General features: G+C 46.2%; 1 long non-coding RNA gene across 1 annotated transcript; it reads left to right on the top strand.

Annotated features, from left to right (window-relative positions):
- The first annotated feature begins 41,559 nt into the window (after positions 1-41,559).
- Positions 41,560-43,813, top strand: LOC139020448 (uncharacterized). Its single transcript, XR_011473315.1, has 3 exons — positions 41,560-41,689; positions 42,475-42,592; positions 43,772-43,813. It is a non-coding gene; the product is annotated as an uncharacterized lncRNA (long non-coding RNA).
- Positions 43,814-72,089: the final 28,276 nt, after the last annotated feature.

Genomic DNA, 72,089 nt, shown 5'->3' with positions numbered 1-72,089 from the left:
AAATATGAACTTGAGAAAGATTGAGTTTTTATGACAAGGACAAAAATTTAACCTAGTAATTTTCTTTCTTTCTTTCTTTCACATGATTAAATTAAATAATTAAAATATCCTTTCTCTCCAAAGCAATCTATGGTTCTAAGGAAATTGAAGCAACTAGTGAGGCTTTCTGCCACAACATCAGAAGGACTGACTCGTGGAAAGAGGTCAGGATTTGGTGTCCAGAACAACCCAGTTTAAAAATCCTGTGTCTGTCATTTAATCATTTGTGTGATCTTGGGTAAGTCTCTGAGCCTCAGATTTTCTTCTACAAAATGGGGATAATGGTGCTTTTTTGAAAGAATTTTGAGGAAAGTGGAATTACTATTAATGGCTTTGAGCTATTCCTCTGTGCCAAGCACTAGGCCATGAGCTTGCACGAATAAATGAATTTTATCCTCCCAATAACTCATTGACCTAACTATGTCAGAGTCCCATTCTACAGATAAGGAAATGGGGACTCAGAGGTGAGGTACCTGATCACCCAATGTCACTGAACCAATAAGGATCAGAGGTGAGACCTGAACCCATGTTCTCTGACTCCACAGCCCATACAAACCCATAGGACAGGGGTGGGGAACGTCCAGTCCACGGGCCGCATGAGGCCCAAGAATCATTTGGTCTGGCCCTGCCAAGGCATTAGGGCTGAGTTCATTAAATGTTTGACCAAATATAGCAGGCTCATTTTTACATTGATAATTCTGTAGGGCCCGTGAATGATGTTATAAATATCCAAACGGCCCTTGGCAGAAAAAGGGGTCCCTACCCCTGCCATAGGAGGTGCCTAGGAAGGTGGCAGCACATACAAGAGGTACAGCATAAACGACCGCCTGTATTGGGTTTCATTTCACTTCGCTTGTGTAGCACCTCAAAGGCCACCTGGTTCTGAGATCACTATTGAAAAGAAGTCAAGAAAATAGTACCGAGAAATATCTGAAGACAAAACCCGAAGTCTCTTCAGTATGTAGATGAGGAACTAATACTAATACACTGGCCTGGGCCTAGGGGTGCCATTCTGAGCGGTTTGAGAAAAAGAAATAAGGGCTCCGGAGTGAATTTCTGTTCCATAAAATGAATCACAGAAATCCTACATGGAGCACCTGCTGTGAACCTTCCCAGGAGAGCTAAGTGATCATATCACTCTGCCTTGAGCAGAAGTTACATAACCCGTCAGCGAGATACTGGTTATCTCATGCTAGTTGCAAGGTCAGGTTGGCAGCTATATGTAAATATCTTGATTAAAACAAACGGACCAGTACACAATAAATACCTTTTAAAAAACTTGCATCCTCTTTCTTATGTGGAGCTCATGGGGGAAAGCTAGTGACAGGGTCCCTCCTTGACGAGAGAGTTGGGAGCCACTCAGCTGAGACTTGCAGCCCGTTCGGAGTTGTTCCGTGAGCAGAGGCTGTCCAGGATTGGCAAGGAGGTTCAGAGAATGCTGGAGGAACCATGGGCCTCTGATGCCTGTAAAACATCAGCTCGCTGGAAGGAACTAGAAGACACCTGCTCCCCTGCATCATGTTAAAGCAGCAGATGGAGCTGAGAGAGTGGACAGGGCTTGTCCAGGATCGCCAGGGAAATCGCCACATGTCTGGGGCTCCCGAGTCATTGCTCTTTCCTCAGTGGTTTTCAGATGTTTGGGTGAGTGGTACGGAAAGGTTTTCTGAGCTCTTTGGACATGAGGCCCTTGTGATTCAATGACTTGGGAGGCTGGCCAGAGAAGGGGACTTAATGTATAACATAAAGAATAGTAAACATATCATAAATGTACAGCTCAATCCATTTTCATGAACCTTACAACCAGCTCTCAGTTCGTGAAACAGGGCATCCCTAGCAACATAGAACCTCTCTGACTCGCGCTGCCTTGCAGTAACTACCACTCCCCTAAGGGGTAACTCCTTCCCTGAATTCTAACACCCTAGATTGATTTTGCCTGTTCTTGAACTTCTTATCAATGGAATCTTATGGGAGCTACTCTTTCATGCCTGGTTTCTTTCACTCAATATTATATTTGTGATATTCTTTCATACTTTTTTACGTATTTGTAGATAATACATTCTCATTGCTGTGCGGCGTTCTACCCTGTGGCCACATCATAATTCACTGACCCATTCTCTGTTGGTGCACCTTTGGTTACTATGCATAATGCTGTGTGGGCATTTGTTGTTGTGAGCATTTTAAGGGGCGTCTTTTGGTGACTGCATGTTCACCTTTCCGTTGGTCCATACAGAAGTGGAATTGCTTGGAGAAGATGGGGATGAGATAATTTCCCCAAAAGGGTGGTGGGTAGGGCTCTTCCCGAGAGGAAGGGTCTATGCATGTAGTTCAAAAGAACAAGAGAGGTTTGTGAACTTGAGTGACCCAGGGGTTGAGCACATGGTGTCCATGAAGCTGAGCGATGGGGTGCTCCCTTTCCTAGAACATTCTGCCTCTCCCTCTGGCTCACTCCTGGTTCTACAATCATTTGTGTTCAACTTTGAGCTCAGAGTTTCCTGGGAGGCTTCCCAACTGCCTGCCTGGGTGGTTGTCTCCTCTGAGGTCTGATTGCCTGCCGGGATTCTCACTGACACAGCACCGCCCCCACTGCACCAGCATTGTCTGTGGACCTTGCCTTTCTCCTCACTGACCTGTGAGTACCTCGAAGGACAGAGCAGGGTTGGCTCAGGGTCTTCTGTTGGCACCTGAGGTGCACTCTGCCCTCTCTCTGCCCAGGAGGCTGACCTCTCTGGACTGCATCAGGAGGCCTCCTTGCCCTTTGCTTCTGGCTCTGGCCACTGAGGGAGTCCCCTCAGAAAACTGGAGTAGAGAGGATAGTGAGAGCAGGGGACCTTTCCCCTCCCTCTTGCTCTGCAGGTGGCTGCATTCCCAGCAGAAGATCATAACTTCTCTCCATAACCCTCTCCCCTCAGGCCTCCAGGTAGCAGTAGTCCAGAAGTTCCTATGCTTGTGGTCTCCTCCTATTCAACGAATCCTGCTTGAATTGTCCTGAGTTTGTGTGTGCCACCTGCTGGGATCCTGACTGACACATGCATTTTATTCATCTTCATACCCACCTCACATACAGCCTGGCGCATAGTAGCAGTCAGTGAAGGTTTATTGACTAAGTAAATGGATAAAGAACTGGGGAGGGATGAAGACAGAGAGGCTGTCCAGAAGCCAATAGTGAAGGACCCTGAATGCCCTTCTAAACAGTTCAGACTTTAATCCTCAAGACCAGGTGTTGCAACCTCAAGTGTGTACAGGGGCCGGGGAGGGACAGGTGGGGGCTGTGGCAAACCCAGAAGCGAAAGCCATCATGACTCAGCATTGGCTCTCTAATACTGTGTAGGAATTTGGACCCAACATGACCAGAGCTTCTGAGTTTTCGAGAGACAAAAGAATACTGACTTCTGATGCATTTTTTTCTGTGGAATTTCTGATTTTCAGTGTGAAATGCCAAAGTTTCAACGTTGTCAACATTTCAAACTTTAAACACTTTGTGCCAACAAACAGAGCATGATGGGCAGTTGGGGAGCTCTCTGCAGCCGGTGGGGAGCCCTGGATGGTGTGAGGACAGAGCGAGGGGCTCAGGTACTGCACAGACTGTGGAGAAGATGCCCCTAATGAATGAGCCGCAGGGGCAGTGGGCCCTTCGCTCTCGGTCCTGAAGTGGTTCAAATGGGCTGAGAGGCTCTGATACTAGGGACATGGATCTTTCTCCATAATGGCTATTTTTTTTAAAATCAGTTTTTAGTTCTAAAAATAGTGTTTGGTGGATTTCTCTACTTTAGTCAGGTTCCCAGCCACTTTCTCTATTTCTGCTTCAAGCTGGGAGCTCTGAGTTCTTTTGGGTTTTATCAAATTATACGCTGTGCAAAGGCATCCATTTCACCAACAGATGGACTTAATGTGCATGAAAATACATGCCTTTTAAAGAAACTAAATTAGTAGTTTCACTTCTTTCCCCTTTTATTAAAGACAGAGTTCCAGGAGAGCTCTCTGCTATAAAGTCAGACTTTACAGACATCAGCAGAATGAGATTTATTTGGATGGAAATCGGACAGAACATCAGACAAGGGCTTCGCCACCCTGAACCTGCAGGTTTCCCGTGGAGATTCGGAGGGTGCTGCCCCCACAGGAGAGGGAGAAGCAAATGTGTGGAACCTTACAACTTCCAAGGCGGGGAAGGTCTCTTGAAAGAGCGAGTTGATGGCTTTCTCTGACCATGGGCAGGATGGCGGGAAGAGTGGGGAGCTGAGTGGAGCAGGGGCTACAGTTCACAGAGCACTGGCAGGGGAGTCAAGAGACCTAGATTCTAGTCCTCATTTTGCCACTAACCCTCCTGTTACTGAGACAAGTTCCTTCTCTCGGACTCTGGCTTCTCACTTAGGATGTTGAGGCAATAATTCGACCCTGTCTACCCCATGAGGTTATTCTTAGAAGCAAAGAAAAGGAAATATTGTGTTGGAAAGCACCTTCTTTTCGGTACTTTTTAATCTATGTATTTATTTGTTATGATTATACAAACAATACCACGAGTATATTCTATGTGTGAAATCTCCAACACATTGTCCGAACAAAAGCTCTGTTTTCCCTTTTGCATATGTATCCTTATTTATTTGTAATGATATTATATGTGCATAGACATATAGCATAGACATTATGGTGCCTTTTGGGGGTCTCATAAATAGAATTATGCTATAGATCAGAGGTCCTCAAACTTTTTAAACAGGGGGCCAGTTCACTGTCCCTCAGACATTCCACACATGCGCACTGCGGGCCCAGGATGAGTCAGCTGCTAAGCAGGACAGGCAGCAGTGGCAAAAACACCCGGCGGGCCGGATAAATGTTTTCGGCGGGCCGCATGTGGCCCGTGGGCCGTAGTTTGAGGACCCCTGCTATAGATACTCCATAGTTTTCTTGTTTGACTGACTAAAATATTCTGTGTCAGAATGTACAGATCGGCCACATTCTTTGGGAAGGTTTCATAGATGTCATGATTTGGATGCACAAGGTTCTTCCAACTGCCCCCTATTAAGGGGAAATACGGTGCTCCCAATGTTTCATTGCTCCCAGAAAATGCGGTGTACACCTCTTTGTGCCCATGTGAGAGTATTTCCCAGGGGTAGGTATCAGGAACCTAAATTGCTTGATCAAAGAGAAGGCACATTTCAAGTTTTTATAGATACTGCCAAACTGCCGTCGAAACCATCCACTGATGTGTGTTCCTGCAAGCAGTATTTAAGAGCATGCCTTTTTCCCTCCCGCACTCACACTAGATATTATTAGTCTTTAATTTTTGCCAATCTGATGAGTGAAAAATGAAATCTTGCTGTCATTTTAATTAGTACTTCCAGATAACTAGTAAGCTTGGGCAACTTTTCATATCTTTACTGTCCATTCTAAAGATGAGGCCCTTGCTATGTCAGAATAACTAGCTAAAAATAATTATAGTAGAAAGAATGGTGGTTGTGGGAGATAGGTTGGCCAGCTTCTGACTCTTACCTTACATGTTTGGTGACTTTGGCAAATCACCTCACTTTCCCAAGCTACTGTGTTCTTATTTATAAAATGGGAGACATAATTATCAACTGAATCTTTCTGTCCTCCCAAAATTTATATGCTGAGGCCCTGACCCTCAATGGGATGATATTTGGTGATGGGGCCTTCGGGAGGTTGTTAGGGTTAGATGAGGTCATGAGGGTGGGGCCCTTATAATGGGATAAGTGCCCTTATAAGAAGAGGCTCCAGAGAGCTTGCTCACTCTCTCTCTCTGCCATGTGAGGACACAGCAGGAAGCCAAGAAGAGAGCTCCCACCAGAAACTAAGGCCACAGGTGCCTTGATATTGGATTTCCCAGCTTCCAGAACTGTGAGAAATAATTTTCTGTTGTCTAAGCCATCTTGTCTATGGTATTTTGTATTGACAGCCCAAGCTTCCTTACTAAGCACATCAGTGAACAATCTCTTAGCATGACTCTCCACTTCATCCCCACTTCCCCTTGGCCTAGTTCAGGTCCATATTAGCCCCCTTTTGGGCTCTTGCTTCCCATATCACCTCCAGGCTTATTCTCCAAACACAGACTCACATGCCTCCATTGCAAATGTATTTCCTGGTGAACAGCGCAGATGGTGGAACTGCTCAGCTCAGGAACTCTGCAGGCCTACATGGTTCAGACATGGCTTTCCAATCTTTTCGGTTTTGGTCGTTTAAGCATCTTATGCATGAATCAGGCCATTCATTTGTTCTTCAAAGATTTGTTGATTACCCCCTACTGTGTGCCAGCATTGTGCTGGTCACTTAGACACAAAGTCAAACAAGACATTGTCCCTGTCCTGCGTGCTCACTGCTGTGTAGTCTCTTTTGCTCTTCCTGTACCATCGGCACAGTGTCCTGGAAGTCCCCTTCCAGAGGCAACACACATGTCCGACATCCCACCGGCTGGCCTGGCCATCTCTCCGGTCCAGATATTCTCCTAACGCTCTCCCTTCTCTCCTACTAGCTTGCTGACGTCCTCACTTGCCCTCCATCCTGTCAACCCCTCTGGGCTGGGGTTTGTCTCACTCAGCTCTGCCATCCCCACAGGGCCCAGCACTAGGCCTGTCAGATAGCAGGGGCTCCTACTGCCATGAAGGCTGATGTTTGGGTTGAACTGGTTGGATTTTTGCCTCTGAATTTAAATAAATGAGATCTTAGAGCAGTAGCTCTAAGCAGTCCCAAAATTGGGGCTGCATGGAGAATTGCCTCTACGCTCAGTGCCCTGGCAGTACCCTAGACAGATTGATTCAGAATCGTTTAAGGTGAGACCAGGCACCTCTGCTTTGTGAAGCTCCCCTGTTCCTTCTAATGTGCAGCCTTGCGTTAAAAAACAACTGCCTTAAAGGTTAGGTTTGTTCTTTTCCAGGCTATGGGTGATCAGCCTGAGGGGATTTTTTGCACACTCGCTATAATGTATATAAAATGACTTTGCTATAATTACGTCCTTGGAAGGGAAGCATAGTAATTTTTACAAAGAAAAACCAACTCATAAGACCCAGAGTGATTTTATTGCAGTCCAAAGTTCAAAAGTTGTATTTCAGAATAGGCTTGCACCTGAAGGAGAGCGCTATTTGGCAGAACGAGGCTATAAAAATGTACCAGCAGGCAAGTCAATAAAGAACCTGAGCATTCTGGAGCTCCTGGCAATCGAGACATATTAGCCCTGTTGCCTTTTACCAAATACTGGCCCCCCAGTCAACATTGTTTTTAATCTGTCACTATCTGGAGAAGTTGGCCTGGGCGCCTGTCACCGATTAGATTGTGCAAAAGCCATCGGCCAGCTGTTGAGACAGGCGGTAGCTAGAGAAGGGTGGGGAGGAGGAAGAAGGAAGAGCCCTTCTAGTAAAATCCTGCTCCGACTCCCTGGGAGGCACTGCACTCACAACTATTTGCTGAATTCTGCCAATAAAATCCTATGTGGAATCGCCAAAATAGCATTCCAAATATGTGTTGCATTCGAAATTTGTGACCTGTAGTGTAGACACAGCTATACGTTTCATTTTTAAAAAAATATATTTCTTTATTTGTTTCAGAGAGGAAGAGAGAAGGAGAGAGTGATAGAATCATCAATGATGAGAGAGAATTATTGATCTGCTGCCCTCTGCATGCCCCCTACTGGGGATTGAGCCTGCAACCCAGGAATTGAACCTGGGACCCTTCAGTCCGCAGGCTGATGCTTTATCCACTGAGCCAAGTCGGCTAGGGCTATACCTTTCATTCTTATCAGAATAGTATAAATGCTGCACAAAACGAACTCAACTGTTTTTAATTCACTTTTTTGATATGTGCACATTCTACCGACATTCTCCACCTTTGGCTGTCTGATGAGTAAGGATGGACTAGAAGGAGGCTGGACGAGTGGTTAAAGTGGTTAGCTAAAACAGATGGCAGGGCTGCTTGGTGGCTGGAGACATGTTCTGGCTGCAATAAAAAGCATGACCTCTTAGCGGGGTCAGCGCCCCACCCCCCAGCTTACTCCGTCACAGAAGTGATACACCGACCTTACACTGGGTTTGAGCCTCGTTAAACTCCTACACATTGTGTGTCCACTGGAATTTTGTGCCCATGAGGCATGGCCGATACTATATGTGAAGGGGTGTCAAGGAACGGCAGGCGCACTCATTGCCCATATCTCTTTGGCTCACCAGTCTGTTACCCTGTTCCATCAGACTTTACAAAACAAATGTTCAAAGACAAAATTATTCACAATTTCAAGACGGTGCCAAAAGAGCATTAAACCTAGTGTGGAGCCTTCTGAGCGTGGGACTTTTGAACTGAATGAAAGTCCTTCGACAAATGTGCTGGGAACTGTGTGACATCGTCTATATCTTCTGGTTCTAGTTCTAACTTTGAAGGTGCTGTCAACATAATCAATTTTCTTTAAGTAAAATGTGTTTTGGAAATATAATGACAAAGAAAGAAACATGTGAACAAGTACTTTCAATATAATTTAAAATAACGATAATGGTCATTATAAAGATATTAAATTAATAATGATTATAAGTACCATTTTTTGAGCATTGCTATGTGCTAAGTGTTCATATTTTCTTATTTAAGCCTCATTATTGTCCGATAAGATGGGCATTATGACTTGAATTTTACAGATGATGAAACTGCAGCCCGAAGAGGTGAAATGACTTGCCCAAGGGCATAAAGTCAGAACTAGAAGTCAAATCCAAGTTTGTTTAAATCTCAAGTCCTCTTTTTTCTGTTGGTCTACAGAGTCTATAGGGAACTAGTGGGTTTGCATTTGCAAACTGTCAGACCTAACTCAACCTGAGTGGTGCCTTAAAGCAGTAACTGTCAAACTCTTCACAGTGACAAACTGGTCTTAGATCATGACCAATGCACATACACATGCACACATGCCTATGTATGCTTGTGTGTGTCTGTCATAAAACAATGCTCACCTTCACTCTGATGGGGTTTTCCTTCTCTTTTGTCTCTCTTTTTTAATGCCTGTGGTGACCCTGTTGATTTGATTACAGTACTTGCTAGTGCAGCCGTGGGCAAACTACGGCCCGCGGGCCGGACCCGGCCTGTTTGAAATGAATAAAACTAAAAAAAAAAAAAAAAAAAAAAAAAAAAGACTGTACCCTTTTATGTAATGATGTTTACTTTGAATTTATATTAGTTCACACAAACACTCCATCCATGCTTTTGTTCCGGCCTTCCGGTCCAGTTTAAGAACCCATTGTGGCTCTCGAGTCAAAAAGTTTGCCCACCCCTGTGCTAGTGGGTCTGACCTATGGTTTGCAAACCCTATAAGGGATATTGAGACCAGGCTTCTCTTGTGAAGACCATGGCCAGCTGGGAAAGTAATAGGAGAAGGGTCTCCTTGGTAATCAGCAAGAAAAGGGGCTCACAATTCAGGCTACTGAACTGCTAGTCCAGATTTAAAGTGTTTTTTAAATTACCATTTATATTCAATATTATTTTGTATTAATTTCAGGTGTACAACATAGTGGTTAGACAATCATATACTTTACAATGTGTCCCCCTTATATTTCCAGTGCCCACCTGGCACCGTAGTTATTACAATATTATTGACTGTGTTCCCTATGCTGTACTTTACATCCCGTGACTATTTTGTAATGCCAACCCGTACATCTCAATGTCGTTAGGTTTTTCACCCAGCCCTGCAACGCCCCCCTTCCCCTCTGGCAACCACCAGTCTGTTCTCTGTATCTATGAGTCTGTTTCTATTTTGTTTGTTTTGTTATGTTGCTCTTTAGATTCCATATATAAATGAAATCATTGTAGATATTTTTCCCTCAATAGGATTACCGTTCTATGATGGCACTTCTGCTAACAGAAAGAGCAATCATTTTGTGGTCCGACAGCTCTAGATTCTCTTCGGAACCCCCTCTACCTCATCTAGCTGTGTGACTTGAGGTGTGACTTCATCTCTCTGAGTCTCCTTTCCCTTCTGGTAAAGGGGGGTAACAGTTCCCGCCTAGTAGGAGTGCTATGACGGATTGATATTAAGGCTCAGTGCAGGTGAGACACCAGGTAACTTCAGGAGACGTTAAGTGGGGGATGACGAAGGCTGAGCCATTGTGACGTGGGCATGAATGTAAACTCATGCATTCCCAGAATCCAGTGCAACCTAAACATCTTAGATGCAGAGATAACATTTGTCTATATTAGTGTGGGACAGTGAGGAAAATGTGGGCTTTGGAATGAAAAAGACATGGTTATGAATTCCAGCTCTAGAATCTTCTAATCTCAATGAGCTTCAGCTTCCTCATCTGAAAACTGGGAGATTAAAACCTCCTTCAAAGAGGTATCATAGGGATTCGCTGAAGTATTTTCCCTATATTTTCTTCTTCACTCCTAACTTGACTTAGATACTTTATGTATCTTCGGATTTTATTTTGCCTTTAATTATGAAGAATGTCAAACATGCACAAAAAGTGAAAACCATAGTAAAATGACTCCCCATGTACAAATTCCTAAATTCCCAGCCTTTAGTTCACTCCACAGCTCCATCCAGCAGCTTGAGTGCAACCTCAGGAAAGGCCTTGACCCTGTGGCATCCAGTGGGGCCATGTCCACATTCCTGATCCACAGAAACTGTGACATAATAAATGCTTATTGTCTAAAGTCGCCAAGTTTTGTTACTGATTCAGCAACAGAACACTGATATAAGAATAAAAAATGATATATATGAAAGCATTTAGCTCAGTGCTTATTTAATACACATAGTAAGTGCTCAATGAATATTAACTTGTTATCTGTGGTAGCAGCCACTTGAAGGGACGTCTTGGTACACTATGGATACGTGCTAAAGCAGGGAGCTCCTAAGTCTGGAGTCAGGGAGAAATTTAGAAATGAGTTTTGGGTTGTACACAATGGGTAGGAATATGAAGCAGAGGGGGACTGGGGTAAGCGTATGCTTTGTAGGAGATGCAGGAAAGGTGTGAGGGGTGAGAGTGCTGTGCGCTTGAGGGACAGTAGAGGTGCATTGTTGATGGTTTCAAGACTGCATGGCACGAGATGAAATTGAAGCCAGACCACAAAGGACCCTGATTCAGTTAAATATGCTTTATATTGGACCAACATTTTATTTTAGGATGCTCACTAGAATCACACACTCAGAGAAATAGGGAAGACTATGGACATTAGGTAATTCTTTGCCCACTTCCACTCTTTTTCAAAGAGTTCTCAAGGAAAGATTAATTTCGTATTCACTAAGGTATTTACCTAAGTCCATTGTCAAGTATATAACAATAAAATAGACAAGATAGGCAACCAAGCAGGTTTCGTTTGGCCTAAGTCATCTTGTATGAAAGTCCATACCACCCTCATTTGCTGGTGTTGCTCTTGTTATATGACAAAATCATGCTCCTCATGAACAGCTGGGAATAATATATTCCCTTTAATCTGACAGACACGCTGAATCACACATCCTTGATCAGTATTTCCCACTTTGCTTTAGCCTTTGGAAAATTCAGAACCTAATTCGTGTCCCAACTTCCTGCTTCACAGTGCTGGCAATCAGTCTTCCTCTGGCTTCACTCCATTTTTCTAACTATTTTGCTATTCCCATGTTTTCTTTGACCATTTTCATTGTATTATATTGCAGATTTTTAAAAATCCACTTCATTATTTTTGAGAGGCGGTGAAGGGGGGTAAACATGAATGTATATAAGGGATCATATTAATTTGTGGAGGTAAAAATGAGGAAAATGAAGAATGATTCTTTACCTCCCGCAATAATTCAATGGAAATTTGAATACTTTCTTAGAAACACAAAATGAGAAACGTTGGGAGATGATGGTAAGCTACTTTTATGACAGGCACATTTGGGTCCTTTTGAAAATACGGGTGTCCAACATTGAATTGGTTTTATAAGCATGACGTTTAAGAGCAAGGTGGATTCTGGAGAGGTAGACGTGGAAGTTGTGGAAGTCAAGAGAGGTGGCCTACCTTTAAATGAAAGCAAAAGGAAAAGATATACAGCCCTTTAATGATATAGGAATTATTCCATGACTGATGGCAGACCCACAGTGTATGTACATTATCCATTCACCCTGAAGCTTCTGAGTGAATTATGTAACACTATTTTAACTCATAACATTAAATCATGTGAATGAAAATAAAATGTCAATTTATACTCACACTAGAAATGCTTTCCATGATACATAGTTAAAAAAATTAAATCTGTTGGGGTGACATTGACTAACAGGATCATTTGGTTTCCAGTGTACAAGTCTATGATACATGATCTGTATATTGCTTTGTGTGTCCACCACCCAAAGTCAAATCATCTTCCATCACCAAATATTTGTCCCCCCTTTACCTTCCCATCCTCCTTACCACCTTCCCTCTGGTAACCATCATACTGTTGTCTCTGTCTAGGAATTTCAGTATCCCACATACTATATGAGTGAAATCATATTGCTCTTAGCTTTTTCTGCCTGACTTGTTTTGCTTAGCACAATATTCTCAAGGTCCATCCATGTTGTCACAAATGGCAGTATTTCATCTTTTGGCTGAGTAGTGTTCCATGGTATATATGTACCACATCTTCTTTAGGTACATTCTTTTTAAGGATTTATTTTCTTTTCCTACTGAGTGTCTAAATCCTTTATTTTCCTGTAGTTGAAAGTTAAAAGTACAATACATTTGGACAAGGGATGCTTGGCTATAAACGTTATATGCTCAGTGTTGATGGGGAAATTTTCATTGCTTCAGGGTTGATTTTTTTTTCCTGTGTCTTGCACATGCAAGATGAAACTAATTCACATTATGAAATTTTATGTTCTCTTTTTTTTATTTTAATGAAACGCTTTAAAACTTAAGATCAGAGCTGGCTCAACAGCATTTCCCAAGTAAAACACCAGCAAGCACAAACATTACAAAGGACCTGAGTTTTCTTATTAAGTGGTCTACACATTTGCATGAAAAAGGAATTTTAAAGTTTTCTACCCTCTCATTCTCCCCCTCCCCCAACTCAGTGCTGGTTAATTAGCCAATCATAAAGAAAAGATGAAAGTATGTGAACCTTAAATCCTTGTGTTCTGGAAAAAATAGAGTCACAGAATAATTAAAATAAATGTCAACTAATAAGAACCAGAAACAATGACCAATGGAAATAGTGAAAACAGTTGGATCCAGCAGGTCAAAACTTTACGGAAAATGAACACTGGATTGTTGCAGCTTGCTCCTGCGGCTGCTTATGGTCTTTGCACTGGTCGAAGATCACTGGTGGGAGCAACGGGGAGCTCTTTTCTTCAGAATACACTCCTGTTTAAATGTTCTTTCAACTTCATTAGCTGAAAGTCTTCTTTACTGTGTCTTTTCACTTGGCTTCCATCTCTCCCCTGATATACTGGAGTCCCCGCCTTTCTGCTGGATCCCACTATCTTGACACAGCCTGTCCCTTATTCAGCCAGGCACAGACACTCCACCACCCCCTACTTTGCAGAGCGGGTGGCTGAGGCACAGAGTTCTCACAGGACTCGGTTGACCTGGAGTGGGAATGAACCCATCCCTCTGACATGCCTGAGGCAGTGTTTATGGCTAGCAAAACCCATTTCCTCTTCTAAGGCATCAGGATAGGATATATTTTCCCAGCCTTCCTCGCAGTTAGTTTGAGCCTCGTGACTGAGTTCTTGCCAATGGAATGTGCACAGAAATGATGCCCACTGGTGCCTTTCAGGTGGTAATGTACACACCCATCACTTGCAGGTGGTAATGTACACACCCATCACTTGCAGGCTTGCATTCAGTAAGTCTGGGCGAGGGGGGGGGGGGGGGGGGAGGCATGATTCTTCATTTCAACCAGCTCTCTACTGTTGGTTTCATAGACACTTCAAATGTGAAGAATATCCATCGGTTCCAGCCCAGCCATAAAGTGTCCTATGCAGACTTCCTCAATCTCTCGACCATATCTGCACAGCTAGAAGCAAAGCACTCAGGATGCAGAGACACTTGAAGGATGGAAGGAAACTGGGTTCCTGCTTCATTGACGAGAGGAGCTCTGCTCTGGGGATCTGCCTAACCTATGAGGGTCTATGAGAAGAGGGAGAAGTAACCTTCCATTGTGTTAAGCCCCGAGTTTCAGGGTTTACTTATTACTGCAGCATGGCTGACTCTAATTCTCCCTCTTATCCATTGCCTTGTCTGACTCTGTTCTCGACTTATGATTTTAAATTAACTTAGCAAACTTATGAAACACCAACTTTGGGCCAGGCACTAATTCTAGGTGCTGGAGAATGCATAGATGAAGGAGGTGGAGTTCTTTTTCAGAGGATTTCGGAAGGGAGATAAGAAATGGGATCAAATAATGAATCCACAAATTTGCACTCTATCAGGGCCTAATAAATCCTGCTTCCTGAGCTCAGAAGAGGGAGATGGGAATCCCAGCTGTGGACATCAGGAAAGGTTTTCCAAATGTGGTCGTACTGACATTGGCCTTGAAAGATGGGTAAGGTTTGAATGTGTAACAGAATAGAGAATTGCATAGCAGGGGAATTAAAAGGAATAAATAGCAGAAGGCACACAGGGGTGTGTGAGCTTGTCATTGGGGCCAAGTGTAGGATGAAGGACTGGAGTAAAGAAATATATAATGGAAATGAAGGTCAGGGTTATATCAGGGAATACTTTGAATGGCAGTCAAAGGAGCTTGGATTTTATCCTAAGGATGGTGGGGGACTCTTGATGGGTGTTCTGGGTACAGGGAGGAAGGAAGTAGGAGCAGAAGGCACTGGAGCCCTCTTCCCCTAGTGCCCCCCCCCCCCCACCTCCAGGGGCTGATTGCAATGGTTCAGGTATGATTGCTGAAGCCTGAAGATGCTGAGCATTAAGATGAAAAAAAGACAGGGAAATCTCTTGAATACATTTTAAGAAAAATGGGGTAGCACCTTCTCCACCCTTGCCCCCTTTTTAGAAATGAGGGAGCTGTGACTCAGAAAGGTTCTATCTTGCTCAAAACATTAAGCCAGGGAGTCAGGCCTTGGAGCTCCAGTTTCTTACTTCAAGCCCAATATTCTTTCCCACTTGAGTATGTTATTGCCAGGGTCAGGTGAGCCTGCACTGAATCTCAGTACAGCATAACTCACACTTTACAACTTGGCCACCTTTGCGAATTTTAATTTAAATACTTTGAGTCACCTCAATGGGGAAATTTATTGGAACTCTATTTTCCTATGACCTGCCAATAGCAAGTTTAAGACTCACTTTAACAAACTACATTACACTCCAAAGGGACTTCAACCCAACTTGCTGCTACTTTCTGGGGTCTGTGCCAGACCTAGGGGAGAGGGTTTAGGAAGGGATTTCTACCCCTGTGAGGGTTCCCTTGGGCGAAGAGTCCTGTAAACCAGCACATGTGTTCAGATGGCGGATCATGCTCAGGGACAACTGTGGAAAGATGCTCTTTCTGATGGACCTTCAGGATCACACTGTCTCAAGGCAGCAAAAGGGAAGGCTTCTTACAAATTATAGACAATTTGTTTGCATCCTCTGCCTGCCGCTTCCTAGCCAGGATAGTATGAGGGTTCCAGGAGATTCCAGAGATGAAGTTCTGGGCACAGTGTAAGGTCCCATCCGAGTTCATGCTGCTAGCCCAGCCCTCGGGTGTACTAACAAGAATAATGTTAGTTGCTTTAACAAACAAATCTGAATGTTCCAGTGGCTTCAAAATAATAAAGCTTTACCTCTCACTCACCCACCTATCTATGTGGGTGTTCCTGGTCCCCAGGAAGCCTTCCCTGTGGTGAGTCAAAGACCCATAACTCCTACCTGTGGCTTCTTTCTCTCTAGGATAAAAAAAGAGAGGGTGGAGAAGGCATGCCTTGGCCAAGAGCGAGACACATCACTTCCGCTCATTGGTGAGAAGTGGTCACATGACCGCCACAGAAGCAAGGGTGATGGGAAATGGGAGCACTGACATGGCACCCCATGTGCCAGTGACGATTGGATGCTATGGAAGGGAGTGGAAACCTCTGCCGCACGTGGGGCAATACTGAGGCGGTATTGGGCTTGGGACCAGGAAGTTGGATTTCTAATGGTGAAAACAACACTTCAGATTCACATTTCTTTCCTCTCAGCTTTTTCTGGAGCTCTGGCAGGTCCTGCCCCATTTGGAACCTGGCTCTGAGCAAGAAAACATCTGTGGTTGGAAATCAGGGCTGGTGATTCAAGCCTGTGTGGGACTTGGAGAGGATGCCCTGAGCCCTTTGCTCAACAAACAGCTCTCTCCTGCAAGGAGGAGAGAGGCCATCTGTCTGTCTGCTTTGACACTTTTACCCAGTGACCTTCAGGGCTTCAGACACTTCCCGGTAAGTTGGAGTGAGCCGGGCACACACTGTCCTGGGTTTGACCATCACTGACTCACTAAAGGTCTGGGTGAGAGGAGAAGGCGAAAGCAGACAAACAGGCACTGAGGGCTTTGCCACCCCAGCCCTGTGCCATGTAACTAGACCTGTGTCTGCTTCAGAGCCAGCGGATGAGCCTGGACGCGGGTTGGAATCGGAGCCTTGACTGCTAATGCCAGAGCCTGTGACTGTGGAGTACTGTGTTCAAAGGGGGCATGTTGCCCACAGCCAGGGCACAGGGGTGAGGCAGGATGGTGGTCAGAGAAGAACACAGCTTTGGAATAACACACAACTGGCTTCTACCACTGACTTAGCTTTGCGACCTTGAATAAAAGTCACTTGTTCTTTCTAAGGCTCAGTTTCCCTCTCTGTAAAATTGGCATAATGCTATGCACCTCAGATGCTTTAGGACAGTGCCAGCACATGGATACACAAGTCGTGTTTTTCTCCCCTGCCCGCCACTTCCTAGCCATATGATGTGGGACAATTCCTTCCACATGAAGGAGAGGGATCTGTTATCACTTCAAGGTCATTAATATGGATATTAGTCAGGTGCCGCCATTTCTCGAGCTCTTCCATGTCAGTTAGTCCTCGCGGCAACTGTGAGATAGGTAGCGTTATTCCCGCTGCGTAGATTCGGACACAGGTCCCACCCTGGGGTCAGGAAGGGATGCTGGTAGATGTGGAGATTGGTAGCTCTGCTGGCATGACGCAGCCAAGAAAGGAGTTCCCCAAAGGCAGCGAGTATGCTGGGCCGATAAACACAAAGGCTGTCTACCCACCTTAAGCGCTCTAGGAAGGGGCGGACCGCTCCTGGTTCTTCCTTAGTCAGTGTTAGTCCTAAGACAGTTGTTTCCAAAGTCACTAAAGTGAACTCTGTTGGTTTAGAAATATGTACACACAGCTTCCAGGCAAAGGAGAATAACGTGCAGGAGAAGGGAAGAGCCGCTGCTGAGCTGGGTGCCTCGGAACTGTCACTGGCTGTGTCTGTCACGTTGCTTAGCACAGATGGGACTCAGATCAAAATCTCCCTCAAGCAGTGGGGCGGGGGGAGGGGTATATGGACGCCCTCGCTCTACTTGCACATCAGGATAGGCGTTATGTGGGATGTTTTCTCCATGTGTTTTGAATGCCCTGTTTAATTATTTTTTTGCCCAAACTTTGCAAAAACAACAACAATAGCCAAACTCCCGAAGCCAAGCCAATATCACATGAGTAGTTTTTCGGTTCTATGAGCTTTAAGCTTACAGGCTCTTTCTTGGAAAATACTTGTTGATTGTGTAGCCTGAAGTTGAGGAGGTCAGGACCACTTTTGCAAACTAAGGGAAAGCCTGCTTTGGTTCTCTTTCTGCCTTGTCCGTCCTTGGCGGCGGTGGGAACTAGGTCTTTGAGCTCTTCCCGGTAGTTGTTCCATTTGTTTCACAAATACTTGTTGAACACCTGTTCTGGGTAACAGGCTGTGTTCCGAGGCGGAGTCCACACATGTGAGCCAGATGTGAGCTGTCCTTCAATTCTCGCTCTGCCCCTTCACGTCCCCTCCCTGTTCCCCCCTGGTCAGTGCGGACAAGGCTCCCAGCACCTCTTCACTTAAGATTCCTAAGGGGAGATGGAGGAGGAGATTGCTTCGCACATCTTGGAGCAAACAATTTACAACATTCTCTTGAACTCTTTTCATTCCTCAGAGTTGGCTCTGGGACATGGCCATTGCCAGGGTCATGGTTTTCTGCTTTCCCTTTCCCCCCAGCCTTGCTGGTCCCAGTTTGCTCCATCCCAATCCCTCTCCCCCCCCACCCCCCAATGTTCAGCCCTTTCTCTTTTATAAAGTAGAACAACTCATCTCTGCCTCAACTTTGACCTCTAATCTTGTTTATGTCAACGGCATCATAAAGCTCAGAAGGACTCTCTTTATAAAGCAATAGTAATCTGCTAGCTCTCGGGCTCCATTTAGAACGGAATATGAACTGGGAGACCCTGCCCAGGATGCTGGTTAAGAATGGAAATGCCTGGACCTACCCCAGATGAACAGAGGCAGAATTTCTTTGGAGAAAAGCGGTGGATCTCAGCTCTAGCTGCCTATAAGCATCACGTGGAGAACATTCTTTTTAATGGCCCCCACCTGATTTAAATATGCAGCCAGCATTTCCAACCACTGGAGTAGAGGTAGCTGCATTGGTTACATGCAACACAAGTAACTTATATGCAGCTTGTATTGCAGGAATTCAGAGGAGAAAAGGTAAAGCCCCACTCAGGTTGTGGAAGGGAAGCAAGAAAGAAACTTCTAGAGGAGGTGAGTGGTGCTTGAAGAGCACCTGGGGGAATGGGAGGGTAGGTGGGGTTATTGGTTGTGAACAAACAAGGGGAGAGCAGCTGGTCTAAATCACCCCTGATACTTAAAACAAGCTCATGGCAGGGCGGCGCGGTGCGGAGAGTGGAGACGACTCGGCAGCAGCATAGCCATTTGCACAAAAACCGCTTTGCTGCCTGCCCAGCCCACCGACACCAGGCCTTCCTGCCCCAGGAGATGAGCAGCGATTCACAGGTAACAGTCACACAGGAGCGTTGGTGTTTTCCTAAACGTCCTGCCCCACAGGTGCTGTAAGTCATGAAAATATTCCAGAAATGCCAATATTTCAACATCCAAATTCCTTCTCCAAAGGTTACCTCTCACCTTGGAAAGTGGCACAAGGTCTGCAGACAACCACTGTTCCAGTTGGGGTTTAGACACTGAGGCCTCCGTTTCCAAGGTGGCAAATGCCATCGGCTCTCAAAGGGGCCCAGCCCAGCCCAGCCCAGCCGCAGTGTCCACCAGGTCATGGAGGCCCATGGATATGATCCGTCACCGTCACCGGCACCGTGGGGACAGGCCACGGACCGCCTTCCTCAGCTCAGCGCCTGTTTGTTTAACTAACAGCAGTGAGAGCCCCTATTAAGGGCTGTTAACACTCCAAAATGCTGTTTGTTGAGGCTGCCAAAGCGATGAGTGTTGACTCGGAGCACACTCTTAAGATCAGTGTTCTCTTTTTCCCAATTCTGAGTTTACAATTCCAGCGTTTTATTTCCCAACAGTGTGAGTGAATCACACAGGCCTGTGTTCACCAAGGAAAGGGGACGGGGATTGCAGGAGACATGCGATGAATGAGGGATAGCTTACCCCAAACACACCCCCTCTTAACATGAGCAAATGCTGGCTTGTTTACTCTGACTCCAAATGTGTGTGTGCGTGGACTTTGCCAGTTACTGGGTTGAGGGGACCTCTCTGCCAGTGAAGTAGAAAAAACATTAAACAAATGTTTCCGCTGCATCTGTGAGCTGCCTGCCTACCTCTGCAGAGGCACCGACCGCGTTCTCGTGCCTTGACATTAAAACGTTGTTTGTGACCCTTTGTGGGACTCTAGAACCCAAATGACAGACTCCTGAATCTTTTTAGAGCCCCAGAATCAAAGCTGGGGAGAAGGCTTCAGGAGATGGTAATAGTCATGTATATAATTTATTGTCCAAACCAGGACCTTCTAAGAGTGAAAGGCTGTGCTATTAATAATCACGCCAGGACTACAGGTGTTGGGTGGGACATTTGGTCTTCTCAGTAATAAACCATCCATTATATTTATTGAGCTCCTACTATATGCTAGGAATTTAACTCCTCCTTTAATAATTCTTCTATTTAATCCTTAGAAATGTTATTACCATTTTTTTCATTTTAAAAAAATTTTTAATGTTGCAAGTATTACATATGTCCCCTTTCCCCCCATTGACCTCTTCTAGCCCACCCCCTTCTCCCCCCAGGCCTTCACCACCCCCTTCTCCCCCCAGGCCTTCACCACCCCCTTCTCCCCCCAGGCCTTCACCACCCATAACCATGGGTTATGCATATACGCATACAAGTTATTTGTAGATCTCTTCCCACCCACCCTCCCCTACTTTCCCTCTGGAGTTCGAAAGTTTGTTTCGTGCTTCTATGTCTCTGGATCTATTTTGTTCATTAGATTCCACATATGAGTAAGATTATGTGATACTTATCTTTCTCTGAGTAGCTTATTTTGCTTAACGTAATACTCTCCAGGTCCATCCAAGCTGTTGCAAATGGTAAGAGTTCCTTCTTTTTTACAATTGTGTTGTATTCCACTGTGAAAATGTACCACAGCTTTTTTATCTACTCATCTGCTGATGGGCACTTGGGTTGTTTCCAAATCTTAGCTATTGTAAATTGTGTTGCTATGAACATAGGGGTGCACATATTCTTTCTGATTGGTGTTTCTGATTTCTTAGGATGTAGTCCTAGAAGGGGGATCAGTGGGTCAAATAGGAGTTCCATTTTGAATTTTTTTTTTTAAGAAACTCCATACTGTTTTCCACAGTGGCTGCACCAGTCTGCATTCCAACCAGCAGTACACTATGGTTCCCTTTGCTCCATATCCTCACCAGCACTTGTTGTTTGTTGATGACAGCCATTCTGACAGGTGTGATATGGTACCTCCTTGTTGTTTTGATTTGCATCTCTTGGGTGATTAGTGACTTTGAGCATGTTTTCATGTCTCTTGGCCTTCTGTGTCCACTTTGGAGAAGTGTCTATTTAGGTCAGCAGTTCTGAACCTGTGGGTCGCGACCCCTTTGGCGGTCGAACGACCCTTTCACAGGGGTCGCCTAAGACCATCCTGCATATCAGATACTTACATTACGATTCATAACAGTAACAACATTACAGTTATGAAGTTGCAACGAAAATAATTTTATGGTTGGGTCACAACATGAGAAACTGTATTTCAAGGGCCAGAAGGTTGAGAACCACTGATTTAGGTCCTTTGCCCATTTTTTGATTGGATTGTTTGTCTTCCTTTTGTTAAGTTGTATGAGTTCCCTGTATATCTTAGAGATTAACCCCTTATCGGATGTATCATTGGCAAATATGTTCTTCCATGCAGTGGGCTCTCTTGTCATTTTATTGATGGTTTCTTTCTCTGTGCAGAACCTTTTTTATTTTGATGTACTCCCATTTGTTATTCCCATTTTATAGATGAAATGAGGGCTCAAGGAGTAACTGGGATAAAATGACTGGTCTACGCAAGCATGTCAAACCCTGCTGAGAGCAGACATGAGGAAGGGCTTGGACTGAGGTCTGTCTCATTCCAGAGTGCACTCTGCACTGTACAGTATGGTGTCCCTCGTGTAATTCAGTGTTTTCTTTTTAGAAACTGGTTCTAAGGAGACCTAGGTTGCTAGTTAGCTGCCATGTGCCCTCCTGAAGGCAAGGAGGAGACCAAGGAAGGAAGCAACAGAAAGAGTTTCTCCCTCTTCATGGTTAGTATGTTGGCCAACTGGATGCGATTCCATTTAATGGGGGGAGGGGATGCTTATATTGCTTGAAAGAAAGAAAACAAAGAAAGAGAGAAAGATGAAGGAGAAGAGAAAGGAGAGGGGAAGAGGAAGAAGGAAAAAAGGAAAGAAAAAGGGAAGGAACGGAGGAAGCAGGGAGGGAGGACCACTGTTCTGAAATGGAAACTCCTTGTTTTGAAAAGAAAAAGCTGGCTTCCAGAGAGGGCACCTGACCCAGCGTCACAGAGCAAATCACAAATAGAGGAAGCAATGATCTGGAGAGTCCAGATCTTTACATTTTCAACCCATGTTCTTGTTGACACACTTCGCTGTGTGGCAAGCATAAGCGTAAGTTAAGAAGACATGTTGCTGCTTAAAGCTATTTCCATATTTCACCTCGTTTTGACACTGGTAGCGAATTGCTGGTCCTCGGGGAAGCTTTTCTTTAAAAAGAGGATTAAACTGTTTTTAAACATGAGTAAAAAAAAAACTGTCAAATGCCCTAACCGGTTTGGCTCAGTGGATAGAGCGTCGGCCTGTGGACTCAAGGGTCCCAGGTTCGATTCCGGCCAAGGGCATGTACCTTGGTTGCAGGCACATCCCCAGTGGGGAGTGTGCAGGAGGCAGCTGGTCAATGTTTCTCTCTCATCGATGTTTCTAACTCTCTATCCCTCTCCCTTTCTCTCTGTGAAAAATCAATAAAAATATATTTAAAAAAAAAAACAAAAAAAAAAAAAAAAAAACTGTCAAAGATTTCAGATGTATTAAGGGAGAGGTTTTAAATAAAGACAAGTGTGTGCCTGTTGAATTTTGTTATCTTTCTGAGTAAAAAAGAAATGCAGGGTTATTGAAATGCTTTCTTTCTTTTTTCATCATTGTGGCCTGGACTATTTAAAGAAAATTAAATGTTACTAGTTTCAGGTTGCAAAGTGGAGAAATCTACATTCACTTCCCAGTGAAGTAGGATGGGGGAATGGAGTGGAAAAGGAAGCCACAGTTAAAGGAAATTGGAATGAGGAAATTTACAACGGTGAGAACACAGTAGGGCAGGGGTCCTCAAACTACGGCCCGCGGGCCACATGCGGCCCGCTGAAAACATTTATCCGGCCCGCCGGGTGTTTTTGCCGCCGCTGTGTGCATAGGAATTTGTTCATAGTTTTTTTTTAAACTATAGTCCGGCCCTCCAACGGTCTGAGGGACAGTGAACTGGCCCCCTGTTTAAAAAGTTTGAGGACCCCTGCAGTAGGGACTTAGCAAGTCAGCCCCCCCCCCCCCCCCGGACTCCCACAAAGGGCTACCCAGGGGCTGATGAATCCAAGTGAGAATCTTCTAAAAGAAGATTCAGTTTCAGGGTTGGGCCTCCTGGAGAGGGACAAGGAGGGAAATCCCAACGGACAAGACCTTGGGCTCCATCCCAACTTCCTCAGAACTGCTGGACTTTAATCTACTCACATTTATGAAGTATTCACATGTACTGGGGACTCTCCCAAAGACTTCACACACAGCGGTTCTCAACCTGTGGGTCGCGACCCCTTTGGCGCTCGAACTACCCTTTCACAGGGGTCGCCTAAGACCATCCTGCATATCAGGTATTTACATTATGATTCATAACAGTAGCAACATTACAGTTATGAAGTTGCAACGAAAATAATTTTATGGTTGGGTCACAACATGAGGAACTGTATTTCAAGGGCCAAAAGGTTGAGAACCACTGCTTTATACATGTTAATTGTTTAATCTCCACAGTCCTTGAGATTGACACTGTTATTATTCTCCAGATCAAATAGTAAGTAAGTGGTGGAGCTGGACTTCAGGCTGAGGCAATTCGATTCTGAGCCTGTGTCCTCAACCCCGTGCCACACTCGCTCTGGTATTTCCAAGGGTTGGCTGGAGGCTCAAGTATCGCTGCACATGCACAGGCGAAAGGCCATCCACCCGCTCAGTGACTGCTGCTGTGCATGCCGGGCATCTCTCATGCGCCTGAGTGAGGAGATGAAGCTGTGAGGTAGCAGTGAGCATCGCATTTTCTTCTCCTTGAAATGGGTTTCCTTGCTCTTTGCTCCTTAGCCTTGACCAAGTGTGTTTGGGAAGGAGGAGGACAAGAAGTGTTCGCAGGGCTGTTGATGAGCCCATCACTCTCCAGCACATTCCTCCAGACTCGTCCACATACTGTGCTGTTGGGGTTAGGTGCTCGGATTATAGGGGTGCCTGATCTCAGCTTTGAGCTCGGTGGGGGGTGCTTTTCTCTAGGCTGAATTTTGGAAGGGTACAAACAGTGACTTTCTGAGTACATAAACCTGGTTAAACTTTCCCCACCAGGAATGGGATAACTTAAAAGTTTTCTGTTTTATTCTTCTGTAACCCTGCAGTCAAGGACATTTAGGAGCCAATAGGTAAAGAAAGATATTTCAGAATAGGAACAGATGAGAAGTAGTGGGAAGTCATGAACAAAGAAGTATGAAGTAAAAAGGGGAGAAAAAGATAATTCCACCCCCGCCAAGGTTATTCCTCTGACACTGATTTTTTGAGTGACTTGACGCATGTGTGATTTCGTGCAACTCTTCAGAGCCAACCTATTGCCTAAAATCATGAAGGGAAAAGGTGTGTGTGGGGGGCTTTTAGGCCACTGTGGAACGTGGCTGGCTCTGTGGGCTCTGCACGAATTCTGAAAGCAGATCTAAGCACCTAAATTTATGTGCACATAGTGTGACCTAGGGATGGAGACTGGTGGCAGTCTGGAAAGTCATCTCTCAAGGCCAGAAAGTCAGAGCAGATGACAGGGACCACAGGTGGGCTGTTTCTTTCCCAACCACAGGGCAGGCAGCATTTCAGGAAGAAAGGAAGAGAGGAAGGAAAGAAAGGAGAGAAGGAAGGAGGGAGGGAGGGAGGGAGGGAAAGAAGGGAGGGAGGGGGAGAGGAAGGAAGGAAGGAAGGAAGGAAGGAAGGAAGGAAGGAAGGAAAAAAAAAAGTGCTCCTCCCACCAAACTGTGATTAAGGGCAAGAAAAAAAAAGTGCCCTGATATTTGCACAGGGCTCTTTACAAGGAGAGTCAGGGAGTCGAATTCTGTCCATTCTCCTCCAAGCTTTAAATCGCATTATTACCCAGGTGGATTAACACATTTGTTTCCAGTGAGGCCATTGGTCCAGGGAAGAAGGCCCCCGCCCCCCCACACACACACCTTGAAATGAAAGCCTCAGTGGTGCAGAGGAAGTTCATGAAGGGGTATGTCCCTGGGGTTCTTATCATTCTAATAATTGCTGGATGCTATTTCCCAGTGGGGAGAAGTCTGGTGAATACGGGCTCCTCCGTACTTCCTGAGGTGGGCCCTGGCTAACGGCAGCCCAGCTTCTTGTACCATAGGCCTTCAAGGAACCCCGAACACTTGGAGGGAACAGAGAGATGGTTTGCCTTAGTTCATCCGTGTGACAAGGGGGAGAGACTAAAGGCTGCTCCTTCTGGAATTCAAAGTCCGAGAGTGCTGGAGCCATGGAGAGGGAGAGGAGGAAGGACTGGGGGGGCTGCTTGCTCCCACAGAGCCCAGGCCTTGTTGCTCCTTTTAGAACGTGCCCACGCGCAGGCTGAGGGGTCGTTTGCCTGGGGACCTGCAGACTGTGCTCTGCAAGGGAATGACTGATCCCATCTGTCTTGTGAATCCTTGTTTCCTCAAAGCCCAGCACGGCACATAGTAGGTGCTCACTAAATCGTGAACGCCTGGATGAATGAAAGCATTTCTGAACAACCCTTAACAGCTGACACCCAGCGAGCAGGGCTAGGGAATACTATAAAATTCACCCTTTTAGAATGTACCATTCAGTGGGTTTAGTATATCACAGCGCCGTGTGACTATCACCACCACCTGGTCCCTGGTCCATTTCAAGGGGGATCTGTAACATATCAGGGCGACACGTGCTCTGAAGATAACAAGGTGGGGTAAGGTTGAGGATGCTGCTCGTCTACCTGGGTGGTCAGGAAGGGCCTGCGGATGTAGGGACATTTGAGCAGAAACGAGACATGGGTTTCTGAGCAAAGGACAGTCCAGGTAGAGGCAGCAAGACCCTGAGTCAGGAACACAGCCAGCTCTCAGGAAGGGAAAGCCATCACTGATGAAAGGCGAGAGGACAGGAGAGAGGACCTCCCCGAGCGTTACCAGGGACTGTGTGTTAAAGCCCCGAGTGCAACGCCTGGTGCCCAGCAGGTGCTCGGTAAAGGAAAGCTGTGATTATTATGGTGGTTATTCCTGGTCTCATCTTAAAGGCACCAGGCACCTGCTTCTAGGACACACCTTTGCACCCCTCCCCCCAGACACAAGACACTTCAGACACGGTCATTAAACATCCATTTAGTGAGAGAATGGTATTTAGCTTTTAAATTAATAATCTTTGTTTGCTATAAGAACAGGCAGGAATAAATGCCCAGATGGGATGATAAATCACAAAGACAAATTAATATTAAACCATATGGTTAAGAATTCCTACCAGAGAGGCATTATTTCCTCAAAGGCCTTCAAAGTTCCTATTTCCTTGAGAGGAGGAGTGAGGAGGGTTTTTTTTTTTTCTTTTCATTTTTTTTCTTCCCCTAGCCCCTGGTTGAAGGCAGCTCTGTGATGGGGTTTGCTTTATAATTGGGTGAGGGGGTGTCAGGGTCAGAGCGACAGCCAACGTGTGCAGCTATTACAACACATTACATAAATAACTCTATATAATTGCTACCATCCATCAATTTGGGGAGATCAGTGGTGAGAGATGCTGCCAGTTTCTTGGAATGAAAACTAAAGCTCCAAATAGCCCATACAGTCACACTCGCTAATCAATGCCAGTTTTTAAAAAATTGGTCTAGTCACCAATTCAACCTTGAGAAGGAGTCCCCTGTGTATCCTTCATGTTGGTTTGCAAGACTTTGCCCAATCCTCACTTAAAATGTGTTTTTTCTTCTTCTCATCTCTCACCAAACTCTCTTTATCAGAGTATTATTCTTTGCTCTGCCTTTCCTCATGCGGCGGCCTGAAGCCCCTGCTGAGTTGGCCAGGGATGGTTAGCTCCGAGGGGTTTGGGTTAATCTGACCATGACAGGCAGCAGAACGGAACATCCTGACTCCTGTGCAGATTTGGGGAGTTCGAACTGTCCGCTTTCTCTGTCTACGTGGGTCACATTAACCTGATTCTTTTTTAATTCCTTAGTTCAGTGGTCGGCAAACTCATTAGTCAACAGAGCCAAATATCAACAGTACTTCTTCAAAATAGACTCGCCCAGGCCGAAAATCAACTTCTGCACATGGGCCACGAAGTTTCAATCACACTGTACATGTGCCCACACGTGGTATTTTGTGGAAGAGCCACACTCAAGGGGCCAAAGAGTCGCATGTAGCTTGCGAGCCGCAGTTTGCCGACCACGGCCTTAGTTCATCTTGGGTTGGCGGAAGAGTAATCACAAGTTTCAAAGACAAACTAACAATCAAACAAGCCAATGTATTAGACGTGTGGCATTCAGAGGGTCTGAAATTTGAAAATGGAAAGGCTTCCCAGTGACCCCACCTTGCTCTTGACTCCAGTCAGTCTGCACCATGAGGCAGGGATGTGAGTAGCCCTTCTCTCCAAGGCCTCTGGCAATGGGTCCGGCAGGAAGTGGCCGAATGAACTTACTGAACTGACGCGGAAGTAATGACGTCACTCTGGTTGAGAATGAAATCGAACAGGAAGCTCCCACAATCAGGATCTTTTGAGTGGAGATACATGACCAATAGCTTGCTTTGCATTAACCCAAGAAACTCTGCAAACTCGTGGACTGTCGGGATCTTGCTTCGTTCCCACGTGAGTGGAGCTCACGTCTTCTCAGGGCTGGTGATGGCGGGGGAGTGGCTGGGGGACCTATGTGCCCACAGTGCGTGTCACAGACTCGGGGAGAGCTCTCTGCCCCTGGCACAAAGTCTAGTTTTCATTCTTCATGAAAAATTTGCCCCTTTGTAAAAAAGCCTGTTTCCACCAGCACACCCACTCGATGGCGGCCCCTACAGGATGAGATGGGGCCTCAGGTCCTTTGGGCTTCGTGTTCCCCCCTCTGTCTACATCTCCAACAAGCACTTGTCTGCATGAATGCCCAGTGTTCTTCAGAATGGTACAGCCTATTGCATTAGTCAGGAGTACTGTTGTGGGTAATTAGTAGGAAATGAAGGGATTCGAGGCTGATTTGGTGTTTCCAGAAATCCTCAGAAGTTCTTTCAGAAAGAAAAATAAGTCTTGCTAAAAACCCTCAAGCCAAGGGATGGTGTTCCTTTTTTGAGGAAAATTGCTACTTAGAAACATGCTATAAAATGTGAAATGCTTTTAGGTCAACGGCTACTATGCATTTAAATTTTCTTGGGCCAAACAAGGTCCTGCCAGTAGTGGCTTTACCTTTTCTAGGTGCTAGTGCAAAGGGATGGCCGAGGCATTAATTCTCCCTTCCTGGCAGACAGGATACGGTAATCATCATTATCATCATCATAATAACAGTAACAAGAACGTCTCATATTTGAACAGCGCTCTATACTTTCTGAAACTTCTTTCATTTGCATTATGATTTGATCTTGAGCAGAAGCCTGTGGGGATGGCAAGGCAGGTGCCACAGTGATGAAGGAAACCCAGGACCACAGGGAAAGTGGGAAAGGACCTTCCCAAGGTCTCGTAGCTAAGAGGTAAAGCCAGAACTCGGGTCCCCTATGCGCCAGCTGACACCCTTTCTGCTAGAAGAGGGTCTGTGAGGGGGGAAGGAGTATGTCCCCCAATTTTAATTTCTGTTGCAGTGGCTGATTAAATCTTAAGAGAGTTTCTCTTGGTTGTGTTCCCACGAGTCTACAGGAATGTTTGCCTGTCATGGCCTTTAAAAACACTTGACACCTTGTACCTGAACCTGAACCTTTGGTGATGCTATGCTATTTTTTTAAAAATATATTTTATTGATTTTTTTACAGAGAGGAAGGGAGAGAGATAGAGAGTTAGAAACATCGACGAGAGAGAAACATCGATCAGCTGCCTCCTGCACATCTCCCACTGGGGATGTGCCTGCAACCCAGGTACATGCCCTTGACCAGAATCAAACCTGGGACCTTTCAGTCTGCAGGCCGACGCTCTATCCACCGAGCCAAACCGGTTTCAGTGATGCTATGCTATTGACTGGGCAGTAAAGGGATCAGATCAATGTATTTCTTTGCACTGTTACAGAGAAAAAGAGGAGAGGGAGAGGGATAGCTAGTTATATGTGAGAGAGAGAGAAAACTCTCTCTCCTTTTAGGGCAGTGGTTCTCAACCTTCCTAATGCCACGACCCTTTAATACAGTTCCTCATGTTGTGGTGACCCCCAATTTCATTGTTACAAATTAGACATAATTAAAGCATAGTGATTAATCACAAAAACAATATGTAATTATATATGTGTTTTCCGATGGTCTTAGGCGACCCCTGTGAAAAGGTCTTTGACCCCAAAGGGGTCGCGACTCACAGGTTGAGAACCGCTGCTTTAGGGGAAAGCAATGTCTGAAGAACTTCTAGAAGCCTGATTTGGGCCTTAAACATTTTCTGACTCAAATAATCTATGGCTGCTGATTTCCAAGTTCTTCTTGCAAGAGCACAGGGACTTGTTCCTTAAAATGACCCAAAGAATGTTGCAAAATACTCAAATCAGAAACCACTTTATTTTTAGTTACTTTCTCCCCTTCCTCCTGTGACTTCTTGTATCAGACGGAGGCAGCACACCAACCCTGCGGCAGCTGACCTTGTGTCCCTGGAGAGCCCCTGCCTGCAGCTCGGTGCTGGGGGCTCCTCTCAGTCACCATGCCCCCCTGCCCCCCGCATTCCTGTCGGCTATTGCTCATTGCTGAGACACTGTGAACCCTCAGAGGACAAGGAACGTGTCTGTATAACCTGTGCATCCCAGCACATGCCCAACACATAGCAGGTATTCAAATCCTCATGAATAATTGTCTGAGAGGACGGCGGAAGCATCACGTTCCGCCAGAACTGTGCATGAGTCTCAGATTGTGCCGCTGCTAGAAATACTTTCTTTTCTTTAATTTTACTTTGTAGTTACAGTTTACATTCAATATTAATTTGTGTTACTTTCAGGTGTACAGCATCATGGTTAAACAATCGTATACTTTACAAAGTGGTCCCCCAATACTTCAGTACCCAGCTGGCACCACACAGAGTGATTACAGTATCATTGCCTAAACACTGCTTTTCTACAAACTTCCATCACACCCCTCAAGTGAAATATAGGAAGAAGGGACACAGAGAACAAAACCAGATAAGACCATTTGTTGTCTAATAATATCTTGGTTTATCTCAAGCTTGATGGGAGGGGTCCCCAGATCCCCAGGAGGCAGGTCTTTTGTGGGATATTCAGCCCAGCTCACTGAGCCTGAGGATAAGGGCAATGTGGTCAGGATCCCCTCTGCCAATAACACAATGTTTATTGTTCATTAACCTCTTTTATATCCAACCTATGACCTTACTCTGGAAATTTTGAAATTAAATGGCCCACAAATACCTAAGTCCTTTTCTCACTTGAACTGGTTTTAACATCTTATTCATTAGAGAGTTGAAGAACATCTTTGACCCTGTTTTATATTTGTAACCCAGCCCAGCCTCATGTCCTTCCTCTGCCTCCTCACACCTCACAAGTCATCCCCGTCTCCTTTGTGCTCGTGGCACTTTGAATATTACCTGTTAACACAAATTACATTGCATTACAGGTATTTACATGTGGGCCCTTTCTCCATTGCTATCTGTAAGACCGTCAGCCTTTTGAATACAGAAACTGAGTCTTTTTTCATCATTCGCTCCCTCAAGTTCCTATAGATCCAAATGGGCGTTCAGTACGGATTTTAGGATGAATGAATGATGGATGAATGAATGAATGAATGAATTGGGCAAGGCACTTGGAATACAAAGATGAATAAAACCAGTTGACTTGCATATGGATAACCGATCCAAAGCTCAGCTAAATATATGTGTCTTAATTTTACAGTCGTGTGCTGCTTAACAACAGGGATACCTTCTGAGAAATGTGTCGTTAGGTGATTTTTGTTGTGCGAACATCATAGAGTGTACTTAAACAAACCTAGATGGTGTAGCCCACTACAGGCCTAGGCCATACGATACAACCTATCGCTCCTAGGCTACAAGCTTGTACAGCATGTTACTGTACAAAACTACAAGAGATTAAATCAAGCACAAGCAAAAAATGATGCAATTAGAGACACTGTAAACACAAAACGTATGAGGCCACTGCCAGTATAACATGGCATACTGTTTTACGGCAAGCTTTTTTCTCAAGTAGAAAGAGTACACTCTGAAATAACAATAAAAAGTATAGAATGGTTAACACATAAACCAGTAGCCTCGTAGTTTATTATCATTATCAAGCATTACTTACTGTGCATAATTGCATGTGCTATACTTTTACATGACTGACGGTGCAGTGGATTTGCTTACACCAGCATCACCACAAGTACGTGAGTAACGCATTGTGCCATGACGTTATGACGGCGACGATGTCACTCGGCCACAGGAATGTTTTGGCTCCATTATAACGATATGGGACCACCGTCATATATGCACTCTGTCACTGACCGGAAAATTGTTGGATGATGCACGATTGTGATTTCAAAGTTTGCCTGGTGTCAGGGAAGCTGTAGGTCTCATTGCAGTGCAGGTGTGTGCTAGTATTTTCCTTCGCATGGGGATGGCTTTTTGATGACTGACTACTGTTTGAATGACGCCAACTAATCAGTCCTGTGCCCGGGGTTTGGAAATATTGGACAGTGTTCTTTGGTGAAGGATGCGGCACTATTTCAAGTACAGTATCGTTCCAAGTGCAGCACAGGCCAGTCTCGTTACTGACATCTTTCATGAGAAACCTGATGTTGCCAAGGTTGACTTCACTGAATTCAAATAATATTCAACATAAAATTACAATATGTCCAATGCTTTTAGATAGAATTTTAGTATTTGTTGCTCAACTCACTGTATGAATTATTTCCTTGAATTTCAGGAAACTTTCTCTATGTTCCCAACTGGGGCCTGGGCAATCCTCACCATGACCCGCCAGGGTCTGTCTGTCAGCATGCCTCTCCCCTGAGCCTGACTTGGTGGCAGTCAGTCATCTCTGATCCTAAACGCCTTACCTGGCACTAAGCAGGTATTCAGTGAAGGTTTGTTGAATGAATGAGGGGAGAGTAAAGCGCATGGGCTCTGGATTGGACCTCACTTTTACTAAATGATTATTTTCGAACAGGATAACATCATGACTCTCCTACAGATAGAAAACAGACATGTGCTAAAGATTTCATTTACTTTATTCATCAATGAGGGAACCAGGCAGCCGTTACAACCAGGTGGGGACGAGGAATATTGAAATGAATGTGCAAATAGAGGCAAAACCAGCTTCTTTCACAGGCAGAGAGAAGTGAATTGAAGCTCTGTGGCCAGGACAGGATTTACATGTCTGTAAACAAGAATTATTTTGCGTGGCTATCAGCTCTCCACAGTGTCCAGAGCTGTAAAACAGCTCCCCCGCAATCAATCGATCAACCAGATAACCTGGAAAGCACCCGCCCGACAATACAGGGTTTCTCAGTAAAGCACACGTTGTCCCTACAGCTCAAGTTTCACCTGTGCTGACAGGTCTTCAGGGAGGGGCCTCCGGGCAGAGAGGCCTGAGGCCCTGTGTGTCTGTCAGGGGAGGGGAGTCCCTAGAAAGAAGGAACAGAGGCAGGCGGATCCTAGCAGCTCCAGAAGGCCAAGATGAAGAGATTTCATCTAAACCTTTAAAATTGTACAACCACAGAACACAAAACATATTTTTGGGCATCTAATCCCAATTTGTACGTTTTTGTTTAATTATGCATTATGCACAGGTATTATGATACCAGAATAATTCAAAGAAAACAAGTTTGGCCACCTATTGGCTGCATGACAGTTAAAACACAAAATTCACCCGAGTGCATTTGGGAAGCTAATTGGCTTTATTAATGGATTCATGGATGAAGCACAGCCCATCTAGCAACTAGAAGGTGCTCTGAGGGTGGTACAGAATGGAAAGCTTTCATAGGAAGAAGGGTGTGGCAAGGGAGCTATTAAAAAAAGAAAAGATTATTTTGGGGCAGGGACATCTGTTTTCAGGGGAAGGGAACAAAGGATGTGAAGGGTTTTTATCACGCAGATTGCCGCTTCTCTCTGGGGCGGGGATGGAGAGTGCCCACGTGGAGGCTACCTCCTTGGCCCTGACCAGAAAATTCTAGCCTGGTTGATATTGTTAGGGATTAAATCTGGGTTTGGTATCATGGGCTTTTTTTCTTTTTTCTCTTTCACGAGAGACACCATTTGGGGCCTGTGATTTTCTCTTTAACATTACTCAACAGAGACGTGCCTCAGTTTCTCCATCTCTAAAATGGAGACGGTAACCCAGAGTTGTGACGATTGCATGTTAACAGAAAAAATACAATGGGACTCAGCACATAGTAAGTGCTCAATGTTAGCTCAAAAGGTATTATAAAACACACAAATAGAAATTACAGTGGGTGAGATGTAAAATATGTGTAAATAGGGTTTTGGCACTTGTCTTTCTGGACTCGGTGGGTCAGCTGACCACTCCATGCGGTATGTGCATCCCATTCTGAGACTGTAAATAGGAGGCTGGATAAGCCCTGTGGGCTGTAGACGTTGAGGATGTGGGTGGGATAAGGGCCAGAAGCAGGAGGACCACAGGAAAGGCAGAATTGCAGGGCAGGAGAGAGATGAAGGGGTTTGAGCTGGGGCATCCTCCAGGAGATGTGAGGAGGACCCACTGAGGACAATTGCGGGGCGGGGGGTGGGCTTGTCTGATGGCCTTTGCACAAGGACTTGGCAGGGATGGCAGAATGAAGACAGGGAGAAGGAGATGCTTGGTGTGGGAGGGAGCCAAGCTTTGGCATTGGGAAGCCAGGCAGGGAGATGCAGAAAAGGCCAGAGCAGCGGGCTTGGCTCCCATGGTCCCGCGGCTCTGGAAGGTACTGGTAGCTCAGGCTGCGTGTGCCTGCATTAGCATTTACGACGGAGCCTGTAATGGGCCACGGTTTAAACATTACTTACAGGCCCACTATTTTGCACAGATATAGTGCTTGTTTACAGACAGCAGTTACTTCATTTAGTTTTCCCAGTAACTCTGCAAGAGCATTATCATCCCCATTTTACAGATGGAGACACTGAGGCTTACAGAGGTTAAGTGACTGGAGCCGTGAAATGATAAGCTCAGTATGAGCGCCTGCCATATAGTCCGAGAGAGCATGTGCTCTTTGTCTTCTGTACACACTGTGTCCTGCTAGAGCTTAGAAAACTGTGCACCCTCTTTATGTCCTAGTTACCCAGTTCTCAGTGTCCTTTCAGGGAAGAGCTTTCTCCCTAACTCCAGGGTATCTGTCTGAAGAGCAGAATACTAGCACCTGCTTGCCAGGAAGCGCCTCCCAGTGTATGTCTGTCCCCACCCAGAAAGCAGACAGATGTCATGTGGAGAAGCCCAGGCGAGGAAGGGGAGCCTCAGGTGGCCCAGAGACCCACAAACATCCCCTCAGAAGGCATGGCCCGCCCAGCTATGGTGGAATCTTCTTAAAAGAAGATTTAAGAAGATTCAACTGAGACCCTCCAGCAACTCATTGCACAGGTGAAGGATTTGATTTGCCTCAGGCACCCGCACAGGAAAGGCTCGCGTGCATCTTCCATGTCCTGCCCTCTGTTCCGTCTCCATTCATGGTCGAATCTTACCGCTTCCAAAGAATCGGAGAAGGTTTGCCCTGAGTGTGATAAGTTACAGATGAATCAGTCCGTAACTGTGAAATATGCTCGACAATTTAAAACTCTTCATGCAGACCTCGGCGAGGTGATCAAAGGTGAACGAGGGGGATCGCTGGGCCCTGCTGGAAGGCAGAGCTCAAGATGATTTATCAAGTCAGTGTCTCACCTTCCTATGACCTTAGCAGTTTGCAGAGCAATTTCCCGCCCCATTCTTGGTATGATATTTAACACGTGAAAAGCCTGCTTAAACAGTGCTTCTAAAACGTTCTTTCTTATCTGAAGGCTTTGTAAAAGGCATTCGAGGTTTGTTGAATGAATGAATGAATCAATGAATGAGTGCATGCATGACAAGTGAGTCTTTTTTCCCCTTCAGTATCAAAGGTCAGTTTAAGCCAAGCCCTTGATTGAGTCATCACCAAGCCCTGGAATCACTCATAAAGTCTTACCATAGGTGATATGTTTGCTGGGACAGATTAGAAACGGCTCCGTGGAAACTCTCACTGAATCCTGGGAGGTGGTACTGTCGGGGCTATGCCTGCACGTTAAGTTATTCTGTGGATCAGGGTCATGACCGCGGCTCTAGTGACCAACCCCACTCCCAGCTCGTGCAGAATTTCAAGTCCTTTCGATTACTAGTCTTACAGGGGACGGATCAGTCTCCTGGCAGCTTTTTTTGGTGAACACGGCAATTATGGCTTCAGAAATACCAGCGCCGGGGTTCAGAGATGTTTGTCACACCGGCCTTTGTCCACAGACCCAACAGCAGAGGGGTAGCCCCTGCACCACAGCGGGAGCATTTTATCTTGAAAAGGGGATATTGTTCTTTCTGTTCTCTAAAGAGGCAGCTCGAGCTCGTTGAGGTTACCGAGAAAGCAGCTTCCCGATTTAGGGGAAAGGGAAGCCGAGCAGCCCTCCTGCGAGATGTCAGTTTCTAATCCTTGGACTTTCCATAGAGTTCTCCTCCTCCTCCTCCTTGGGACGAGGCACGTGGCATTCTAGCAAGTTTGACAGGTCTTAAATTCAGACTGATCATTCATTTGAAGCAGAACAGCAACAGAAAATAACAAAGCAGCTAAAATCCGAGTGTTGCAAACTTCTTGGGCCAATAATTGTGAAATAGCGTTGCTTTTGCCAGTTCCTGTTTTCATTTTCCATAAATCTATTCTGGTATCGTTTTATTCCCTTGAAGTAGATGTAGCAAGTTCTCAGTGACACCGAGTAAAACGAGATAATCAGAAACCCCACTGTATGTTACACGAGAGCAACTAAACCCTGACTCCATGTTAAACTTAGAAAAATCACCTTCTGGGGGAAATTCCAAATGTTTTAGGGAAGCCACGAAACTACCTGAGAACGTCCCCAAATGATGTTAACACATCTGTGGTGAGTGATGAAGCACGGGAATTGCAAATTGGAGTGGCTCAGGCCGAACAGCAAGATGCTGGTGACTTAGAGTTTCTGCAGCACGTACGTGGGTGGGGGGCAGCAGGGACGGGTGGCATCTGTTCCTGCCCAGCTATGTGAGCTTGGGTCCCTATCTGTGCTTCTCTGAAAGCCTCCCCTGCACAGCCTCCTCTACAAGGGACAGGCTGATAAGACTGGTGCCAAAAGGTGGTTAAGAAGTACCAGGGGTGGGGAGGGGGCGCTCAGAAAATGGGCCTCTGCCATTGTTTTGAAGGTGGGGGAGAGAAGAGATGGAGAAAAAGAGCAAAGCTTTGCTTGTGCGAGGCTTGAAGCAGATTGCTATGTGAGCGAAACACCCCGTTATCTGAGTGAGGCTTCGGGATAAAAACCTGACACCGAAATTCTTTCCGTGTGCTGCTAATAGCACCGCCGAGCGGAGCAAATGGAAGGCATTTACCTTTCACCAGCTCTCCCTCGCCGGCTTTTGATGGGGCAGCCAGTTCAGGCATCAGGGCCAAGTGCAGGCAGCTCGGGCTGCAGGGATCCAATTTGTAGCCTCTTCCGGGCCTGCTGCTTCCCGATCGCAGGCCCACCGTGCCAGGCCTGCTCATTCCTCCGCCCGCCCCTTTTTAAGCAGAGAGGCACCTGGTGATGCCTTCTGCCGTGGTCCTCACTGTCACCTTGTCTTGCACTAGTGAAAGATGGAGGGGTTCAAAATCCCCCCCGTGGGGTCATTTGTCCTCATTCTCTCTGCTGGCCGGGCAATGAGTGTAGGCTGGGCAAGTATTTGGTGTCAAGAAAAGACAGCGTGGCCTGGAACATTGTGTCTCAGTGGGTTCCCTTGTAATTCCTGATTCTGTATTCTGGTGGGGGTGGGGAGGCTGTGAGGCACCTACTCGTGCATATCTCCTGCTCGCTGTGGAACCCCCAGCTAACATGACATCTGTTAGGTGCTCAGCAAACATGCCTAGGATAGATGACTTGAAATAAGTGCTGTATTCTGGTTTATAGCATTTTTTCCCCAGGACTCTGGGTCCTCAATAACCCTCGAAAGTCCCCATTAAGCCCTTTCTAGAGGACCATGAAGCTTGTATCATGAAAGGTCCAGCTTTTGGCTTAGTTCTCTGTGAAGACTGAGAATATGTAGCATGGCTGGAGGCACTGAGAAATCTAGTTCATCCTCTTTGTGTAAGGCATGGGAACACAGAGAGACAAGAACTTACATTGCTCAAGGCGGTGGCAGCCTCACCATCAGACCCCCAGTAGCCTGCTTATTTATTATTTAAAAAAACATATTTTTATTGATTTCAGAGAGGAATGGAGAGGCAGAGAGAGATGGAAACATCAATGATGAGAGAGAATCACAGATCAACTGCCTCCTGCATGCCCCCTACTGGGGATTGAGCCCATAACTCGGGCACGTGCCTTGACTAGGAATTGAACCATGACCTCTTGGTTCATAGGTCAATGCTCAACCACTGAGCCAGGCCTGCTGAGCTAGCCTGCTTATTTAACTAGAGCCCCCACATCTCAAGAGGCAGAGTGATGTGGTGGCTAAGAGTGCAGGCTCTCAGAACCAGAGCCTCAAGGGCTGCTGGTTCAAACCTCAGCTTTGCCACCTATTAGCTGAGTGATCATAGGCAAGTCACTCAAGCTGAGCCTCAGCTTATCTGTAAAATGGGGCTAACAGTGGTCCCTCCCTTCTAAAGCTCCTTAGAGGACTAAATGAGTTAACATCTCTAAAACAATTAAAGCCATTCCTGGCATATTAGCAGCACTATGTAAATGTTTCTTACAACTATTATTTCTTTCTCTAATACCTGAATAACCTATTAATTCCAGTTCAATAACCATTTCTGTGCCAGGAGCAGCATGTGGATGGAAGATGCCAGATGAACAAATCGTGGCTTTGGCCTCCAAGCTGCTTGCATGCAACATCATGAAGGAACGATGGACCTGGTCAGCCTTGAACCTGGAGAGGAGCAGCCCCCTATGAAGGCCAAGGGTAGGTATCAAAGCCGTAGCTCTCCACATCACACAGATGGGAAGGTGAAGAAGGCCCCACGGGAGAAATTGCTGCTGCTCCCTGTGACAGGTTGTATTTCCTAAGGATGGCCTCAATGGCACCTCCCATTCCACATGCTTTTCTAGAGCCTCATCACTTTCACACCAAGAGGTGGAGTCTAATTCCCCTTCCCCTGAATCTGGGCAGGGCTCCCAACTTGCTCAGAAGGCGCAGAATGCTGCAGAAAGTGACACCCAGTGAGACTTCTGAGGCCAGGTCATCAAAGGTCGGGGCTGGGAAGCGAGGTGGGCTTCTGGTGTTGGAGCTGGAACGCTTGCCTCTGGAGTCCTGAGCTGCCACTGAAGGCCCCGAGGCTGCCATACTGTGAGGAAGCACAGGCCACAGGGCGAGGACACGTGCAGCCTCTGGCTGACAGCAGCACCAGCTGAGGTCCTCGCCAGACACGTGAGTGAAGATACTTCCAGATGATTCCAGTCCCCGGCCTACTGAGTCACCCCGCCTTGGAGTTTTCCCAGCTATCTCTTCAGACACTGGGGAGCAGAGTCAAACCTGTTCCCTTTCCAAATCCCCAACCCACAGAATCAGCGAATAGACCAAAGAGGTTATTTTAAGCCACTAAGTGTTAGAGTAATTGGTTGAGCAGCAGCAATAGCCAGCACACTCCCCTCGGACCTTCTGCTGGGACTCACTCATTTACGACTCCCAGAAAACAGACAATTCTCTCTCCGGAGATCTCAGAGGAAGAAGGCGTACTCATAATAAGGTTTGTTTCTTCATGAGTCTAGAGAATTCCCAGAGATCAACGATGCTATAGCTGGAAAAGTTTCTGGAGCTTACCATGTGTCCTGCTTGCCAACATCTGGCAGTGACAGCTCCCCAGGGAGTCAACACCACCCCCACAGGAGAGCGGGCAAAGGATAGCAATGGAGTCCCCTCACCACCCCTGGCTGCCCCATGCACTTCTGCTGAGCGGGCATGGATCACAATGATGTGTGCAGATGAAAGTGCCAAGTCAATGTGATGTTCAGTCCACCTGGATGGATGGGATTCCCCTTGAAGAAAGACAAGGACTCTTCATTTGGTTGGCAAGATGTTTCCCATATTTTCTAGCCTGTTATTCATCTATCTGCTTGCTGTTTGCCCCGGACTCTATATTTAGTGTCTATTATTTTGTTCAGTTCTCACGGTCAGGGTGGGAAGTTGTTTGTCCACCTTATTTTAAAGACAGAGAAACTGATACTCAAAGACTAACTCAACATGTATTGATTACTAACACATGTCTAATCAATGGTGAGGCTTGGACTTAAACCCGGGCCTTCTGGTTCCAAATTCAGGTCGCTCGTTATTGTACTCTGAAAAGAATCTCTGTTCTGGAGCAAAAAGATGTCCGTTTGTTCCAAGGTTGTCAGGAGAATGCGTGTTTAACATGTGATGTTCCTTGCTTTTCAGGCAGCTCCCAAGCACTGGAATTCTGTACTTCAACTGCAAAGGAAGTTAGTTTTCTGCTCGAGTGAGATGAAACCAGTGGCGATCTGAGGTATCTGTCACTGTTCATAGTGCAAATTCTCCCACCGTGCTGACTGCGAGCCACCAAGGCGGTGCCAGTGACCCTGGAGCTGAGGAGAGAGCTGCACATTTTGGTCTGGTGAGCTAGTCCTGGCAATAAATGAAACCAATGCAAATTCAGGCTTTTTGTAATTCTTTGTTTTCCCCAAAGCAATCAAAGGCCATCTAGTCCAAAGTTTCAAATGATGAAAGACGGTGAGCAAAAACAGAGATGCTTTCCTGAGTCGGAGGATGGGTCATTTCTGAGACCAGTTCCACACAGGGGCACCATTCTGGAGTGGTGGGCAGTCATCAGCTCCAAAGAGCTCTGGTTTCCCCAGTAACCCAACCCCAACAATACGGGAGGTGAGTACTGATTCCTCAGCGTGGCTTGACCATCCTGCTTGTGTTGGGGTCAGGGTGGTGAGCAGTATTGCAGGCCTGGGCCCTGGAAAGGAACCCCATAAACTTCAACCATGCTTCACAAGTCAACCGTGGCTGGCCTGAATCTCATGGGGTCCCCTTGGCCTCCACCCTTCCAGGGCTGTGAGTAAAGCCTTAAAGGGAGGAAGGGGTCCCCAGTGTCTGCTAGGAGCACTCCCCCAAGGTGTGATTCTCTTAAGGGGTGGAAATGTGCAGCTCCCCTTCTCTCACTGCCTGTCCCCTTCCCTTAGAGGTCTGACGTGTGGTAGCATGTCCTTCTGCTCCTACGGAAGAGAAGATGGAGAGAGGTGGGTGAGGACCTCGAGGGGGAGATCTATCCGGATGGCGACAGAGGTGTGAGCAGCACTGGGGAACAGGACCGAGTGGCTGAGGTCCCCAGTGTGGGGATGGGCAGCTGGTGGGGATTGGTCCACACGCTTTAGGAGCCAGCAGCTGACACAGAGCAGGTAGGGGCAGTTAGAATGAATACGAGGGTCTTTGATCTGGCCCCTGCCCTTCTCTCTCCTAATCTCCACCCACTTCCCCAGACAAACTGAACTTACTGTAATCCCTTCAACACCCAGACTTCACCTCACGCTTTAACTATTCTTTTTCAATTGTCTATCCCTCACTCTGCCCCATCTTTGCAACTTCTGCTTACCATGTGAGACCCGGCTAGAGTTCACCTCCCCAAGAATCCTTTTTTCGCCCTGGGCTTCTCACCCCAATGCACACACATGCATGCTTGTGTACACACACACACAGCCTATCCACACCGCAGTCCAAGTTAGAAATACGCCCTTGCTTCTGCCCCCAGAGCAGCCATGGCCAGTTAAGGCCTTTCACCCTCTGCTCCCCACTTCCTCATCTGTAAAATGAGGGGGTGGCTAAGCAATCTGCTTGTTCCAGAGTTCTGGGGAAATCTCTGCCAGTGTGTACCTACGAGGGTGCCAAGCAACCAGCACAGCCTCTCATTCCATTCTAAGTAGAAGTGCCTCAGGTCAAAGCAATTTATTTGCAGGCACTTCCAGCACAGCCTGGCCTACAGTGGCTCCAATTCCATGCTGACATCTTCCATAGAGCTGGTTTAATGGAGAAAAATGACTCTATTCCCTAAACTAGACAGACTTTGGAAGGGGTTAGGGTGGGTGGTGAGGGGACTTTTATTTACATGTCACATTTCTCTAATTCTGGGGAATTTAAGCATCCTTTTGGCGTTGCTTTCCATTTCCTACCCATCCCATTAATGAAGATTAATGAAAGGACTAAATCTATTGAGTAAAACTAATCAAAATGACAATTTTCAGTCTTTTCGCCTAGAAACACAGCATGCCCAATTTGGGCATCTCATAAAATCCCATCCAGTTAAAACTGTGGTTATTAGGCAATGAATACTTAGTTTTGGTTCTGCTTACTCTCTGGAAATGCTGTTTTCCAAAAGCATAAATGTGACAGGAAATTTCTTCACTCCGTTTATCCCTAAGTAGCTTAAATCGTATTTCATAATTGCAAATGGGCTTTTCCCTGCTTGTGCAGGCGGGCTCTGGCTGCTCTTCTTATCTAGGCTATGAGTATGACAATATCTTTATTTCCAGGGTGACAGAGAGAAGCAGATGAGATCATGGACGGGAGAACACTTTCTACCAATAAATTTCAAAACTCAAATGAAGGAGGCGACCTGGCCAGCGGCAGTCCTGAGCAGGCTCTGAGCCCTAGAACAGGAGGGGAACATCCAGCTCACGGGCCGTAAAAAGCCCATAAAATCATTTGGTCTGGCCTTGCCAAGGCATTAGGGGTGAGTTAATTAAATGTTTGACCAAATATAGTAGGTTAATTTAAAAATATGTATTTTTTATTGAGTTCAGAGAGGAAGGGAGAGATAGAAACATCAATGATGAGAAGCATGGTTCGGCTGCCTCCTGCATGCCCCGCCACTGGGGATCCAGCCCGCAATCGAGGCATGTGCCTTGACTGGAATTGAACCATGACCTTCTGGTTCATAGGTTGACGCTCAACCACTGAGCCATGCTGGCTGGGCTAGTAGGCTGATTGTTGATAATTCTGTATGGCCCGAGGATGATGTTATAATATCAAAATGGCCTTTGGCAGAAACAAGGTTCCCTCCCCTGCTCCAGGAGGATAAGCCCGAGCTCCCTGGAGAGAACGGGGTGACACCCAGGACTGTGGGACGGAACTAGGCCAGTGATGGCGAACCTATGACACGCGTGTCAGAGGTGACACGCGAACTCATTTTTTTGGTTGATTTTTGTTAAATGGCATTTAAATATATAAAATAAATATCAAAAATAGGAGTCTTTGTTTTACTATGGTTGCAAATATCAAAAAATGTCTATATGTGACATGGCACCAGAGTTAAGTTAGGGTTTTTCAAAATGCTGACATGCCCAGCTCAAAAGGTTCGCCATCACTGAACTAGGCCCTGGGATACAGACCCATGAGCAGAGGTTAAGAATCAGAAATGGAAATGCTTACACAAGACTATGGTTTCTCCATCTTCTCTATTTCTCCTTTCCTTTTGCAACGTATCCTCACAAATGCCCCTTTGCCCCTCCGGTAAAGAAGCGATATTTCTGCGAGTCCAGTTCCTCAACTTCAAAATTCGAGGAATTTGCAAACAGTCATGTCATGTGGCCCTGCCTCAACGTTTCCCAGCGAACTCTTCCATCCCACACTGCAGGTATGGTGAGGAAGAGCAGATCTTTGGGGTCCCGGTGCACTGGGCAAGTTTGAATGCCATTGGAGTCTTACTGATACCCACCCTCTGATGTATACGTGCCTCTGAGAAAAACAGGGGCTTCCTAAGATATAAGGGTTCATGAGTTGACATTCAACCACTGAGCTACTCCTGCCAGGCGATTCTTCAGCTTTTAACTTACCATTTCTCAGTAAATAGGCCTAAAGATTTTAGATTATTTTTATATCCACTGGATCCTGGAGTGGTTGGAACTTTGGTTCGACCTCTGCAGATGACCCGATGGTAACTTGAGCCTCTGTCATTCACGGCAAACCAACCTGCGGTTTGTGTCCTGGCTGTGCCACTGAGTCTTCGTGTGGCCTTGAGCAAGTCACTCCCAGCTGCCTTATCTGTAAAATGAGGACATTGGACCCGATCAGCTTCCAGGTCTGACCTTGTTGTGGGAGATGTTGAAGGAGGCGTGGAGACTGTTGCAGTCTTCCCAGATAAAGTGCCCATGAGATTACCGCCTGGAGGCCTGGCGGGAGGGTTGCCAGATTTAGTAAGTGAAACTACAGGCCAACCAGTTATATTTGAATTTCAGATATACAACCAATACTCTGTAGTATGAGTATGCCCCATGCAATATTTGGGACATAATTATACTCAAAGTATTTGTCATATATATGAAATTCAAATTTATCTAAGGAACCTGTATGTTATTTGGCACCCTTACCTTGAAGGTTTCCTGTTCTCTCTCTATCCCTTCAGAAAAAAAAAAGGAAAAACAAACAGGTGAATGAGCAAGCAAAATTTGTTAATTTTTGCTTTTATTATATGGGTAAAAACCTCCCTTTCTGAGTTTTTAACTTGTGACGTCATAGCACCCAAAATATTAAATGCAGAAGGGAAAAACAATACTACTTTCAGTTTTTCTTTTAATTGAACATTTATTTGCGTTTAAGAAACACAATTCTATGTCTGTATGTGACATTTCCTCCTATCTTGTGACCTAACACATGGATCTTGATTTGAATAAGCCTGTCTTCTCCCAAAAATATTCTCGGGGCCAAAACCCACTCTGCCATTACAAGGAATTCTGTTCACTGAGTTTCCTTCAAACATTACTATTTGTGTTTGAACACATATACACACAATCTGAACTTGCTTTTTGCTTTTCAGCCAGGAATGGCATGTGGATGGCGGTTTGGCGGTTGTGAAATGGCCCTGAAACATCAGTGAGGAAAGTGTTCCTCCTGTATTTGTGGCCCAACTCCCTGCAGGAACTGCAGGTTTCTGTCTCCTGGAGCAGGAGGAAGCACAAACTTCGGGGTGGCCGTGGGCCAGGGAAGCAAAGAAGCTGGTGGGACAGAGCTGCCTGTATTCAGTGGACATGTGCTCCTAACCTTTCTCAGTGTCGTTTGCAAATGTTATTTGATGCCATTGGGAAATCACAGGTGTCCTGGATAGAATTGGTGGCACACCTGAGCGTCCACTGGGAAGACGGCCCCTCCACCCCAACCCTCTATGTGCTGGACATCTTTGCACTGACATTTGAATAAAGAGGTAGTGGAAGGAGCAGCAGTGCCTGAGAATCTGGAGATTTGCATTTTCCTCATGGGTCTGGCAGGGACCCACTGCCAGACCTTAGGTTTCAGGGGCCATCTGGTCACTGAGGGTTGGTTGAGCTGATTTCTAAGAGACATCCCAGTCCTGCCCTTCTGTTATTCATTCATTTATTGTGCACCAGTTTATTCATCTGAACACAAGGTTGGAAATAGGAAATTCTGCAGCTCGGGGAGATCAGAACAGACTATATGACCTACTTTTTCCATTTATATTCACCCAGAGAGACTTTAAATGAGAAATCAAGGTAAGTATCAGAACACAGAGCCATAACCAACTTTCATTGTATTCTATTTGCACAGTAAAACCTAAAAGTACCCTGCACCAGGCTCTACTTAGGGGATAGAGATGAAGCAGGCAGGATCCCTGCACTGGGAGCTCACAGGGGTGGCGGGGAGATACAGGGACAGGGGCGAGCACCAGGGATTGTGGCTCGTGCAGTGGTGGAGGGAAGGGCAGCGCTCAGAGGGAGAACCGAGGAAGAAGTGGTTCATTTACCTTTGCTTATTTCTCTTGTGGAAGTGACATGTAGGGGGTGGCGTGGACCATTGGGGCAGCAAATAGAGGAAGTATATGCAATCAAAAATAGGAGAGGAGGAGGAAATAAAAGTCCTAATCTAACAGAAGCACAGAGGGCCCTGGCAAGCCGGGGGATGAGTAACGTGCCCGGGTGCTTTAGAAGCTGGGATATTTCTCCAATGTCCCACTGGGCTCAGGAAACAGAACCGGCCTTCTCGGTCAAGAAGTGGCACTTACTCGATGTCACAGGCAGAGCATGGCTGCTCCTCAATCCCTGGGGAAGGGACTCGGGGCTTCCCAGGGGGGGATGGGGAAGCTGCCCTCAGAGGTTTTGTGTTCCTCTTCAGGCCACCTGGTTTGGCCACTGCCACAGATGGGGACAGGCTGGGCCCACGAATGCCTTCTGTTCCTGGACTCAGTGAGCTGTGAGAACACCCATCCGTAGGGTACCTGTCCTACCCAGGTTGCAGCAGTCTACATGGGGTGAGAACCACATGCTATCACAACACAGGGCACCCAAACGCCCCCGTTGTGGAATGTGCCTGGTGTCTACAACTGTCCCTTATTTCAATTCCACAGAGCTCTCCATTGAACCTGCAACTCTATCCACAAGCCTAAACTCTTCTCCTGAGAGTTCACAGGGAAATACCCCTCTCCACCTATCCCTGACATGTTACACATGGTCCCTGGCACATTGTCAGCAGTCAGTAAATATTGAATAGTACTTCAATTATACCTCAATACAAAGAAGAGTTAAGATGAAGTTATACTGAATTAGGGTGACCCCAAACCTGGTTCCTGATATCTTTATATGAGAAAGGGGAGGGAGATTGAACACAGAGACACAGAGGGGAGCAGAGAAGGCCAGGTGATGGCAGAGGTTGGAGTGACACAGCTGTGGGTCAAAGATTGCCAAAGACTGCGGCCATCATCAGAAGCTAGGAAGAGGCAGGAAGAATTCTTTCCAAGAGCCTTCAGAGAGAGTCTGGCAAACAAATATTCAATGGCTTTCTAAATGCTTAAAAACTTAAATGAACTTAAAAAGTGAATGGAGAAAATGATCATGGGCATGTGTAGAGGAGGGCTCTTTGAGCTTCTATTCTCCAGGCAGAGAAGCCAGAGAGGCAGCCCCTAGGAAGGGGATCACCTGCAAAGCGATGGGTGTGTTAAGTCAGAAGGTCTGTTGAGGAGTCATCAAGTGAGCACCTCAGTTTGAGTAAAATGTGAGGCTAGAGAGGTTGGTTGACGACAAATTGTGAGCACATGCAATCATGTTTGGACTTGATCTTATCAGGAAAGGGAAACTACACAGATGGTAGTGAGACTTTCTTTCCATCAGAGCTTGGGAATCTCCTCCAAGAAACCTTTCAGTTTCTCTAGAACATTTTGAATTGCTGGAAGAGTGATTTAAGTCATCCCTACACAATTCTGCAGAACATGTCTAGGATTTCCGAATCAGGGGTGTACCCTGCTTGGCTTCTGCCCATGCTAGTCCACACTGTGATCACTGCTTGCTGCCGTGTGCCCTCTACTGTGGCCTCTAAAGTCCCCAAAGCTAAGGGTGACAGGAATCAGTCACAGTAATAAATCTTGGGCAAATCCTGTGCTGACTTTACCTAAATGCTGCTGAGACCAGGGCAATGAGAGACTAATAGAGCACCGTGGAATCCAGTAACTCAATCCCCAAGTCAGTGAGCTCATTTAAGAACCCTCCTTGGGGGAGGTAAAAGACATGTACTCCAAAAACTACAAAACATTGAAAAAAGACATAGAGGAAGACATGAACAAGTGGAAGAATATATCATGTTCATGGATTGGTAGAATCAACATCATTAAAATGTCCACATTACCCAAAGCAATCTACAGATTCTATGCAATCCCTATTAAAATACCAATGGCATATTTCACAGACCTAAAATAAACACTCCAAAAATTTATATGGAACCAAAAAAGAGCCCCAATAGCCACAGCAATCTTGAGAAAGAAGAACAAAGTTAGAGGAATCACAGTACCTGATATTGTTATACTACAAAGCCACTGTGCTCAAAACAGCCTGGTATTGGCACAAGAATAGGCATATAGATCAATGGAACAGAACAGAGAACCCAGAAATCAACCCAAGCCACTATGCTCAATTAATATTTGACAAAGGAGGTAAGAACATACATTGGAGCAGAGACCGTCTCTTCAGTAAATGGTGTTGGGAAAATTGGACAGGTACACGCAAAAACATGAAACTAGACGACCAACTTACACCATACACAAGAATAAACTAAAACATGAATAAAAGTCCTAGAAGAAACCACAGGCAACAAAATCTCAGACATCTCTTGTAGCAATATGTTTACTGATAAATCTCCTAGGACAATGGAAACTAAGGAGAAAATAAACAAATGGGACTACATGAAAGTAAAAAGCTTCTGCACAGCAAAAGAAACCATCAACTGAATGAAAAGGGCCCACTACATGGGAGAACACATTTGCCAGATACATTTGATAAGGGTTTAATCTCTAAAATATATAGGGGACTCATATAACTTAACAAAAGGAAGATAAACAATCCAATTTAAAAATGGGCAAAGGCTCTAAATAGATACTGCTCCAAAGTGGACATACAGTTGGCCAAGAGACATATGAAAAATGCTCAAAGTCACTAATCATACGAGAGATGCAAATCAAAACGACAACGAGGTATCACCTCACACCTGTCAGAATGGCTATCATCAACAAACGACAAGTGTTGGCGAGGTTGTGGAAAAAAGGGAACCCTCGTGCACTGCTGGTGGGGATGCAGACTGGTGCAGCCACTGTGTAAGACAGTATGGAGTTTCCTCAAAAAAACTAAAAATGGAACTCCCAGTTGACCAAGCGATCCTCCTTCTAGTAATATATCCTAAGAAGTCTGAAAGAATATGCACCCCTATGTTCATAGCAGCGCAATTTACAATAACATATTTAGAAAAAGCCTAAGTACCCATTAATAGATGAGTGGATAAAAAAAACTGTGGTACATTTACACAATGGAATACAACACAATTGTAAAAATGAAAGAAGTCTTACCATTTGCAACAGCATGGATAGACCTGGAGAGTATTATGCTGAGTGAAATAAGCTAGTCAGAGAAAGATAAGTATCACATGATCTCACTCATATGTGGAATCTAATGAACCAAATAAACTGATGATCAAAAATAGACCCAGAGACATAGAAGCATGTAAAGACTGTTGAACCTCAGAGGGAAGAGAGGGGAGGGTGGGTGGGAAGAGATCAACCAATGAACTTGTGTGCATATATGCATAACCTATGGACAAAATCGGTGGTGAGGGCCTGGGGTAGGGGGAGGGGATAGGAAGCGGGCTGGAAGAGGTTAATGGGGGAAAAAGGAGAACCTTGGCAATACTTTCAACAATAAAGACTAAAAAAAAAAAAAGAACCCTCCTTGGGGTCATTACTTAAGTCAGTCCTCCATAGCAATTCCACCAAGAAGTGTCTGTGACTGTGTGCAAAATGGTGCCAAATGGCTACCATGAAATTGAATATTTATTGGCTGACTACCTATCTATATCATATTGATGGGAGAACTGACAGAAGTGGAGGAGTAAGGCTTATAACCATCTGGACTTTTTGGAGATAGGGCAGGTCATATAGGAAAGTTCCTGGGCTAGACACTGTTGAATTGTGTTTCCCAAGAAAAGATGTTTTGAAGTTCTTACAAAATATGACCTTATTTGGAAGTAGGGTTATTGTGGATGCAGGTAAGTAAGATAGAATCATACTAGGGTGGGCCCTCCACCCAATATGACTTGTGTCCTTAGAAGAAGGTAATGTGAAGACACACAGAATGCCATGTGATGCAGCGGCAGATGAAGGAGCACCAGGGGTTGCTGGCCACCACCAGAAGTGAGGAAGAAGAGAGGAAGGATTCTGCCCAGAGTCCAGAGGGGTCTGGTCCTGCTGACAGCTTAGCTTTCCAGCCCCCAGAGCTGTCAGAGAATACATGTTCATTGTTAAAGCTGCCTGGTGTGTGGCACTCTCTTGTAGTAGCCCCAGGTCCAGCACAGAGTCTCTCCACCCTGTCTTTCTGTCTGGGAGCAGCGCTCTGCCTGGCCGGCAGGACTGCTCGTGGCATCCTCACCAGGAGCATCTGAAGGATCTGCCAGCCAGTGCAGGTGTCCCATGGATGCTCAAACTCTGCTGACATGCGGTTTGAAGTTATGGTTCAAGCTTCATTACAATAACATTGAGGGGAATTCAAAATATGGAAAACATTCATCACATTCCTTTCCTAAAAGTTGCCACGTTCTGTGGCCTTGCCAGCATCCTTTCATTTGCACATGTGTGTATGTGACTGTGGCCTCAGTCCACGTTTAGCCTTGTGATCTGCCCTTTCCACTCCACACAACATTGTTGTTACATCATCTCACAGTGTCGGCCCGATATCCCATCCGGTCGTTATACCACAATCATTTCCTCATTTCGCTCCTCTTGGTCATTCATGTGAGTGATTTTCTTTTTTAATCATTTAGATAACATTGCAAAGGATCTTGGTGTTTATAATTTTTTTTTTACTCACTTAGATAACATAGCAAAGAAACTTTGTGTTTATAAATTTGTTTCCAACTTTACTGAGGAATAATTGCCATGCCCACAGCATGATGGTCTGATTTACATCCATTGTGAAATGATTACCACAGCAGGTTCAGCTAATATCTGTCTTCTCATATCGATACCACAAAAAGAAATGTGTTGACAAATTTTGATTCTTTTAGATTATCTCTTTTGGATTAATTTCTAGGATAGATTTACTGGCTCAAAGGGTACAAATTGTGTTAAGGATCTTGTTATCTATTATTATACTGTTTTCTTAAAGAATTAAACCAATATATAGTGTAATCTGAAAATATGTATCGAATGGTGCTTCATGTTTATTTTCTGAGGTTGAAAATATGTTGATTTCCTCTGTAGGACTGTCCTGTGTTAATTGACATTTACCCATTACTGTTGGGTCTGAATTGTGCTGGCTACCTGTGTATCATATGCATTAAAGTTAATATCTGTGCCAGATTTTTAGAAACAAATAGCTTCACTTTTACTACAATGCCAGTTGATTTTATTGAATAAAGTTATATTATTTTGAAGAGAAGTTGTTAAAGTTGAATTTTTTTGTTACTTTGGAAGTTATATTATTATTTGCTATTTATCAAGTATACATTCCTCCAAATTTGTGATTAAATATTCTGCTTTACTTCTGTTATTTATATGGCTTGTTTTAATAATTTACTTTTAAATTTACTTGGGGTTTATTTTTTTTCATATCATATAAAGGTTAATCTAAAATAATTTATCTCCAAATTGTGATTGTTACATAAAATAAGTGATTGAATCAGAGTTAATTATCCCAATTTGTTTTGATGCTTACTTGATTATATACTAAATGCTCCTATGTACTTTTTTCTGTTATAAATATGCATGTTCCTTAATCTTGAATATTGTAAATTTTTATGATCGCTGCTTTGTGATTTGAACTCATGGTAGGTCTGCTTATTTTTTCCAGCATTTTGTGTTTTATATGCATGTTCTCATGCATTTATATTTCCTATGAGCTTTAGATTATATTTCCTATGAGCTTTATATATCCCTAAGTTCTAAAAGGAGACCATTTGATATTGGGTTAGTGTTCCTTTAGGGTACACATCCATTACTGGGTGGGTCAGGGTAGAGTGCAGCTGGGTAGAAAGAGCTGGACTTTATAGCTGGACCGTCCCAGGGTATGAATCCGTCTTGGCACGGGCTGGCTTGTCCAGGTTATTGAACCACCCTGAGTCTTACTCCCCACTTACCCACAGAGAGGTAACAGGGCCTACTTCAGAGGGCTGCCACCCTGACGCCACAGGGCACGGGATGTGAAACATGCAGCTCAATGCCTGCCACGAATGGGCACTTAATTTCATTTCCTTTTAATTTTCTCCCAATCACAACGTGGAGCTTCCTTTGACCTGCTTAAGCTCACCAGAAATTTGTATGTGTTATAAATAGATTCCGTCGCCCCTGTTCACTTTCACAACTGTGTCTTGCTGACACGCAAGGAGGCTATGTTACTGCCCTTTCACCTGGTACCCCCACCGCTTTGGAAAGCTTTGTATCACTGTGATGGTTCTTTTCAGGTAGACACAATGCTACCTGAAAGAATGCTAGAACGAGTCAAGAGATGCTAGGACATTTACGTTCCCTAAGCGATGTGGAGGGTTGCCTCTACCAAGGACGGGAGCCACTCTTGGGTCCCTACTCTCTGGGCCTCTCACCAAAGAAGCCAAGTTCTTCCATAGGAAGATTCTTCCATACAAAGATCTGAAATATGAGTTCCACCTCTGTCTCCCCCCTGCCCATTGTCAGCAAGAACCCAAGAAGCCTGAGGTGGTTTCACACTGGGAGTCTCCTCCTGACCTCCTGTGGGTCCCCTTTGCAAAAGCACATTTCCAGGGAGACGGCCCCATGTGGAGCAGAGAGAATGTGAGAGGGCAGCCAGCTCGAGCACCTGGGACCCGAGTTCCCGTCTTGGCTATGCTGCTGCCTGGCTGTTCCTCTTTTGCTTATTGACAACTCACTCTCTCTTCCAAATAAGATTTAAGGTTGCTTTATACTACAGGGAAAATGCAGAACTAAATTATAAGCAGGGAAGAAAGAAAACAGGAAAGTAGGGGCAGAAGAAAAAAAAACGAAGCTGGGAATGAGAAAACCACAAGTACAACCCCCTGTTCCCTTGAATTTGACCAGATTTAGCCTTGAGCTTCCTGGTAGCCAGAAGAAACAGAAATACTCTGGGCAAGCTACTAATCTCCAAATCTCAGCTTCGCTATTGATAAAATGGTAATAAAAGCACCTACACCCTAGCACTATTCTGAGGATGGCATGAAATAAGGGATGTGAAACCCTTCAGTATAATGTGTGACACATAGCAGAGACTGCAAATGCTAGTTTTTAGCATCACTGCGATTTCTCCCCGGGTTTCTGCTTGAAGTCAGAAATCCACCCACTTTGGCACCGCAGCTCCCCCTTCAATCGTATTAGCTCCAGAGTGTTTTTCCTTTTCTAAGGTGGTAGAGGCTGAAAGATGAAGACTTCTAGTTAACTGCCTACCGACCCAGCGGGGGAGCTGGAGAACTAAGCTGTTTGCAGCAGCTATAATGGCGGGTAAAAACACAACGCTGCTCCCTTGGGTAAGAGTCTTATTCCAACCCATTTCCCAAGAGGAAATGGCCCTTCAGCACAACAGAAAGCTCCAGCTGAAAGGAACCTTCCTTTCCAGAGTTGAATGTGCCAGCATTACCCAGCTCCACGTGGACACTCAAATTCCAGTTCTTTCTCCTAAAGGCCCCATTCACCAGAAGTACTAACAGGGTATTAAAGCAAAGGAAAGAAAATGCTGACTTATTTATAGTTTAGGGAAGTGAGAGTCCGTTTGAGTTCGGACCGTTCATTGTTTCATTGTTATCACTGCCACCGCTGGTAGACATGTCCATCCTTCTTGTCCCCTCTGCTGGCCCCGGAGCGTCAGGCCCTGCCGCCGAAGACGCTCAGGGTGGCAGCTCACGCTCCCTGGAAACAATGGCCTCGTGCAATTGCTAGCCGGTGTGGAGGAACGTGGCTATTCACAGGCCTCGCTCTTGTCAGTGCCTTAGCAGAGAGAATCGCTGAAGCATGTCCTTGGGCTATTTAAAGCGCACAGGGCTGCCTTCCGAGTGTGCACACATGCCCTGGCCTCTGAGTGGAACACGGTTTATTTTAAGTGGCGGTGTTTGACGCTCTGAATCACAGGCCCAGCTCATCATGCAAAAAACTGAAGCCGCACAACGTGACGACAGAGGCTGGGCCCCTCTGCTGCCTGTTCCCAGCAAATGAAAGCCCACTCGTGTAGGGGTGGAGGGATAGTCAAATGGTCATGATGAAAAGGTGCAGAAAGAGCACCCAGGTCCTAGCTCGGTCCCTTTCATCCAGGCTGATTTGTGCCAAATATGTGGCTGGCGCTTCACAGTCCCCTCATCTTACTTCCCATCACCCCGGGGAGGTGGGTGGTGTTATAAGCCCCACCTTATTCAGAAGGTCACACAGAGAAGGGGGCTGACAAGGTCATGGTCATAACCCAGGTTCTGAACGCCAAGCCCAGTGCTCCTTCTTCAACACCACTGCATCCACGGTGGGTGACAAGCAAAGGAAGCAAAGAAATCCAACCCCCAAACCAAATCAATGACTTTTAAATGAGCTCCATTTCCTCCAATCGAGTGGCCTGACTCCTTTGGTGTCATCTACATGAGAAAGTGGTGTGCGGGGGCGATGACCGCCGGTAACCTTTGGTGTGGGGAGATGCAACGTGATAATTTCAAATAACTTATTTCTGAGGCCCAAACCAGAGGGCTTTGTTTACCAGAGTCCTACTTCCTCCCTTCCCTCTCCTATTTCCCTTTCTGACTTGGTCACTTGGGATGCCCATCTCCCTGCGCATCTGTGTGCACTTGAGATCTGAAACCCAAGCCAGTGCCACCACCAGCTGCAGAAGCACGCCACTCGCCGTCATTTTTGGAAACCAAAAATGACTGGTCGCATAACTGTGATTAGATAAAGCTTGTAATTTGTGTTTGCTGTAGTCAGCGACGTGGTATTTTGGGACAAACAGCCGCTCTATGCTACATATAGCTTGGAATTTGCGGCTTTTGTGTAACCTGCCATTGTGTGATCCAGGAGGTAAAGAAGAAAAAAGGGGAGAGTGGATGGATGAAGACAGAGGTCAGGAGGCCCCACTGAGCAGGCAGGTAGAGACCAGGGAAGCTGAAGAGCTCAAAGTGCCCTTAGGAAATATGTCATTGACTTGTCTTCAAGGGTGACCCGATTAGACATTGTCAGGCTCCTGAACAGTACAATTCTCCCCTCCTAACAACTGGAGCCACTGGGCTCCCAGGGAGAGGCTTGGCCCTACCCAGGCTCAAGGAGGAATTCTGATGGAGCCAGAATATAATTCAGGAAGCCCAAGTCTAGTTCTCCGGTGCTCATCTCCTTAGCCCATACTATAGATATTCTCTGATCAAATGCTTCAGTTCCGAAAGGCCAGACTCCTCCCTGTCCCCAGTTCTGCCTTGCCCGAGTCTCAGCTGGATGAAACCTTCATTCATTCACTAAACATTGACCTTGGGCCTTCCCATGCCAGGCCAGGAAGGGCACTGGGGATATAGAAATAAGTCGGCCTGAATGCCAGTCCTCCACACAAAGGCACACTCAGTTCTGCTATAGTTTCCTTTTCCATTAGATTTTTATACTGAAGGTGACTTCCCCCAAACAAAGAAGGTATGGCCCAAAATAATCACTCATCTCTAATTCTGAATAGGAAATGGAAATGTTGACATAATTGGGCACCTCTATTTAATTCTGCCTTAACAGCTATCTTGTTACACCAGTTTTGGAGACACTGTTACTTTACAGATGGGGAAATGAGGCCCAGAGTGGGGAGGCATCTTGTCTAAAGACACAGAGCAAGGTGGTGGCAGTTCCGGTGTGGAACTCAGGCCAGCCTGACTCCTCATCCAGAGCTCTTTCCACTGTTCCCTCAACTTTAGGACATCCAGATGATGGCCATAAGCCAGAAATTGGAATTGTCACATTCAATCAATATTCTAAAGTGACTTAGGAAACACAAATACATAGCAGGTATAGACCATGCCCTTCAAGCACTTACTACTTGTGGGAGGCAGTAATATATGCACAGACAGTTGTGCTAACATGTAGTACTTGCCAAGTGATCCCCAGAAAAGAAGCAGAGGGTGGGGTGTTGGGAGAACTTGGTAGCTGGGTAGCATGAGGTCATTGGTGTCTTGGGATGATGCTCTAACCAATTGAGCCACCTGGCTAGGCACAAATGAACTGGATTTTAAACAAACAAGCAGTAAACCAGAAGTAATCCAATGTCTACAGGGAGTAGGCATTTGAGGCGACTCTAGGAAGGATTTGGACAGAGAGGAGATTGAGAGCAAAAGATTACTTTCCCTGGGGGCGGCCGGGTGCTGGGATTGGAAGGATGGACTGGGCAGGAATGAGAAAAGGTATTTTAGAAAAAGGAGTGAGCACAAGCTCGGGCTTAGCAGTTTCAAGTTCATGGCATGTCTGGGGAAAGGCGTGTTCTAGGACACCCGAGCCTGGCCAAGCAGGACTGGACCAGAGAGCAGGTGGTCCGTCACATATCTGGGTGATCAACAGAAGCACACCTGGGATAGTTGGGTGTGGATGACTTTGCACATCTCAGGCATAGCTTCTGGATTCATCTCTGGGCTACATTTCTCAGGCAACCTCTAGGGTACAGTGAGTCGGTCAAAGTTTCTGCCCTTGGCTCTGTCTCGACTGAATCTTCAACTCAACCTAAGTTCTGTTTTCACGATAAGAAATATCTTAATAAAATGTGACAAACACAGAGAGTTGTTTGGGTTATATCAGGGAGAACATCTGGATATTTGGAAACATCTGGACAGTTTGCCAAAAACACAAACACAAAAAAACACTTCGTATCAAGTGTTTGGTATTAGGGGACCCAGACAAGGTCTGAGTCACCAGCGTGTCCTTTAGAGTTTGGAAAGTGTTGAGGAGAGAAGGAAACGATCACTCAGAAGTCCCACTTCTGGGTCTGGTCCACTTTCAGTTTTACTATGTGCTGCAGATCTGACAAGCAATGCCACCTGAAATGTCCTAGAACCTGGGTGTTCACCTCTTATTGTCATGTCTCTGGGGAGGGAAAAATAGGCCATCTTCCCTGTTTGTTTAAAATCCAGTTCGTTGGTTAAATCTGAAAGATATTTATTAAGACGCTTCTTAGTTTGAGGTCCTTGAGGACAGAGGGATGACCAGGGTGCAGGCGCTGCCTTGCAGGAGGTCAGAGTCTCATAACCAAGTAATCTCAACACAGAGTATTGGAGCAAATACGGGGAAGTGCAGAAGGCTGAGTGCACAGGTGGAAGTGTTACAGGCCGGGGAGAAGGGGAAAGGCTGGCGGCGAATGGTCTGGTGATGGAGTCATTTTGGCCTATTGTCTTCAGTGGTCAATAGGGTTTCTCTAATAGAGAAAGGGAAGAATGCATTGTAGGCATAGAGACACCAGACAACTAAGAAGGTGGGAGGAAATGTGTGATGTTCAGATGGCAACTGGGTGGGGTGTAGGAGGGCCATGGTGAGAGGTAAGGTTAGAGAAGTAGACAAGGGCAATAGAACAGAAGGCACCATGTGTTACAAATCTCTGGTTTTAACCCATGGTTCATGGGAAGCCTCCAAACCTCAAAACACCCTTACTCTTATTTCCTACAGCTGACCGTACACCAACCAAGGACCTATCCATTTCACTCCCAGATATACCACCGAGAGAAAAAAGGATGTCTACCTAAGGCGTGCTCTAGGATACTCTCACCCTGATTTACAAGAGCCTTAAACCAGAAGTAATTCAATGTCTATCAATAGAAGAATTGCAATATTTTCACATAATAGACTACTCTAGAGCAACAAAAGCAAACAAAATAATACTCTCCAGTACACAGATGAATCTCACCGGCATTATGTTGATCAAAGGAAGCCATTTATATGTAATTTCATTTATATGAAGTCCAAGAACAGAAGACTGAATCTACAGTGACTGAAGTCTGAGCAGTGATTTGGGGGTGGGGTATTGACTAGGAGAGGCATAAGAGAGCCTCCTAAGGTGCTCTGTACCTTGATCTGGTGGTACATGCACATGTAAAAGTTCAACAGACTCTATGTTGAGATTAGTAGGGTACACTTGAATTTTTAACTCAATCTATAATAATAAAAGCATAATATGCTAATTAGACCGGATGTCCTCCAGACGAAGCCGGGGCTGCGAGGGAAGCCTGGGTCCTGGGTGCCTGGAGGGAAGCCAGTGCCGGTAGGGGGCGGGGGGGGGGGGGGGGAGCGTGGAGGAGGGGAAGGAAAGCCTACTCTTGCATGAATTTTGTGCATTGGGCCTCTAGTAAAATATAAAACAAAACTAACAAAATTTTAAAAAGCCACTCTCAATAGAATTTTAGAAATCCAGTTGTAATATTTGCCCTTATGACCCAATCCTCTTCCAAGAAGTCCCTTCCCTATGATAGACCCTCCCATCACCCCGAAATGTGTACCTTCTATGGGAGTTTGTTACAGATAAAGTACTCCTAAGCTGGGGGTGGGGAAGGCAGCAACTTCACAGAAAGGCAGCAAAATGAAGCAAACTTTTGGTAAATTTCACTCACCCTCTTTGCCTCTTGAATGACAAAACGCCAGGTGTTACTGGTACACTCTTTACTCTGTTTATCTCTTAGTCTGTTCCAGTCCTTCTGACCTAGACGTATGAATTCAAGTCTCTCTAATCTGATAAAATAAAACAAGCAAACAAACAAAATCCCCCTTTGGCCCTGCCTTCTTACCAGCCGCCTCTCTCACCTCCCTCTTCCTCTGCTAAACTGAACGCTTGAAAGAGCTTTCCAAACTCCCCTCTCCCACGTGATATTCATCCTTCAAATCAATGCGTTGGAGGCCACAGCTTGCTCAGCCTCTCCATTGCACGGGGCATTGGTGCTAACTTCCTGCAGCTGGAAATCTCTCTCCCCTGATTTCTGGAAGAGCCAGCTCTTCTGCTGAGCAGGAATGGTTATCGTGTCCACCTCTGTGAATGCTTGTGATGGAAAGAACAACTTGGAAGCCAACGGGGATGGAGGGGAAGGCCAGCTGGACCACCTCCCAGGCATCAAGCCTTTGCGGGCCAAATTTCCTGGGAAGGGATTGGAAATATGGTGCCAGTTTGTTTAGAACCTCCGTGTGTAATGCTTTACATAATTGGCAAAATGTAAATCGGCCCCTCTCTCATCCAAGCACAAAACACCTCTGAGTGGTAGTTAAAGAAAAAGGCCTCGCTGGCGATTGCCTAGTTGGGCTGCGGATTTCTGTGACGTGCTCAGGCAGGTGCTGTCAGCTGAGCCTCTCAGACCCACGAGCGTGTTGATGTGGTATGCTTTATGTTCATGACTCATTTTACTATCTAAATTGAAACCCTTTATTAGTCCTCCTGAGAAGTGGGTCTGATTCAGAAAATCACAAAAATGGGATTTAAAAAAAAATTAACTTCAGAGAGGAAGGGAGAGGGAGAGAGAGAGACAGAAACAGCAATGATAAGAGGGAATCATTGATCGGCTGTTTCCTGCACACGCCCCAAACTGGGGATTAAGCCCGCAGCCTGGGCATGCGTCCTGACTTGGAATCTAACTGTGACCTCCTGGTTCATAGGTCGACGTTCAACCACTGAGCTCTGCCTGCTGAATGGCTTTTTCGTTTAAAAGAGAACATTTAATCTCCTTTGGCCATGAAAACAAATTATCAGGAGAACATGTTTCTGAATATAATCTGTATTAAGATAGCATTTTCTCACCAGCCCCATTATTATGCTTTATTTATTTTTAAATTAAATTTATTGGGGTGACATTGGTCCATATGAACATATAGGTTTCAGGTATGGGTTTCTGTGTTACAAGATCTGTATATTGCATCGTGTTCCCACCACTCAAAGTCAAATCTTCTCCTGTCACCTTATATTAGGATCCCCTTCTCTCTCACCCCTCACCACCCCCATGAAATAAATGAGCTAGCATTTAGAGAATATTGTGTGAAGGTGTCACAGAGTTTGGTCCTGCCAGATGGATTCCATGTGAGAGAACCCTGCAGTGAGGTTAGAAAAACCGTGCTGAGCATGATCGGAGGAATACCTGGACCTGCTCAGGTCAGATTAGAAGGGAAGCTGTGATTGGCAGAAAGGCCGAGGAAAATCAAGTTTCTGGAAAATAGTGTTTCTTAGCCTTGAATGCATCTTGGAATCACCTGAGCAGCCTTAAACAGTGCGGATGGTCTGGGTCCCACTGTGGGATCTGAATGTAATCAGTCCCGGGTGTGGGCTGCTGTGGGGACCTTTCACAAGCCCCCCCCCCCCCTCCTCCACTGACTCGAATGTGCATCCAAGAGGGTTGCTGGTGTAGAGAACGGTCCAGCTGCTGGGAGCAGGCCTTTCCCCGAAGAGGATCAAGAGTGGAGGTTCTCACAGTGTGTTCCCCAGACCTCAGAATCAGCATCACTTGGGAGCTTATAAACATGTACATTCTTGGGCTCAACCCCAGACCTCCAGAAGGAGAAACTCCAGGGATGGGGTGACCCAGCGATCTGTATTTATCAGACCCTGTGTGGACTTTGATGTAGTAAATAAAGTCTGAGGACCACCGACCTAGGAAAAGGTGTCCTTGAAGAGGGGCTGGAGAGGAAAGCCATGTAATGATGAACCAAGAGAGGCAGGTTCCCTTCAGAGCCAAGGTCAGGGGCAAAGACAGCAACTTGGAAGGACTGTCCCTAAGGAGGGGAGCATCTGGGAACCAAAGGTGGGATCTAGGAAGTTCAGACGTAGGCACAGGGTGATGCCAAGCAGGGCCTCCTCCCAGCCTCAGACCGGCCATTGCCTCTGGGTCCCTATGCCTCACACTTAGCGCAGTTTTCTCAGCTGAATGTCTGACAGAGGCTGTGCTTTGTGTGGGGGTCTGGCTGCTGCGGTGCTCTGAGAAACAAGGCCAGGGTTCCCCTCACAGTGGCAGGAGCAGAACCCCGTCCCTGTCCCGCAGGGTGTGCCTTTGGCATTTGTTTCACGCCAAGTGCAAGCCAGGCGGGGCCTCTCACTTTCTGGCTCGCTTTCATTTCTGCTTTCCTCTCTGACTCACTCCCAGCACAGTGGCTCTGCAGACAGTTGTCCCTTCCTCGGGGGAGTCAGAGACCAGGAATGAAAGCCGTTATGGGCAGTAGAGGGAGGGCAGATCACAGCAGAGAAGATGCGTTGTTCGGCTTCCTCGATTTAGTTCCATTTAGCAAACATTTTGAGTGTGTCTGCTCTGAGCTGGTTCTTGGGCCAGCCACTGGGGAAACTGAGAGAGCACACAGACCTGGCCCTGGGGGAGCTTTTGTCCAATGGAGGGGATTTCCTGGGAGGGAAAAAATGCACAGCTCAATGTCTTCTGCCTGATGGTGCTATGATCAGGGTGATGCTATAGGTTTCTATCCAGACCAAGGCATGTTTGATAGTAAGAGTATGAGCTCCTCACAGTTATTCCAGGAAGCAAGAGAGTGTGGGTGGCAGCAGGCTGGACCCTACTTGGCTCCCTGTATGGCCCATGCTCCACCCCATACCAGCTCCTGGAACCATCACCAGCCCTATACAGAGCACCACACCCCTTCTGTGAGGACCTCAGATATAAGGCCCAGGCTTCCGTCTTGGCCGTTGGCCCCAGCTGCTTGATACTCTGCCTGTACAATGTTGGGCAGTGTGCACGTCTGCTCAGCCACATGGGTCTCCTCTATGAAATGGTACTCCAATGTGCACACCTTTGTTGGGTCTGGAGGACCCTTTCAGCTGGGTTTAGACACACCGTCCTCCTCTTAAGGACCAAGTTAAAGGTCTACATATTAATTAATTGTGCCATCTGTGAAGATGTCCTACTGGGTTTGGACATCAATTTTGCACTCAACGCCCACACACAGTGATGTGTGAACCCCATTAGAACAGATCTAACATGATCTCTCTAGCACCAGTAAATATTTCTTGAGTACAATGTTCCAGACACGAAACTAGGTGCCATAATACATTCAGGCTCTTTTGTCTTAAGTCTCACAATATTCTTGTGATGTAGGCGATACTAGACCCATGTTATAGATGAGGTGGAACAAATTCCCAAAGTTCCATAGCTCAGAAATAGCAAGACTATTTCTGCCCTCAGATGAGGAGCAGCTTAAGACCAGGACCTAGTTCAGGGTCACAGAGAGTGAGGCTAGGCTCATGAAGAGATCTGAGGATCCAGGGCAGGAATAGGGTGCAGCAAGCAAGGCCATTGTGCAAAGGCAGGGTCCAATCTTGTCTTTATTTGAAGTTCTGATACTTTGCTCACCATGGATTTATTTTTGTATTAATTTTGATTTGGGAAGGGATTGCATTAAAATGATATTTTATCTGGATTACTGGGTTTGGGCATCCCTTAAATTTTGTGCCTGAGTTCAGTGTCTCACGCACCTCACCCTAGTTCCTGGTTCTGGGGGACACCCCTACAAGGCAAGATTTGACTTGATATGCAACATAGTTACTCATTTCCTGTGCCCCCCACCCCTTCCACCACGTAGTAGTTGTATTATTAAACCACATGGTCTGTCCCAGGCCCTTCAGTGTTCCGGTGATTTGTACAGGTTCCCCCTCCCCTGATAGCCTGGTCAGGACCAGCCCTCCCTTCTGCCAGTCCCTGGTCTGTGCTACTGGGCACTCAAGGTGAGTTAGGGTATATGACATGCATAATGGCACCAAGGCAAGGACTGGGACTTTCCTAGCCTGTGTACACACTCCTGTCAACTTTGTAAAATGCTAAGAAAAGCTTCTAGACCATATTTCTCCTTGGTAAAGCCCTTCTTGACCCATTGCCTTCAAACGTACCATCTCCATCCCAGCTGGGACCCAGCATATCAAGGGATGCCATAATTAACATGTGTTGAGCACTTAGTACATCTGTTTTCAAATGATTAAACTTAGTACATCTGAGATCTGTACATATGTTCACCCAGTTAACCCTCATAACAAGCTTATCAGGTGGAGATTACAACTAGCTCCATTTTACAAATGAGAAAATTCAGGCACAGAGAGATAAGCAATCCTGGCAAGGATATGCAGCTAGTAAGCGGCAGAGCTGTGATTTGAACCTGGGCAGGCTGGCTCTAGATCCCACCCACTTCCCACTCCTGGATCTTCCTGATGCTGGTGGGAGATGAGGAGAGCCCGGGAAACTGTCTTCTTTTACTCTGGCTTAGCATGGGCTCACGTGACGCTGGGCATGTGGGGGAAAACTGTAAATTCCTCCATTATGGGCTGAATTGTGTTCCCCCCAAATTTGTACCTTGAATGTGACTTTAGGAGGATCTTTAAAGAGATAATTAAGTTAAAATGAGGCCATTAGGGTGGGTTCTAATCCAATATGATTGATGTCCTTATCAGAAGAGGAAGTTCAGACCCAGACAGGAAGAAAGGGAAGACCACCAGAAGACAGGGAGAAGATGGCCATTCACCAGCCAAGGAGAGAGAGGCCTAGAACAACACACCACATGGACACCTTGATCTTGGACTTCTGGCCTCCAGAATTGTGAGAAAAGAAATTTCTGTTGTTTAAGCCCCCCAGTCTGTGGTACATTGTTATAGCAGCCTGAGCAAACTCATACGTCCTCCAAAATACATTTCCAAGGTAAGATACAGATTAGCGCCGGGGAAACACCATCTGGGCTGAATGTTGCTGCCACACAGCTTGTTCCTTGGCCTCTCTCATTTGAGCTGCTGCCGATGGCCCTCCAAGGAGCAGAGTGAGGAAACAGTCCTATGTGGTCACATTTCTACTTCCTGTCTCTCTGGCATGCCTATTCTCTGCCCCTTTCCACCGCTATGAAAGCCTCCCTTGCCTTGGCCTGGATTACTCTGCCATTGGTCAGGCTGCCCCTCCTCCTCCTGCTATCCACTCCATCCAAAGCTTCCGGTTTAATCATCTGAAAACAGCTCTGATCATGTATGTCATGGTCCTGCTCTAAAGCATTCCTTGGTTCCCCATTTCTTAAAGGGAAAAGCCTAGTTTGTCAGCTTGCCTTGATCAGCTACACACCAGTACTCAGTGGGACCTGCCACTCCCTGCTTCCTATCCCCATCACTGGAATCACTGGAAACCAAGGAAAAACCTGCTATTCCCCACATGTTCCTTCTGCTCTCCTGCCCTAGACCTTTGCTCACCCTGTCCCCTCTGCCTACCTCTCCATTCTCTCCTTTGCATGTGTAAGTCTTACTGATTTTCCAAGCGCAGCTCAAATTCTAACTCCTTGGCGAGGCCTTTGCATCCTATCAACTATTGTCTCTTCCTTTCCTAAAATCTCACCACACTGTCTCTCTTGCCTCCTAAGTTCTTTGCACCTTACATTATAGTTACTTATGCATGTGCTCCACCCACTTATGCATGTGATCCACCCTGATCCCTTCCTACGTTGGCAGACCTCCTGGAAACTTTCTGGGAGGGAGGCAGCGTGGTGGCTTGGAAAGCAAAAGACAAGTGGACCTGGCGACCCTGTGTGTTCACTCCCCTCTCAGTCACTTGCTAACTGCAGTGCGACGGGGACTCTATGCCTGGGTGGCCAGCACATAGGAAATACTGAAGAGCAAACAGATGACTCCTCTCCTCTCTTTGAGCCTTAGCTTCCTCACCAATAAAATGGGGAGGAAAAGAAAAATGGTGATAATAATGAAAGCTTACGGGACAATGGAGCAGTTTGTGAGAAGTATTATGCAAAAAATAAATTTTTAAGATACATATTCTTTGAATATTCTACTAGAAAACAGACACATCTCTGTCGAGCAAACCATTCATTTTCTGTAGAGGCCTAATGCTCCATGAGGTTTTCTAATTTGGCCAATAATAAGTGCATGGTGTGTTCAGTTTCTCTGCGAGGGGCTGTCACATGTTCCCCCATGGAGTCCTCCCAGAGGCCTCAGCAGGGAGGTGCAGATTGTCCATATGTTATGGACAGCCAGGGCTCCTGACTTGCCTGTGCTGGGTCCGAGCCATCAGAAAGTCACACAGCCTCGGGAAGTCACCTGGGCCAGGGAACTGAACTGGCCTGGAAGGAGGTGGACCGAGACGCTGAGCCTTGATGGGTTAACTGGACGGTGCCTCCAACTGGGGAGTCAGAAGGGTTTCCAGGATTTATTGGGACCACGATTCCCCAGCTGGGCTGGACACAATCCTGCCTCTCGACCTTTGCGGGCCTGGACGGTGACTGGGAGGATTTGGAATTTCGGGGCCTGAGCTGGCAGTGTCTCCCTGAGCCAGGAGCGGGGTAGCTCTGATGAGTAGATAATTAGGACGCTTCTTTCAGCTGGAGATAAAGTCCAGAGCCTCACTCCGGTCATTATCCTGCCAGCCCTAATAGAGCCAGATTGATGGATACAGCGCGGAGGGAATTGGGAACATTCTTGTGCACACTATATCACACTCAATAACCGCCAGTGCACAACGTGGGACTTTTATAAGCCATTACAAAATGCATCTTGAAACATCTCTGGGTGCGACAGCCAGCTGCAAAGCATCTGAAGTATCCCTGACATGTGGGCTTTGGTGGAGCTGGTGAGAATGCACGGACCCGAGAGCAAGCGGGCGCCGTGCACACACAGCCAAGAGGACTCGGTCGTAAGGGAAACAGATGCTGGCGTTACAACCCACCGTACACATCTTATGCTGTATTTCGGCAAATGCACTAATCCCTCTTGTTAGACAAGAACAGAAACCCCCCAAATGTTTTCCATATGTCCCATTGTCTTCCTGGCCCTTTAATTCTATCTCAAAAGCCCCCAACTTAGCAACCTTCATATTAATGCTAAACATATTACATCAGTTCTAACACTGATATGTTTAATATGAATACAATTAAAGTTGCTTCAACATAATCCTGGTAAGATAAACAGCCATTGCTATTATTATAAACATCCCTGCAAGGTCTCTTGTAAAATATTATCAATACTAATAGAAGCCCCCCCCTACCCCGCCCCCTACCCAGATACTCGGACCAAACAGTACCGCTGCCTCCCTACTAATAACAAATCTGTCCAGTGATTTAAACATCAGTGCATCCAATGTAAACACCGTCCCAGCTAATGTAAAACAGCTACCCGGCCCAGCAAATCTTCAACCAGAACGTTACTGAACAGAAAGAGCAGTTTCCTCGGCAAGAATGCATTACAGCCTCCTGGTGACATTTGCAATAGATTATTTAAGCCCATAAAGAAATGAAAATTGCAGGCCCATTTTGAGCCAGCAATGATGAAATTGGAGAGCACCGGCTAAGTACAGTGTGGCACAGGCCGGCTCCTGCCCAGGGCTGCAGGCCCTGCGTGGGTGGAAATGCATTCTCCTTGTGTCTCTCTCTGTGCATACGTGGCTGTGGACACAGCACAGCCTTTTGGTCTCGTTTTCTATCCGTGGTCTCCCCATATGTGCAGGCATGAAGCTGAAGATGGGCCTTTTCAGCGCTAAGGTGCTCATGAGGCCGGGCATGGCTGGGTGTGAGCACCGAGGTACATCTCTCCCTCTAACGGCCTGGCCGGGCCACGGGGATGCGGAGCACAGCGCTGTGGTTTCAGCCCCGGTGGGGGAGCTTTCCTTCTTTGTGGATTACAGAGAAGGCCAGGGCTCAGGGAGGAGACCTAGCTCCATGTCCGGAGTCAGAGCAGGACTATGTGATGCTCCTCTGATTCTTATCTGACCTCTAGAATAAGCAGACAGACCCCCACCTGACAAGCCCTGGTCATGTTCATGACAAACGCTGTTCATTCTTGCCTGTTTCCTTCTTTCCATCCTCTTCCATGATTTATTGGTTTGTGGCCTCTTCTCTGTAGCTTGAATTTTTGGGAACTTCTTGGGTGTGATTCCATAGTTGCTCTTTCTTTTTTGTGTGTTAATCCTCACCTGAGGATATTTTTTTCCATCGATTTTTGAAAGAGTGAGAGGGAGGGAGGAGGGGGGGAGAAAGAAAGAGAGAGACACTGATGTGAGAGAGACACATCGATTGATTGCCTCTTGCATGTGCCCCAACCAGAGCCAGGGATCAAACCTGCAACCCAGGCATGTGCCCTTGACCGGGAATTGAATCCCAGAGCCTTTGGTTCGTGAGTCGATGCTTTAACCACTGAGTCAACAGCCAGGGCACTCTTTCTTTTTTTAAATCTGTCAAGCCCACTCCTGCAAAATACCCCAGCTCATCAAGCTCTGGCTTTGGGGGCTTCTGAAGGGCGATCCTAAAATGAAGCAGCTCAAAACTCAACCTCTCACCTGATTGCAGCAAGTCTCCCTGCTATGCTGTGAGCCAGGGGCCTGACGCCCCAGTGCCTCTCAGGGGTCTCCCTGGGAAATCTCCAAAAGGGAGTCATGCCTTTGGGGCTGGGCTCTGTGACTTCTACTCCAATGTCCTCAGAAGGATAAGGTTCCTTTGTAATTCGGAGAAAGGAAAACAAAATTGCCTAATTATTTCTCTCCTAAATATTTCAATTAAAATGAACCACCTTTCCCTTAAATAATTTTCATGAAAAAATGCAGGTATTCTTTTCTACTGGGGACAGAACTTGTCCCTTATCAAGGAATTCTCATTTTCTTGGTGTGATGTGAGAACCAACATCTGTTATGTGTCCTCAAAACCATCATGTACTCTGTATTCACCAGGTACTTAGAGTTGGTTCAGGGTTTCCAATCTTTGTACTATTGATGTTTGGGGTCAGATAATTCCTTGTCATGGGGGGCTGTTCTGTGTGTTGTAGGATACTGAGCTGTATCTATCCATTAGGTGCCAGTAGTAAACCCCTGGATGTGACAATCAAAAATGTCTCCAGACATGGCCAGTGTGTCCTGAGGAAGCAAAGTCAACCCTCTCCCCCCCCATCTCTCTCTCTCTCTCTCTCTCTCTCTCTCTCTCACACACACACACACACACACACACACACACTGACACATTGAGAACAACTGAGTCAGTGGGATGAATCAAGGCCTCTAAGGAACGAATGCAGACCAACTCAGAGGCAAATTCTTGTTTCCTTACTTACTGCCTGTGTGGTCTTCTTAGGCAAGGCACTTAATCCATCTGAGCCTCAGTTTCCTCCTGTCTACAGAGGGATGGATGCCATCCACATCCCAGGGGTGTGGGAAACCACCTCGGTCTTATATATGTAAATCCGTGGTGGCTGGGATTCCTGTTTGCGCCTTGAACCCAGCCACTCCTCCTTGAATGAGCCTCGGAGGCCGGAGCACGGACAGGGTGTTCCTAGTTCCCCAGAGTCTGGAAGACGGAGAGCGGGAATTCCATTCCAGCTAAACATATTATTAATGCCGGGCAACGCTTTCCTAATAAAACCCAAAACCATGTAAACACTAGTATAGTTTTCAATTTGTACTCAGGTTAGATGCCAGGAGTGTTGGGTTCCATTTTATTTTATTTTTTAAGTGAAATCTTTACAGTGGATCTGAAAGCGAGCTATTTTCTGCCTCTCTGGAGACGTGTAAGTCTTGGAAAGCGAGTTTCCCTGGAATGTTTCAGCTTCAATCAGGATGGATGGGGAAAAAAGCAAGAAAAAAAAAGCTGGTTAAGTCACATGATAGGCTTTCTGGACCCAGATCCATCGACTCATTTAGGAAGTGCCCTATGGAGGGAACTATGCACAGAAAGGGGGCTTTGTGTCATTCTAAAAGCGATTTGATGTCCCTGGAAAAGCAGGTGGGTGTTTATATTCGTACTCTTTTGAGTGTTCTGTTTTATGGCTCACACACTGCCAATGTTGCATCTTCAAAGTCACCCCATGGGAAAAAATCTTCCTATTGGAGAGGGGGGCAGAGTTCTTAGCTCCCCACATCCTCATGTCTGGGAGGTGCAGGATTCACATCATTGTTGCTGCTCTTGGGGCCAAGAGCAAAGGCCCCACATCCATTGAGCATCTCCTGTTGGACTTGGCATCCAAGGATGAGTGGGTACGCTTTCTAACCTGAGGGGCCCACAGCCTGGCAGGGACCCAGAGAGGATGGACCTTGAGGAAGAACAGACCCCAGGGGCCCTCAGACTGTCCTTCCTCTTTTCTACGACAAGGAATTAGGCCTCAGGGGCTGCCTAGAATGGAGAAGTAGTTCTCATTCCTGAAGCTCTGGGGACAGCTGAGCTTTGAGCTCCCTTGAGAGCCCAGGGACCAAGGCACAGGGTTCCTGTCACAGGGAACCTGAGACCAAACTCCCTGTGTGCTGCTAGTGTGTTTGTAAATGGTGGGATGCTGAAAGGGCGTGGGAGGGAGGGTGGTGAGCTGACCTGTGGGGGTGGCTGACCCGTGGGGGTGGCATTGGCAGGAAGGGCAGTCCTGGGGGAACAGGCCGCTTCCTGTCCAGGGCTGGTCTCCTGGAATGTGATGAAGTGCCCAGCAGGGCCTCAGCCGCCTCTGTGAGCTCGCCTCCCATCCATTCTCAAGGCCACTGGTGACCAATATACAGACATCCCTCGAGCATTATGATGTGTCGGGGCTGCCTTCTCTTCTCATTCAGCCTACAATTCCTCTCATTCCAATGACCACTCCAATTCACTTCTGCAGTGGACTCCATCTCTATGTTCAGCCAAGACCTCTGGGTGGAGCACAGGCTGGTATATCCACCAACCTCCCGGAAATCTCTGCTTGGAAGCCCCTCGGGCACCTTTGCCTCCATGGAGAAGCCTCCTCTGAGCCCCCAGCAGAGATGGGGCTCATCCACTTGCCATCATACCGGGCACCGCGCTTCTAGCATCCACCAGCTTGTCCTAGGATTTGTCTATTTGTGCATATCTCCATGTGACTGTGAGCACCCAGGATGCGGGTGCCACATCTGACTTATTTCTGCCTCGAGGCTTGGCCAAGTAGGTGCTCAGAGAATGCTTCTGAGGCAACGAATCTTCATGGACTGGGGCTCTGGAAAGAAGACACGGGAGGGATCTTATACTTGCCAATGGGTACCGCCAGTGTATGAACGCAAGGGAATTTGTGAAGTGAAAGTTGTCACCTGTGAACACTTTTCTGTGACAAGGGGGCTCACAAAATGTGGCTGGCATCCCCTCGCTCCACCCACTCCTTTCCAAGTGCCACAGGGGCAGACAGGCCCATGGCAGACGCCTTGCCAGGGAGGCAGTGGGCCCAGGGCAGGACAGGGCCTCTCAGAGTTCACATTCATTACCACTTAGCCACCTCTGTCCTTTCTCTCAGGATCAGTGAAGAACGAGGAGACAGAGGGGGTCGTGGGCATCAGTGATGTTGGAGAAGACCATCTTGCGGCCTTGATATGGTGACTAAGAAAGGATGTTGAAGCAACAGGAAGGAGTCATGAATGAAAAAACATAAACCTAAGCCAAGAGGAACAGCCCAACCTTGCCCCACCACAGGACAGAGTAAGTTAACTGATGCTCTAGGATTCCCAGGAGAACAGTTGGGATTTGCCAGGAAGTGGGAGTAAGGAGCCTGCAACTCCTGACCGTTGTGCTGGACCCAGAGTCAGAACCTACTTCGGGGCGAGAGAGGAGGTCTCTCAAACAGGCTTCAGCAGAACACCCAGAGAAATGATTTGTACTCAGTGGTTCCCCTTAAGAACTTCAACCTCAGAGGCCAGAATCAGCCTGCAAAACAGAATTTTGCAGGGAGGTGGCTCTCCTGGGCTTGCTTACCTCAGCGCCATGCCCCTGCGTGTGACTGCTAGGAGGGCAATACCGATTGGTAGCAATGTTTAGGGGTGGAGGTGCAGAGAGAGCCTCTCACCAGAACTAGGAAGACCGCAGAAGGGCCTTATTGAATTTGCACTATGGAATGAAAATGAAGCAGGTTCTGCTGTAAGAAACACCCATAGGGCCTTTGTTATGTGCCAACAACTCTTCTAAATGCTTTACACATATTGACCCACTTAATTTTCAAAGCATTTCTGTGAGCATGCACTACTACTACCCTCATCATACAGATGAGGAAAGTGAGGAACAGAGAGCTGGAGCTGATTAACCTGAAGTGGCAGAGGCAGGATTTGAACTCAGGAAACCTGCCCCAGCATCAGAGTTAGTCACTCCACCAAGCTTCCTCATATCCATGATAGCCCTATATGCATAATTCATTTTAAAAATGGGGTTTGGATACCATCTTCCACATTCCTCCTCAGTAAGGGATTGATAACAAGCCTCAGCCGCTAGAGTCACTTAGCCAATTAGAACTTATACAGGATGAGTGTGGGTTTCCTCCCTTGCTGTACAAAGTTATGGTCCCTTGTTTGTGGGCCTCATCATTCTCATAGCTGGAGTCTGCCCTCCCCTTGTTTTCGGGTCTTTATTATTAGCTAAAATTGGCAGCCCATTCATCTGCTCACAGATCATTGTAAATACCATATCAGTTATCAGTTATGTAGTTTTTCCTAAAGTCTGCTTTTTCCAATTACTCTGACAAACATCCACTACATGCTATTAAAGAATGGGTTTTCTCTGTGTTTTCGTAACCTTGGGACTTCATGTTTCTCTCCAGTCACTTTCTCCATGTCTCTGGCCAACTGCCTCTGTCTCCCACGTGCTGTGGGTGATGAGGCCATTACCTCTGTGGTGACCCAGGGGACAGGTGGACGTGGGGCCAAGGAGAGTTGAGGATGAGTGGGGACCCATGGGGCACCTCTGGGCCTGCCTGTCATCACATCCTATCATGACTAAGTCCTGGAAGTGATCGCTGCTGCTTCACCTCAGTCTTCCACATCCCATGCAAGTTCCTCTTTTGGCCAAGTTTCTCCTGGAACCACACTGGGAGGAGGATTCTGGGAAGTCTAGTTCCACCCCACCGGAGCTGCCACGGCAGAGTGATACATACCGCTGTACTCTCCTATGATTTTTCTGTCAGACATGGTGACTGCTGTGTTGGAATGAGGTGGTGCATACGTAAATAATCAGATGTCCAGCATGACATGGGGGCAAGGTGATTGAATGGATGACGTTAAGATACCTTCTTCGGCTAAGATAGCTTGATGCATGCCCATCCATACCCCTGATGTGGCTTCCCTGAGAGTGGGGCCATAACCCTTGAGACCCATGGGCTAGCCTGCCCTTTTCTCTGGCATGTGCTGGCATGAACACTGCCGATGCCCGCCTCTGTGACTCAAGAGTTAATGAGAAATTTTTCTTGAGCCTCTGAGTGTTGATTCAATACATTTATCAAGTGACCCATACACTATCTTCCTTATTGGTCAAGAGGTCTGATTTAAATTAGATACAATAAACAAAAACATGCCCAATGGATAGTAGCTACAGTGTTACAGTTACAATGCCATATCCCCAAAGCTGGACCTCTTCCAGAACTTCTTAGTGGTTCTACAATAGAGGTGAAAGCAAGACTCTCCAGTCTGTCCTGAGTACTTGGGTGAGCACCAAGTACTTCCAGACCTTAAAGCCAGGTGCCATTCATTAAGGACATGCTAACAGGGCTCAGGGGACTGGAGGGCTCAATGCATGTCCCCTGAATGGGAGGCTGGTATTTGCTCTCCACTGGTGTAGAAATAATGGACTGAAACCCGTTGCCTGATGCTGGAATGACAAGGTAAACCAACCATGCCCCTCCACCACTGTAGGGGTCCACTTTGGAAGCAGGTCTGGACTGTAGGTAGAGGGCTCAGCTGTAGTGTTGTTATCCTGGACAGAACTTTTGAATTTTTAAAATGAGAGCATGCTTGTAAATTAAAATAACTGAAAAACTTATTATCCAGGAGTGCCTGAAAAGGCTGTGGGGCTGATTTGTGTTCCCTTACCCCCTACACATACACAGGGTAGAGAAAGAAATTTTCAATGAGGCCTTGCTAATGAGAGTGGTGAGAAGGAGTAAAACTGCTTTCTGCTTGTACCCATCAAATCTGTTCATCAAATAAAATGGTTACCATGTATTGCTTTGTTCAACTTAGCGTCCAGATGAAGGACCCATTTGGATGACGATGCACCATCTAGACAGGTAAGTTCAATTCTCTGAGCCTTAACTTCTCCATGCAAGTGTGATGGTAACCGTGAATACATTACAAGGAATTTTTGTGTGTTTGAAATGAGACCCAGCCAGGCATTTAATAGGTGCTCAATCAAATGAGGAACCTGAGGAACAACCTCACCTCCTTCCATGAGCAAGGGAGCTCTCCAGCTTAGGTCACCCTGTGCTACACCCTGGGTCAGTGCTCTGATTTTTGTTGGAGAATGGCTAGAAGAGAGAGCAGGAGTCCTAATCACGAAGGATCCATTTACACCAGCCTTTGTGGTGGGTCCACCTGGTCCAAGGGGAAAGCCTGGCACTCTGGGGCGAGATGGACAGGCTGAGACATAGACTCCCCCCATGAGCTAAGGTTCACATTGGTTCTACTTCTTGGCAGAATGCTTGGGAGGCAGCAGACTGGAGTGGCAAAGGGTGGGGGCTTTGAATTCCAACTACCTGGCACTCAATAACGGTTCTTTCTTTCTCCATCTTTTCCTCTTTGTGTACTTCAAAATTCTCGGCAGTGTTTCCTTGTATCTTCCAGAGGTTTAGCTCCCCTCAAAGACTCCTATATCACTGCCTCCTAATTTGGGCTCCCACTTAATTGGTATCCATGCCTCACCCCATCTGTTTGGTCCCTGGCCTCCTCTATTGTTGGTCTCCTTGTTTTTCCTCCCTCTCAGCTCTCTCCTTCCTCCGCATTGCTGTCTCAATCAGCCTCTC

Source organism: Myotis yumanensis, unplaced genomic scaffold, assembly GCF_028538775.1.
Source record: "Myotis yumanensis isolate MYYU_CA2020_CCGP unplaced genomic scaffold, mMyoYum1.0.hap1 SCAF_12, whole genome shotgun sequence".
NCBI lineage: Eukaryota > Metazoa > Chordata > Mammalia > Chiroptera > Vespertilionidae > Myotis > Myotis yumanensis.
The sequence above is the reverse complement of the archived record's forward strand: the minus strand, read 5'-3'. Positions and strand labels throughout refer to the sequence as shown.